The 53,598-nt window shown below is 42.0% G+C and overlaps 3 protein-coding genes across 5 annotated transcripts in view; 2 read left to right on the top strand and 1 right to left on the bottom strand.

Annotated features, from left to right (window-relative positions):
* Window positions 1–1,449: 1,449 nt before the first annotated feature.
* mark4a (MAP/microtubule affinity-regulating kinase 4a) lies at window positions 1,450–25,184 on the top strand. Of its 3 annotated transcripts, XM_084565087.1 has the most exons (18): window positions 1,450–2,019; window positions 4,295–4,492; window positions 5,372–5,425; window positions 8,827–8,875; window positions 9,249–9,314; window positions 11,526–11,596; window positions 11,693–11,749; window positions 12,141–12,377; window positions 14,701–14,820; window positions 14,921–15,020; window positions 15,189–15,298; window positions 16,004–16,190; window positions 16,523–16,734; window positions 17,011–17,114; window positions 18,364–18,648; window positions 20,504–20,590; window positions 21,184–21,228; window positions 21,349–25,184. In XM_084565087.1, the coding sequence occupies exons 1-18, from the start codon at window positions 1,966–1,968 to the stop codon at window positions 21,683–21,685; spliced, it is 2,373 nt and encodes a 790-aa protein (XP_084421213.1). In that variant the 5' UTR covers window positions 1,450–1,965; the 3' UTR covers window positions 21,686–25,184. The 3 variants fall into 3 exon arrangements, with proteins under 3 accessions (XP_084421213.1, XP_084421212.1, XP_084421211.1); XM_084565086.1 differs by lacking the exon at window positions 20,504–20,590; XM_084565085.1 differs by lacking the exons at window positions 1,450–2,019; window positions 20,504–20,590 and having other exon boundaries at window positions 3,765–4,492.
* A 126-nt stretch (window positions 25,185–25,310) lies between these two features.
* On the bottom strand, window positions 25,311–29,122 carry ckma (creatine kinase, muscle a). The gene is made up of 8 exons (XM_084565089.1): window positions 29,052–29,122; window positions 27,761–27,968; window positions 27,123–27,277; window positions 26,789–26,921; window positions 26,430–26,601; window positions 26,209–26,332; window positions 25,922–26,111; window positions 25,311–25,796 (listed from the first exon to the last, which is right to left on the bottom strand). Exons 2-8 carry the CDS (start codon window positions 27,951–27,953, stop codon window positions 25,618–25,620), a joined length of 1,146 nt encoding a protein of 381 aa, XP_084421215.1. The 5' UTR covers window positions 27,954–27,968; window positions 29,052–29,122; the 3' UTR covers window positions 25,311–25,617.
* Window positions 29,123–52,021: 22,899 nt separating this feature from the next.
* Window positions 52,022–53,598, top strand: part of LOC311502987 (F-box only protein 50-like) — a 6,853-nt gene continuing 5,276 nt past the window's right edge. Inside the window, exons 1-3 of the mRNA XM_084565470.1 lie at window positions 52,022–52,180; window positions 53,316–53,396; window positions 53,470–53,566. Of these exons, the coding sequence (XP_084421596.1) occupies window positions 52,039–52,180; window positions 53,316–53,396; window positions 53,470–53,566 (320 nt within the window). The 5' untranslated portion in view covers window positions 52,022–52,038. The remainder of the gene's footprint in view (window positions 52,181–53,315; window positions 53,397–53,469; window positions 53,567–53,598) is intronic.

Genomic DNA, 53,598 nt, shown 5'->3' with positions numbered 1-53,598 from the left:
TCTGAGGGTGTCCTATGGTGTCTGGCAACAGGATGTTGTCAGTGGGGGCCTTTGGGTCCTATGGGTTGAGGGGAGGGGTCTCTGTGGATCATCCCACAGATACTTGACCAGTTTGGGATCTAGTGAATCGGGAGACCAGGTCAACACCTTGTGCTATTGTTCATGTTTTTTGAGTTGTTCTTAAACATTTGTGTGCCTGTGTCAGGAGTGTCATTGCTATGAGGTGGGGGTGCCTGGTCTGGTCTACGTGGGTGGTGCATGTCTAAGTAACATCCACATGAAATCCAGGTCCAAAAGTTTCCCAGTAGAACATTGAATTGTCATAAGATGGTCAATGTTATTCACTTCTCATGGCAGTGGTTTTAATGTTGTGGCTGATTGGTGTATGCTCCTAATCCAAAATTTAAAACATATTTCCAGCTGTTGACTTTCAGGGGTTTCGGGGTTTAAGGAAGTGATGAATTTGACTTTTTAAATGATTTGCTCTCTTCAAGAGCCTTGGCACCTACAGCAGAGGCTATCCCCTCATCCCGTGTAGGCCCTCTTCCACACCACCCGCGAAGCAGAGGGCTGCTTCTGGGATCTGAGCTTCGACTGCTGAAGCTCCGTAGTTCGGCCATCTTTGGAGAGTTTATGCAAATTTACGCACTAATCTACGCTGATGGAACCGGCAGCGGTTGTGTTGTGTTGGACCTGTCAGCATCTCTGATGTGGCGCATCTCAGCTGCGTCAAGTCAAGTAGGATCAGACGGCTCAGGCAGGAAGTTGACAGATATGGTTTGTAAAATAAAGGGGTGACAAGCGATACTTGGAAAAACTGGGCCGTTTATCTGTCCGCTCACGGTCAGCTTCTGCAGATTCCCACAATGTTGCTTCCTTTAGCGTGTAAGCAAATAAACACGAGAGCTCACACGGAATAATTTATGATTTTGAATTCTGCCCTTTTAATTCAAGCCATAAAAGACATTTATTTTGCCAGCAATGACCCCCTAAAGGAGGCAGATTAGGAGGTTGTGCATTTACGCACAAGAAAATAAACTGAATTAAAATAAAAGCACAGCAAGTAGAGTTCTAAATAAATTGAACTGTGCGCAAATACAATACAATAAAACAAGTAATAAATAAGAAAGAAACAAAACACTACAGCCGGGGCCTACTGAAAACTGTTTAAACTTATTTTAATCTATGGATAATAATAATAATAATAATAATAATAATAATAATAATAATAATAATAATTGTAGTAATATTTTTTTTTTTTTTTTTTGTCCTAATATATGTTCGACTAGTTGTATCGTTGCCATTGAGGCTTTTATTGCCAAACCTCCGACCGGAAGTCTTGTCTCCGAGTGTTCTTTCTGACCTAACGGTGGTGCGCATCTCACCGACCGGGAATACCGATTTCTGAACATTTCGGCCTTTTCCCCCGCCGCACCGCAAGCTGTGTTTTCCTGCGACCTGCTGCAAAGCGGAGCGGGTTGCACTGGCGTCACGGGGTTAAATTGAAACATCGCGTCGGTCAGTATTATGACAAACCGAGATGACACACATCCAGAAGGAGCCGTGTTTGTTTTGTATGGCGAAATGAAGCAGGGGGTGGAGAGTCGCCACAGAGACGCTGGGCTCCGGCCAAACATCACCGCATTTTAGCACTTATTCGATGCTCGGGATTTGCATTGCATTGCATTCGCTGCATCGCTGATCGGCCGTAATTTTTTTTGCAAAGTGCACGGCGGAAAATGCAGCTTGCTTGAGGACACCCCCCTTCCACATATCCATTGCTGCCATGATAGGCAGAGGTCTCCTCTCGACCACGGCTCGGCCGTTTGGAGAAGAGGCAGATTGATTTGGGACGGTGGGTCGCATCTGCGGATGTTATTCAGTCTCTGGAGCTTGTAAATATCATCCGCGCAAACACACCGTGATTCTTACTCAGGGAAAAAAAAAAAGGAGAAAGAAAACAACATGTCTTCTCGACCTGCATTACCGTCTGGAAACGACAGGAGTACTGGAGACCATGTAAGTGCAATTTCAGTCTGTAGCCTGTATTTGTGTGCATGCAAATGATAAATCGTGCATCCTTAGAAAAAGAAAAAAAAGAAGCTTCCATTAAATGTGTGGCCTTTTGCGTTCTCTGGTTTTATTCACAGTGCATATTGGAGGGTCGTAGATTGTGCTTCCCCCCTTCTAGTGAGACTAAATGGCTGTAGAAGTGGCATTTGACAGATATTTGAGCAGAACGTGCTCTCGAAATGGGCTAACCTTGAATGTCTGCGCAGGGAAAGAGCTGATGGAAGGCAAACAGCCCGGAATGAGTCCATCCGCATATGATAACGCTCAGCGGATATGCGCAGAAAGCCTGAAAACCAGCCGTCACCTCTTATTATATGGCTGTGGAGAGATAGTGATGTCACATCATACTCCTTGCCGCTGCTGCTGCTGCTGCTGTATGTGTGTGCGTGTGTTCCCCAGAAATTGGATGGGTGGGACGAGAGCACAAGAGGCCAGAATAAATGTACAGAGAATATCTGGGTTGTTCGTTGGAAGCGAGGGGATTACTGCGTAAAATGATGTGCAGTCCATTGCTGCGCAGCCTACAAAGCGCCCAACCCCAGAGCCAGTGGGTGTCAGACAGCGCCATACATTGAGTACAGTGGAAAACAGTAGCGGCCTGCAGAAAAGGCAGAAGCCAAAACGGAATAACAGGTTCTGCATATCTATCTATCTATCTATCTATCTATCTATCCTCCTTTATGATAGCATGGTAACATGACTGATTGACGTTGCATTATGTCATTTCACTGCCCTAAACACTTCTGGCAAGACCCCCCTCCCCATCTGTTTGTTAGCAGAGCTCAGCACAGAAGGATGGTTAAGCCAGTAGATGTGTGTGTGTGTGTGTGTGTGTGTGTTTATGCATGTGTGTGTGGAACTGGATGTGCAGAAGTGTGTGCGTCCTATGAGATGCATGATTGATTGAGAATGCAGATCCGTTCCCACCATTAGAATAGACCTGGATGTGCTTTCATCGCTCTACAATTAAGTGAAGATGACGGATGAGTGAACTGAGTGGATGAAATGTTGCCTCGCCACATTGGCACAGGTGAGGCCCCCGGTGTGATGTGTAACGTACAGTCGGCGGATTAGTGCACTTGTGCTCGCTGCGCGCCGTGTGTGTCACTCCGGTGCCGTTTGGAGCGGTCGGCGGTGGAGATTGTGGAGAGAGGGTCCAATTTGGCTCTAGGTGGGGCGTGGGAACACCGAATGGTAGCATGGAGAGGAGGGAGGGACCCGAAGGTGGGGCTTAAGGCTGCGTGGCTGTGTTTGTATGTTTGTGTGTGAAGCAGAGAGCAAGATGACATGCTGGGGGGATGGAAGTGTGATGCCTCGGGGCCTAGGACTGGCCAGGGACCACTGTGCCGGCATCTGCTCCCTTTTTCTTTTCTTCTTTGCTCCTACAAGCCTCTTTCCACTAGTTACCCATTCTCTGAGTGACACAGTGGGGTTTTTTGCCCACTATCTAGCAGATATCCTGGCATCTCTCTTTCCTGCTTCGGCACTTAATTTACCCTACACACTCCCTGCTATCCAGTCTCTGTCTTTTCTCCTATGTTTTTTTTCACATGACATGAAGCTGCTTCATGCTCTTATACGTCAGGCTTTGTTTGTGTAAATGCACAGTGTTGTCGCGCCTTTTTCTTCTACTCTGCTTCCTTCCTTGTGACCCAAGCTTGGGACTCTATCTGCCTTGCACAACAATGTCTGAAGCACTGAGGTCCAGAATCAAGTAGATAGCTGTTTTTAAAGCGGCCACACGTACCAGCGCCAATATTACCGTAACCCCTCCACAGTCAAGTAGTAGCCCACTAAATGTATTGATGATGATCCCATAATGGACACAATAGGATCTGAGTCTTCATGTGCTGGACAACAGCTGTTAACAAGTGAACATCTGGTGGATTGATTGTGGCGATATGGCTCCAACATGTCACCTTCTAAGCCAACCTGTTGATTATGTATGTATATAAAGCTTGGCTGTCGTCTGTGGTCTCCACAAATGTAGCAGATCCTCAGTGAAACTGTTCAGTTGCTGCCTAAAAACAAGACAGCAGGAAGTAACCCTGGTCATTTTACTTCTGGAGACCATCAGTGCTTCAACAGACAGTCCTGGATGTTCCTTTACCAGCCTGCTGCTGCTCTGTATGATCCTGGTGTTGGCGAAGTTGGTGACCCCCCTCCTCTCCATCCACCTATTTCTCCCTTCTCCAACATCTTCTTCTTCATTTTCTTCCAGCATGTGTCGCTGGGGGCCAGCCGCTCAGACAAGTCCACCAGCCAGTCCAGCCGCTCGCTGGGTGCGCGGTGCAGGAACTCCATCGCCTCCTGCTCCGATGAGCAGCCGCACATCGGCAACTACCGACTGCTCAAGACCATCGGCAAAGGAAACTTTGCCAAGGTCAAGCTGGCTCGGCACATCCTGACGGGCAAGGAGGTGAGACACAAAAGCAGCGGAGGCTACTCGATAGATGATTGAGAAAAAATGATGTTTGCATAGTGTGGAAAGGTATCAACGAGCTAATGTTGCTGCTGTCTTTAAGATGTGATTCAGTCCAATGTTGAGACAAAAAAAAGAACCTTATATTATATCACCTAATTGACGTCGTTTTCAGTACACTTAACAACAACATTTAGCAGCAGAGAGCAGCATGTGCCTTATGTTAACTCCAGGTTAGTACAAGAAATGGGTTACAAGTCGTAGGATGTAGTCTTTTAGGTAACCTGTGTGTGATGTGCTGCAGGTCAAGTGCTGTGAGAAATGAGTTCAATAATACATTGCATACATTATAAAGAGTGGCCAATTTGTCCAGCGCCAGCTATCTACCAGTGGCATTCCTCGGCCCCGTCACTCGGCCGATTGATTAATCGGTCGACTACTAATTTAAACAGAATTATAAAGCCATAAATCACAACATAAAAACCATATTATAAAAGATGGCTTGATTGAAAGGACTAAACAAAATGACTATTTCTTTATCATACTGAACAGGGAATGGTATGGTTAAACTAGGGGGCATGGAAGTGTTAATTAGTTTTAGGATGAGTTTTTAGCCCATGTCCTTTTTGATACTTTAAACATTTTAATACCAGTGTTTGGCAGAGATCTGTCACTGTAGCCTGGTTTAGCTGCAGCAATTCTATTCAGTGGGGATTAAAAGCACTCAAATTTATTTGGCTAGTTTCTTAAAGTAAATGTTTAGTTCGGCCTGCATTTACTTGCTTTAGTAGACAATTGTATACTATTCATGTAATTGTAATTTTTTCTTGATGTGTTTACTTTTCCTCATGAAAAAAACATTGTTATCTTTTCCAGGTTGCAATAAAAATCATTGACAAAACTCAGTTGAACCCAACCAGCCTACAAAAGGTGAGTTTCTTTTATTGAGGTACAAATGAAACGAGTTACTCTGTCTCATACTGTCTGCCCTCATAAGCAGCAGCAGCAGCATAACATTCAAAATATGGCTGACCTTTTTTTTTTCTTAATGTAACATGCTGTTTGAGGCTTGGAGAGAGGTCCAGGTTTATCCTCAGCTGTTTCTCCCCTCAGAAGGGGCAGAAAGGAGAGAGCAGCTGATAGAGAGAGGGCTCGTGGGATGTGATGCTGTTTGGCAGGTGCTAGGGACTGGATGGGAAAGAGAGGAGACCTCTGCTCCAGAGATCATCTCTCGTCTCTCTCTGGGCTAATCGCTGCCCTGAGAGTGGGGTGACTCATCCTGCAAACCGCGGTCACCCAACCCATGCTATCTTTTTATGTGCTTGCGCTCTTAATTTATTATCCCCAAACACACATTTCAGTGGATAACAAAGGAAGCCGCAATGAGTTTGTATGAGTTTAGAAGTGGTGCTTGGTTTTGCCACCATTCCTGTGTGAGAGCTGTTCTTTTCCTGCTGGTCAGCACGTTGTGCGTTGAGTTGTGAACATTCGAGGCTTGTTGTGCGTGAAGGACAGGAACAGGCAGGACAGTGGACGCTGGAGATGGATTCATACACAACTAGAAACCTGGACTGGAAATGTAGACGCAACAAAGCTTGAAGGCATGAAGCCCATTCGATCATGGGTTGATCACAGTCCCAGATACCTCCATCTTATCGCTCAATCACAGCAGTCGGAAGCCTTTCTCCTTTGTCATGTGTGCGTCATGCGGCTGGATGGCACAGTCAGATAAAACAATCTTAGAAAGACAAAGAATGCAGACACACTGCAGTGCTGTTTAAGTGCACACATGGGCCAAAGTGACAGCAGCATTTAGCCATAAGTCTTTCCCTGCCTGTCCCTTTTCTCCTTCTACCTCCCTCAGCCTTCACAGGCTCCTCTGCCCGTGGGCAAGAAGTGAACAGAGCAGAAGGATCAAATCAGGGACAAAATAATCATGCTTTAGATGCGTGTTTGTGATTGTGTTGGACTGGAATACATCTGTACGTCTTGTTGCACGCAGAGAAAAGGACAGTTTTCCTTAAACATGAGATGCAACGTTGAATTAAAGCAGCATGGTCTCCCCTTTAGGTCTCCCCCTCAGTTATGTACATCCTACTGGATCCTATTTCATAGATCGTTTTAGGGGTCCACTTAATATGTAAATGGATGGCAAAAATGTCCAGTAGGATTTATTCAGAACAGCTGCACTTAACTGTTACAACTGTGTATATATTTTTAAGTTGGCACCATTTATAGTCAGTTCATCTGCATTGCCAGTGCAGCAATAGCAGTGACCTTGAGTTGTAACAGTGTGATCAAGGCTTTGGTACATAAATGCATAAAGTGCTCACTGTTTTCTTTTGCCCTTTTGATCACTGGCTTCCTTTAATCCTGATACTTTGACTCATCATATTTCTGGTGCTTATATCATGACAGAAAATGGATTTTCTTTACCTGACCTCGTGAGCGTATAACCCCCTTTTGCAGGAAGTATAATCACATGATCCCATCTTTCTGCCTGTTGCTTTTCTTGGCTGGACCGGCTCGCTGTGAGAGACAATGGTGCAACATTTAAAACAGGATTGAGGAGAGAGGCAAAGGATTGGCTGTCGATCGGAGAAAACACTCCACAATTGGCCGGTGATGATAACAGACTTCTTTACATACCCGTGGGCTAGAGAAAATCCTTAGGACTGAAGACATTGAAGAGCCTATATTAGCATAATCTGGACGGTAATGTATGTAGAGGGGAGAAGGAAAGGGGATGATGTGTTGTACAGGAGTGGGTAAACAGGGGGAGGAACGGTGAGGGAAGTGAAATCGCAGCTGAGAAAATCTAAGCTCAACATCCATGAAGGAGTTCTCACAGATAGGTAGCAGTAGCATGTGCATCCATTCTGGCAGCGTCACTGTAGGCCTGCTATTTATTTGCAGTCGTTAGCAATGACCGGGGTCGAACATGTTGCCGGGGGATTGTTTATTGTTTTGACGGATCTGACCCGCTCTGCCCTGCCGTGACGAGCAGGGAATTAATGGGACAGCTTGGATGATGAGACGCTTCGGCACTACGTATCCCAAGATTCCCTCCAGCACAGCTGGAGAAGCTGGGAAAGGACCGGATCTTAATACCTGGGTCGCTATGGCAACAGTGACGTTGGGGCACTGCTAGAGGAGAAGACTGCAAGAGGAATGAATGAAGGGGGAGGGAACACATCAGAAATGGGGGGCTGAGAAAGGAGAATAGAAAAGCTTATCGTACCATCATAAAATATATAGTTTTATATTTTGTATTTTATTTTAATGCAACATGGAGGTTCTAGTTCCTAGTTTTCAGTGAGGGGCTTTTGTCAGGGGAGTGCACTGTTCTGCACATGAAACCAAGGGAGCTGGCTCAAATTTAATCCTTTGCACTGCTCTGACAGAAGTGTACAAATATATCCTCCAGAGAAGACATAGCACATGCAGGGAGAAGTGCTCAAACGGAGTAGAAGGTCTGATTTTGGCTGCAGATTCGTCACATTTGTGTGTGGGTGATTTGTAATTGTCGTTTTTGGTTTTTAATGCTGGGGGAGGTTTTTGCAAATTCTTTTAATAATGCTGCTTGTTATAGAACAAACGTATCTCCTTTTACTGGTCTCAGTTTGATTACAGCAGTAGCGCTGATTGCACATTAGTGCGCTATAAAGACACAACTGTATGCTAAATATACAACCATGCCTTTAATGTAGACTCCCTTTACTAATCTGTGATGTATCAAAAGAATATTTTCTAAATGCTGTGGCATTGTCTGACTGAAGGGGGATGGTTTAAACGGAAGTATCCGACGTATCAGCTGTGGTGTAGTGGTTAAAGGAGGAGCTTGTTACTGGAGGATCACAGGTTTGCTTCCCCACATATCCATGGCTTAGGTTCCTAACTCCCAATTTGCTCCTTGGGCACTACACAGATGCCAGATTCTGCACAGTAATTGAAATTTTAAAGATGCACAGATCACAATAGTGTGATTTCAGTCTTTAATATGGATCCTCCTCCAAACACATGTATTCCTACATATCCCACTCAATTGCATCTCTTTATTAAGCCCTCCATGGTCATTGTGAAAGTCTTGTCTGCAGCATGTTCCCATTTGGGAACCAGTTCTACAAAATACATTATACAGATGTACACACTCAAACTAGCATGACAGTTCTCTGGCATCATATGGTTTGTGGGGCCTGAAAACATGGGTCAGAAAACGCTGAAATATCTGCAAAATACCCTCATTGCTGAAAGGAGACGATCAGTCAAAGGCAGCGGCTGAAACGTGATGTTTATTTATCACGGCATTAAAATTCTGTTTGTTCTTTCAGCTCTTTCGGGAGGTACGAATAATGAAAGGCTTAAATCACCCTAACATAGGTAAGGCACATATATACTGCGCTCCTTGTTTGTCAGTCTGAAGTAGCATCCATGCATGTTTGTGTGTGTGTGATTTGCTTGCCTGTGTGTGACCAGACGGAAGAATAATGCTTTGAATAAGCTGTGGAGTGTTCATTGACCGAACAGCAGCGAGCGATGTCTCACGCCTCATATAGAGGTCACGAGGTTGGATTTTCTTAAGCTGAAATGTCACATGAATCAAAACCCCCCACAGCATTAGTGGCGGGTTCCTCTGTATTAAGACAGACAGGCAGACAGACGGCTGTGCTGTAATTTATAATGTGAGCAGGATTTGTTTATATATGTGTGTATGTATGTATGTGATTTTAATCTGTTTCTGTGTGGGTTACAGTGCAGCTGTTCGAGGTGATTGAGACGGATAAGACCCTTTACCTAATCATGGAGTACGCCAGTGGAGGTGGGTGCATCAGCGGTCATGTCCAGGAAACGCTGTGATCATGCGGTTACAGATTTGGTGTAACTAAACTACTTGTAGGCTCCAACAGAAAACTCTCGACTATTTAAATCATTTTATAGTTTTAGTTCCTCCCTTTAGATGTGGAGTGAAACACAGCGTCTAGGAGTAAAATTATCTGTTTTCTGTCTGCAGAACTGCTTAAAGAAATAGTTTAACAAATTTACCAAGAGTCAGAGGTGGAGATTGATTCTAGTCTCGCATCTGGATGCAAAGGGTCCTCTAAAAGCAGTGACAAACCAAGCAGACGGTTGTCAGTGACGTTTTCAAATGTTGGGCTGTTGGTGAGCATCTGTGGCCCTAGATTCTGTCACGCAGCACTATCATTGGCTTTTCAGACAATTCAGCATGTTGATTCGGCATTGGAACAAGTCAGCGAGAGAGATCTCTCTGATGGACTGGCTTTTTAACAGTGCACGTGAAGAAACACAGAAGTGATAAAAGTAAACCCAAACAAAGTTTAAAGATGTACGCAGGATGCTTGTCTCGTTTTTTCACCTTTATCTAATCTAAATATTCAAAGACACAAACATTTCCTTCCCCTAGTGTAAAGCAGCAAGATTAAGGAGAGGCCAGCTTTGTATAACAGCTTGTTGCTCATCCTAGCCTCCCAGCTAATAGAAGATACTGTATTTGACAGCTGGTCGTGAGCTATAGTCTTTGTGTTGTGCTCAGCTGCAAGACACAGACGCAGGCGACGTGAGACGACATCACAGGGCCCCTACCTTCACACATAGATCTGCACGCCTGTTTGGGCATCTGTAATTGTGCATGTACTATACTGTACTTGCCAAGGAGAAATAGAAAGTAAAAAATTGAGAAATAACCTCCTGAAAAACGTCCCTGTATCATAGGTCTATGTAGAAACTATTGAGCAAAACCTTTAATACTGTCAACCATTCTTCTTTTAAGCCACATATGAAAGACACAATCTTTAAATTAAAAATAACTGCAGACTCTCCCTTAATAGCTGATCTCATGAACATACAACCATAGTGTACAGTATGGGACCACGTTTTAAACAACTGAGCAACCATCTGTGCTGCCACTTAAACTGGCTTGAAATGCTGTCTCAGGAATAATGTCAGCGCACTGCATTGGATGTCTCCAATGTCTCCTCTTCTTTTTCCCCCCATTAGTCTCATTTATGTTTCTATTTGTGTCAATTTCTTGTCGCCAATCCCCGTTTCTGTGCTCTGGATGAGACTATATTATTTGCTTACTGTGACCTTGGACAATGTGACAAGTTCTTACAGGCCCATATCGACTAAAGTCCTGAAGAGAAGACCATAAAGGTGTACGGGGTAGCTTTCGTGGTGCCCAGATGCCTGTGAAGACCAAAGTCTGTCTTTTTGGACAGTACGTTTAGTTGTACACAATCAATGGCAGATGATCAGCCAGCACCATCAGAACTGTAGCAAAAAGCTAGCGGTTACTACAGCAGCTAGCACTAGCATGTTTCTGCTAGCTGCTGTAACTAGTGGCTAGACAATTGGTCAGTTTTAGCAAAACAGCAAAACCACTCCAGGTTGCGTTAAATAGCTGGTATATACAGACAAAATGGGAGATGAATGATGTCTTAAAATATTATGGACCATATCTAGACCATGAAAAAGTTATTTGATGCAATTAATTCAGAACCCTATTTAAAAGCAGCAAAAGTGCTACCATTGACCATCCTTTGCCACTGTAAGCCTGCACCAAGCCAAGTAGTACTGTTGCAGCAAACCCTTGAAGAATGTGTTGTTTCATTCTTCCAAAGTGTCATAGCATTATTTAAATGCAGCAAGATATAAATTAGTGATTTTTCACCTTATAATGGAGTTCCTTTTACACAGACTTAGCTGCTCCTCCCTGTTTCCAGTCATTAGTATGATCATCTAACTGGCTGCAGCTTCATACTGAATAGATAGTATGCAAACACATTACATGTCCTTACAAGTCAAACTATTCCTTTAAGTCTGTCTGCGTCCTGTGTTTCATGTGATTACAACACAAATTTCCCTGGGAGAACAATAAAATTGAAGTTGATGCATTGAAAGCACTTGCACCTTATTAAATATTAATAACAGAAGTGATTGGAATTGAATGTTTATATCAGCAATATTAAATTGACTAATAATATGACTGGAACGTTCCTGTGCTCACTCACAGGTGAAGTGTTTGACTACCTCGTGTCTCATGGCAGAATGAAGGAGGTTGAAGCCAGAGCCAAATTTCGACAGGTATGAATACTTTTGATACTCTTGATGGCCGCAGCACACCGATCCTCCCGTTTACTCGTCAGTGCTTCAGGTTTGTCCGTCTCCTCGTGTTCACAGATTGTTTCCGCTGTCCACTACTGCCACACGAAGAACATTGTCCACAGAGATTTGAAGGTGAGAAAGCTCAGAGGATGTTTTGGGCAGCTTTCGGAGATGGGGGGGATTAAGGCTAGTCCTCAACTAGCAAATTTCTTTCACTGACAGATTACACTGAACTGAAAGTTATAATCTGGGACTAGTCTTAATCTGTGTCCGTGAGAAGTGTCCTTTAGCATCTTAATCACGCTGATGAGGGAAGAGGCTGTTTCTTTAACAATCTGGGAGGGTAGCCCCCATTCCTATTTGTCTCTTATGATGTCTTTTTTTTCTTCCTCTCTTCTCTCTATCCAACAATTTTTCTCTCCTTCACCCCCTTACCTCCCACAATATGTTGTTTCTGCTCTCACTCCCGCCTCACGCTCTCCATGCCGGCCTCGTCCTCTCCCTCAATGTATGTATGACTCAGGCAGAGAACCTTCTGCTGGATGCCGATGCCAACATCAAGATCGCCGACTTCGGCTTCAGCAATGAGTTCACACTGGGCAACAAGCTGGACACGTTCTGTGGCTCGCCGCCCTACGCTGCTCCTGAGCTTTTCCAGGGGAAGAAGTACGATGGGCCTGAGGTGGACGTCTGGAGTCTGGGAGTCATCCTCTACACGCTGGTTAGCGGCTCCCTGCCCTTTGACGGGCAGAACTTGAAGGCAAGTGGATCGGAGCAGGGATTGTCTGTCTGGGGACACGTAGAGGCAGGAGTTTTCCTCAGAGAGTTACTGTTACAATAATGGGTTTATGTGTATGGCATGCATAGGTGTGCAGTGTAGTTCTTATAGCTGGTGTGAAGGCCAGAATGCATACTATAGCAGATGATAGGAATGGTTAGTCGTTTTTACTCCTCACCATCTCATCTTCAGTAATATCTAAGTTTTAGCAGATATTTAGCTGCGTAGTGTCACTATGTTCACTAACTAACTTTGTCTTGTGACATTTGTTGCTGGACCGATTGTACACTGGGTCTATCAAAGCTTTTTTTCACCTGAAAGGATCTCGCTGCTGTGTGGGAAATGAACATTTATGAAAGCACAGAGAAACTTTTCTTATTCTAAATCTGATTAAATTGTAAGCCATACAACCAAAATAATAAACTAAAAGACCCTACATTATATGCTTTAGAGTGCTCTGCACTGTGGCATGATAATAGTTACTTACTCAGTTTACGTGATTTCAAATGAGCCCTTTCTTATTACGGATATTCAATGGATTTTTTTATTAAGGGAAATATATCTATATAGCATCTTTAAAGAATTATCCCACTCTGCTTAAAATGTATGTTTGGCATTTGTGTGCTACAGTATTATTTTTTACTTTATCAACTAACTCTTCACCGATCAGCCACAACATTATGACCACTGACAGCGGAAGACTCTTGGACCTGGCATCCATGTGTATGTTACTTAGACATTTACCACCCACCTAGACCAGACCAGGCACCCCCACCCCATAGCAATGACACTCCTTGATGGCAGCAACCATCCCCAGCGGGATGCAGCCTGACACAAGCACATGAAGAACAGCACAAGGTGTTGACCTGGCCTCCAAATTCACTACATCCCAAACTGATCAAGTATCTGTGGAATGATCCACAGAGGTCCCTCCCCTCAATCCGGAGGACCAAAAGGCCCCCACTAACAACATCCTGTTGCCAGACACCACAGGACACCCTCAGAAGGCCCATGTCCATTCTCTCTTCATCCCTTGAATTATCACATAACATACGGCTATGACCAGAAAATATGAATCAGTCGTTAGGATTTAAATGTGCGAGCTATTTAATCTACTGTATGAACTCATGTGTTCCAGTTTTTGTATGTTTGCGGACTGGGTTTTTTGTGTGTTTCTTAGCCGTTACTCTTGTGCTGTGTGCTTGAGTCTAAATCTGCCGGTCAATGTTACCAGAAAACAGTTCACTGTGTATACATGTGTCTTACCTGTGAACACTCCTGTTTTTGCCAGCATTTCTTCCGTATTTCAAGGCTTCTCTCCTGGCATCTTGTTGTCACTTTATTTTATTTTGATTAATCATCATATGTTGATCCTTAGGTTATGTATGTATGTTTTTCTGATGCTGGCCAAACTACTACCAGATGATCACATGGCTCTCTGCCCAGGAAGGCAAGCCAGTTGCGTGCTGAATGAAGTAACTGGTTAACTTGCTATTGTCAAACTGTCAAGGCAGGACATCTTTAAAAACCCAGTTACACCTGCAAATTGAAGCAGAGTTGAACTGAGCAGTTATTATTTATATCTAGTCACCAGGAGAGAGTCCTGTGTACACTGTGTTCTTTATGTGTGCCCTGTTGAGGGTCGTGGGACCTGAATGAAATGTACTGACATGAAAGAAAAGGACACGGTCAATTTGGCTTCACCCGTTTCATGTGGCTTCTATTATTGTGTTTGGCAGCCACAAAAGACTTTTCACCCTCAGCCGTTCAGAGCTGTTTTTTTAAGAATACTGATCAAGATATCACGGCCACCGTATCATTAAAAGGTTTTCACTTTTTTTTTTGTCCTGTAAGGTTATTGCACAATTATGTAGTGAGAACTGCTGCTAAAAAAAATGTTAAATAGTATAGCCAAAATCCAGCAGATGGCAATGAATGCCCCCCTAGAGCTTTACCAGAGGGTGGAGACAAATATGCATTTAACCCCCCTCATATCTAAGTGCACCCCAACGTACTTCCTGCAGCGAAGGACGTGGGGTTTTAAAATTTTTATGATGCAGACACTGTTCCATTAGACTTCAGTTATCGGTGAATGTCAGACCGGTGTGATATGCGTTTATGGGTGTTGGATATGTTGTAATTATATAAGGCATTCCACATTATTGAGTGGTTGTGCTCAAAACTGTCAATAAACAAGAGATGAGGACAAAGATTCTTTTTAAACTGTACATTTTGTAACTGGATTCTGGTGTATGTGTTGCCTTCATCATTACTGTATGTAACATGTGATTGATGTGATCAACAGGAGCTGAGGGAGCGCGTGCTTAGGGGGAAGTACCGTGTGCCCTTCTATATGTCCACAGACTGTGAGGGGATCCTTCGCCGCTTTCTGGTGCTCAATCCCTCCAAACGCTGCACCCTTGAGGTGAGCAGAGCAATTCACGTCAAGTGAAGCTAAGGCACTTACAGAACATGAAGTGAAATTCAGACTCGGCTGAAACTTTCCTGTGTTTTTCTTTTCACAGCAAGTCATGAAGGACAAGTGGATAAATTCAGGATACGAGGGGGAGGAGCTGAAGCCCCATATAGAACCCGTCGAGGACTACAGCGATCCAGCTCGCATAGGTGAGTCAGCTGGGCTTTTGCTACTGGAGCTTAAGCTGCTGGAAGTCTTGTCCATTGAAGCTTACATCAACATACATATACAATGATAGGAAAGATATAAAAAGATTTGCAACTCTGTCACATTTCTTACATTTTTTATTTTTTTTGTGTGTCAATTGTGTTACTCAGAGGTGATGGTCGGGATGGGCTTCACTCCAGAAGAAATCAAGGACTCGCTTCTCAATCAGAAATACAATGACGTCACCGCCACCTACTTACTGCTCGGCCGCAAAGGCGATGTGAGTTCTATAAATCTACCTTTTTTATTGTTTGTTATGTTGCGTTATTATATGGTATGCATAAGGACTAACAGTCTTACCAGAGAAATTAGCTATGAAATATCAGGTTGGCTTTTTCTTTGAATACCACGTTTACATGCAATAATACTTCAGACAGCGAACGGCATCATTTCACATGAACATGAACACACATTTATTCAAAATCCTGTTTTCAAATGCAGCTGTGTTTAATTTGTTAATAGCATAAATGTCCATACAAGGATTGTTTGCCAAAATATAAACTAAATTGCAAATTTGAGATTTAAATCAGAAGTGCCTGGCGGTTCGTTTAACCTGTTAAGCAGCAAATCAAACTATTTTGATAATGAAACCATACAATAATTGTCATTTTCCATCATTCTGTGAAAAACTTTGATCAGATTTTATGCTGTGAAATTGGAAGTGTGCAGCTCTTCATCCAACAGATCACTGTGGCTGCTCCTTCTTTTGGCTGCTCCCTTAAATATTTCAAACGTGTCTGTGTGTTTTTAAGCCCTAAGCTAAGCCGCAAGACACATGCCTTTGTTGTGTCTACTTTATAATAAAAGTTAGCTTGTCTTAAATGCTGTGTTCATGTTTCTGTTAGTGCTCAGAAATGATTGAGGTTTTATGCACTGGGTCATCCTTTCTAACACGTTTCTATGCGATCTCCCCGGGACAACATAGGAGGGCAGTGAGGCCCGCACTGCTAGTAGCCTGTCCCTGGCGAGGGTACGACCCAGCCCCATCACTAACGGGACCAACAAGCACTCCTCAGCCACTGGCTCCTCCTCCTCCTCCACCTCCTCCTCACATAGCAAGACTCAGCGTAGTGCCTCCACCTACCACAGGCAGCGACGACACAGCGACTTCTGTGAGTCTCTTCTCTAACTTCATTCTGAGCCGAATATTTATCAAGGCTTGAACCATTAAGCTTCTTAAGGCCCGAGGACCAAAATTAGTCGTTGGTTGGTTGTCCCAACCGTCATTAAATACATAGTTAGTTGTGTTACATCCTCGGAAACCAAGCACTACTCTGGAGCTGATATGGAAACTCTTCCAATTCTTTCAGTCCAGGCGTTCAGGTTTTTAAGATAACGCTGTAACTTGCTAGATCAGCCACACTTGACGTGTCCCACCCTATCTACAGAATATTCCTTATATGAGTCTCTGTGTGTATGCGCTCTGCTGTCCTCCACAACAAAGGCGGGCCCTCCATGCCCGTCATGCACCCCAAGCGGAGCCCTACCAGCACGGGCGACCGGGAGCTGCGGGAAGGTCGGATGCCTTCACGTAAGGCCAGCTGCAGCGTGATGGGGAGCCACAGCCTCCCTCCCTCCAGCCCAATGGTCAGCAGTGCCAACAACCCCAACAAATCTGAGATCCCAGACCGCCGCAAAGACATGACTGCCACCACAGTAAGCTGGGCACATTACTGAAGGGCTGTGTAATCTTCATCAAATGGGATATACCCAAAATTTAATTTAGAAAAAAGTCAATCTGGATTTATAATCATCAGATATTTTTTATTCAAGATTAAACGAGCTGAATTAGCTACTATGATGAGCTGTAAGGGTTGTACTTAAAGCAGCAGAACTTGAAAAATCTTGCTAAAAGAACAACTTCTTCAACTTCCTGTGACTTTTTTAATTTTTTCAGCATATATCTTCTTCTTCTTATGCCTTTCTCTGTAGAATAACATCCCTGGAAGCGCAATGACACGCAGAAATACGTACGTGTGCACGGACCGCTCAGGTGCTGACAGACACTCTCTTCTGCAGAACGGCAAAGACAACAGGTACCATTTTGTTGTCGCGGTTCATATTGGCGAGCACAGATCTTTCCTAGATGGATTTAACAAGTACCAGCTATTTCAGAGAAATCATGCAGGCCTGTGGCAAAAAAAAGCAACAATTTATAAAATCTGAAATCATATGTTAACATTCAAAGGCAGGTGCCTGATCATGTTCGCTTAGAGGGCCAGTCATTGTCGCCTCCAGTTTCTCTGCTGTCTGGAGGATGTGTGAAAATCTGAAATAGAACTTCATAGTGCGCCTTTTGTGCCTTGGTATCTTGCTGTCCGTGTTCGCATTGTGTCTGCATTCTCTAAATCAGGCAGAGGAAGAAAAACATTTCTTTTTGGCATGGAAGCACTGGAAGACAGTGGAGGATTGAAATAAAGTACATAAAAAAAAAAAAATCTATGGGCCAGGTCATTTCAGTGCGGCTATTTTATGGACAGCTGCAGTTATTTGAATTGAAGCAGAAACATGCTATTTGATAGCCTGGAAGCCAGACCAACTTCCCCGCCCAAGGATTTTTTTTTTTGTGGTGGAAAGGTCTGGAGTCGCTCCACAAAATGGCTCTGATTACTTGGAGGACTATGCAGAGTTATTTTTTTTTTTTCAGTTGAGACACGCCTCATAATGAAATACAAACGGCGTCTTGCCAGACTCATATTCTGATAAGAAGGCCACCATGAAGGCATGTGATATGTTTTGCTTGAATATAGGCTAAGTATGGTCAAATAACATAATTTACAATCCTAACTTTTTATACAAGGTGTTTTTTATCTAATAAAATTGTGAACAATACTACAAAATAAATGAAATCGATAAAGAATATACATTCTACGTCAAAAATCTTTCAAAAAGACCTTATGGCTGAGCTTTGCAAAGCTAATGTTACCCACCATCAAGCAGAAACTGTTCAACCTCTGATCCTTCTTTATGCCTTTCAACTGTTGGAGGCCTGTCCACTGTTGTCCAATGTTTAAAAGCCTCTTCCATGTTAATACTGCTCTTTTCCCCTGTCTGATAATCCCTTCTTTTAATATTTCTTTCTCTTTGGCTGTTTGCTGGGCGTCTCCTTCTTGACAATGCATTTATGGGAAATTCCACATATTACCATGCTCCTCTTAACTCCCCCTGGTCTGTGTACAAGCAACCGTATCTACACCATAGGATTAAAACGATTACACTTTTAGGAAAGATATCGTACACTAGTAAAAACAACAAATCCAGCGTTCTTCTTCTTCCTCCTTGCAGCTCCCTGAGCCACCGCATGGCTGCGGCGTCTCCCTCCACGCTCAGCATTGCTGGGGCCGGAGCGGCTTCCTCCTCTTCCTCTTCGGACCGGTGCCGCCTGACCCGAGGCTCCACTATCCGAAGCACCTTTCACGGGGGACAGTTGAGGGATCGCGGCCCCCCAGTTTACTCTGCCCCGCCCACATCACCCACCCTGTCCCACCATGAAGCCAGCCCGCTGCCCCACGCCCGCACCAGGGCAACCTCCAACCTCTTCACCAAGCTGACCTCGAAACTCACTCGCAGGTAGGCGTGCACTGCGTGTCGCATATCACATCAGAAGACATAGGACTCTGGTGCTGAACACCAGAGCCAAACAGGAATGAAAATGCTTCTCTTAACCCTCTTATACACCCTTCAAACACATTTAAATCTTCGTTATGAAGACATTATTTATCTTTTCTAAATCCACCCATTGGCAAGGTGACTTAACAGCTGAGCAGTGCCAGGGTAGCTGTTTCCCCCATTCCCTGTGCTAATGCTAAGCTTAGCTAACCATCTCCCAAACTAGCTTGCTAACTCTATCCCTTTAATTGTATGTCATATATATGACATATCATTAAATTAATTCAGAGCTTTGCAGTCAATTATTTAGCCAGTTGCTGCACTACTACATTCACAAGTGTATTCTCAACTTTATTCTTTTAGTACTTTTAGTTTGATTAAGGCCCCATTCAGATCTTACATTAACATCCATCCACGAGCTTAAAGTACAGGTCTGCACACACCCAGGACACATTGAGCATTTGGGAGATGCGATCTCTGCCCACATGTGGAGGCGGTCTGGGCTGCATTTACCACATTCCTTTGTTAGTGTGAGTCCCGAGTCACATTAGAGACCTCCTACTCAACAGAAGTTTTGCCTCATTAATTTGGAAAAAAAACACAGTCACTATCATAAATGGTTGCCTCAAAAGGAAAAAAAAACATAAATGATGTCTAAAAATGAGCTTTTTAAAGTATTAAGTCCCTGGCACTGTTAACTGGCTAAATAATAAATAAACCTTAACAAAAAATTAACAAAAGAAACGATCTAATATGAGTACACGTGTTTGATTCGGTCATTAAATAATGTATGAGCATGCTGTTAATTATTGATGCGATCATGTCGAGGTATAAGGAGCCAGGTGGAGTTAAGTGGATGTCCTCAATCACAGATGTCTTCATTTACCATTATTATCAGAGATTACAGTCTGTATGGAAGCTTCCAGGGTTGGAGTTATAATCTGAGTTTTGTGCATGCTTAAAAATACATAAACGTCAGGGCGGACATCAGTAAACTATAACTTGTGTGCCAAAGTCATGACACACACACACAACAACGTCCAATGACTGTTTTGCTGTAGACTTGTAGTTCAGCATTTTTCCTGATTTATTAGTGCCTAGTCAAATATATTGGGTGTGTCACAAAATATGCTGTTCCCTGTTGGAATTATGACTTGAGAATTAGCAAACTTACAAGAAACCGAGTCAAAAGTACTCCTTAACTGCAAATGTCACAATTTTGATTAGTTATATATTTAGTTAATATATTTTATTTAAATGTTTTTAGATACAAGATACAGTTATTGCTAATTATGCAGCATTAATAAGCTGGTAAGTTTATTTGTTTTAGACTTTTGAGACAGTTTTGCATGTCTTAGCTTTTTTAACTTTTTTTTTTTTTTTTTGCAATTTTGGATTTGGAGCTTGTTTAACTGCTGCAGAAAAGTTCTCTTTAAATCAAACCAAGGCCAACAAATATATGTTATTATCACATAGCATTATTGCCGTGAAGTTCTGCCTTTCAGCTCGAGAACAACCTATGTATGGATCCGTGCTTATCAAAACATTTTATTTGCCCAGACCTTTTGGTAAGCCCTTCTGCGGCCCTGGATTATCCTCTGCTCCCCACTCCCTCCCAGTCGTCATAATCACACATGTCTAATCTTATCAAACCGCAGCTTTATCCCTGCCAATCAGCTCCTGCGCTGTGCTCTTTTCCTTCACTTGCTCCCCTGTGATTGAATTATATTCTCTCTTACTGCCCCCAACCTCCTGCCCTTACCTCTTTTTCTCCCTCTTTATCTTTTTCTGCTTCCCCCCCCTATCATGGCATCAGGGTCAACCTTGACCCGTCCAAGCGCCAGGGCTCAAACAAATCAGTCTCGGGTTGTACTCTTCCACAAGGATCAAAAACAGTTAGTAAGTTCCCATGTCTCTCGCTTCTTCTATTGTCTGCATGTGCTGCCCCATCTTGTCTGCCTGGTCACACTGGAACTTCCTCGAGTCGACTCGACTTTCTCACGCTGCTCGTGTGCATGCCTCGTGAATCATCTTCACTCAAAGTCCCGCACACTTTGGTTCAAGCATGGTTGCAGTCGAGGAACATTCATTTAAGTTTTGTTTTTAACTTTCATTGTCCCTAGGGACTGTGTAACAAGTGTTTTACTCCTCTATCATCCTGTGCATAAACATACCCTTAGAAATCCTGTTTTATATTTTTATTTGTGGTTTATTGGATGAAACTCATAAATGTTTATTCCATTTGTTGTTGGGAATCCCGAATAGGAAATGTGTTGTCCAGATGTTGTAGAACATCATTTATAAGTGCATGCTTTGAAAGTGAGGAAATGGAAAAGTGCATTTCGATAAGGTGAGGACGCACTGTTCTTGTTGCTAAAGCTTGCTTGGTCTCACTGTATAATATCCCCTGCTGAAGGCGTCTGAGAGTTGTGGGTCAGTTAATAAGGCTTCCTGTGGTCTAAGGATGACCTCTTACCCTGCCTGTTTGTCCTACAGGGTCACAAATGAATCTGAGGGAATCAGGAGATTTGCGGTCACAAGGTCAGTACATGAGTTCAAACTGCTTTGACAGCACCAGAAAAATAGATGACATGAGATGTGTAGTAGCAGTTGTGATGCATTATCTGAGTACTTGTCTGTTTCCCCTCCTTCTTTTCCTAGTTGCCATCTACCTGGGTATCAAAAAGCGTCCGAGCCCCGGGCCGTCGGACGTGGCTGGGATCTGAGAGGAGGTGGGAGGCGGGACCCTGCGGAGGTGGTACTGGCTCTGCGGGAGGCGGCGCTCGGATGTGGCTGCCAGGTCCACCATGCCGGCCCCTTTCTGCTCTCCTGCACCCACGGCGTGGCAGGGGGCCGCGTGGCTTTCGAGGCCGAGGTGTGCCATCTTTCCACTGGCACCTCCGAGACTTCTAACGGGGTGCGCTACACACGACTCTGGGGGGCACCGCTAGCTTTTCGGGACATTGCCACCCAAATCTCTAAGGACCTTGAACTTTGAACGGAAGGCGTGTTTGCGTACAAGTGTGTGTTTCTGTGTGCGTGTTTATGTGTGTGCGCAAAGGGAATGGAAGAAGAAAAGAAAAAAACAAAAAAAAACAAAGAAGGGGCGAGGGGCTGGACCCGAGAGAGAAAAAAAAACTTCTCCTTCTGTCTCTTTCAAGACTACCCACCCGGCACACACACACATATACACACACATACACGCACGCTGATGCACACCTGTTCCGTAGAGTCACACAGACTGAAGCACCCCCGTTCACTCAATCACCCCACCCGGCTCAGCCGACTTGTTCACTGAGCTACTGCACCCACCGGACCTGGAACAGATGGAATCTAGTTGAATATTTTTTATTGCTACTCTTAGCCATAATGACTCTTTATTTTGTTATTTATTGTTCTGATCATTGTTTTTACCCACTGTCACTTTGGCCACTTCAGAAAAACATCTCTTGACGTCATCTCTTGACCATCCAGTCCTTTTTTTAGAAGTCTTCTTTTATATGTCACCTATACATTTTTTTTTCCTCTACAATGATCAGGGGCTGACTTTGCGTCACCTAGGGACAACGACATGCACAAACACGGGAGACGGTACGACTTAGCAACCGGATGAGCAGCTTCAGACCGTTGCGTTGCTTTCACTTGTGTACATACAGCAAGGGCAACGGCGCTGGATTAAGGTCAGTGGGAGCTGGGTTGACGGGCATTTGAAGCAGCCAATCAGAGCCTGGTGTGGTACACAAAAAAAAAAGCCAATCGGCAGCAGGCGTTTAATGAGCCGGAGGGATTTTGAACTTCCTCAGTTGTTGTAGTTATATGCCTTCTCAGTCACGTTATTATCTCTGCGTGGCAGGAGCAGAGATTTAAAACACAAATGTGAAAAACAGACTCATTGGTCAGTAAAAAAAAAAACAATGCTTTAACGAAATTCAAAATTAAATGAGTACAGCTGGTTTGATTTAAACCTCTTATTTCATTGAAGAATGAAATGGCTGCTCTCTGATTGGCTGCATTCGCTGTCTGTCACTGTTCTTCATTGACAGCAAAACCAGTCATTCGGATATTCCAAACCCCCCTCCTCCCCCAGTTTCATCCCTTCACCTTTCTCCCTCGGCATTGTACTGAAGACACAGCAGCAGGAGTCACACTTACACAAGAGAGAGACCTACTTCTAATCCAAAGCCCTCAGCTGTTAAAATCTTTCAAGGTGATTTAAAGCAACGGTGAGCTACAGATGTCATGTAAACACTGCCCTTAAAGGCAGTCTGCCCCCCCCCCCCCCCCACACAAAATAGCAGTGATACTGTTGAGCCGGGTGTATTTTCAGTGCAGTGCAGCTCTTTTATTGGGTCTATTCTGTGCCATGTGCTCACCTCAGTCATCATATCAGAATTTCGGTGAGAAACACCTAGAACGGCTCAGCTAAGCAGCAGAACCTCTCAGATTACACGCTCACCTTTACACACACAGAGGTAACATACACTCCCAAGAGTCCACCCTCCTTTTCTTGTGGCACCGTATATGAACGTCTCTGTCCATTATTAATGACTGTGGGGATCATGGGGGAGTGTTCTGTGTCTAGAAGGGCCAAGTGAAGGCATTGTGGACAGTGTTTTCTTCTTGTTAGTCCAGTTGCCTTTAAAGTGAAGTACCCCCAGCGCCTTCATACAGTACATATTAAATGTATAAAAAAAAAAAGAGACAGAAAAAAACTGAGAAAGCTTTCTACTCTCCCTCCGTTTTTAGTGAATAACGTACTGTGATATTTACGTAGGCTACAGAGATCATATTGTTTGGCTGCTGATTTACTGTTAATAATATCTCTCAGTTGTGGCTTTGCTCATGGTGACCCAAACCACTCGCACCATCCCACCTCCATCCCGTTCCATTCCTACCCATCTACCCACACTCACCGACTCCCTACGTTTAAAAGGGACGCCGACCTTATCTGTCCGCCGCTTTCATACGTACCACCCACTTTTTTCTATCGTCACAATGAGCGTCTGGCTTTGTTTCTCGCGGGGAGACACTCAGCCATCATTCACTCTCACGTTGTGTGACATCTCAGTCCAGCTTGGTGTGTACTGTTTCATGGAGCCTAATGGGGGGGAGGCCACTGCCTCCCCTTTAGAGTGAGAAGCAGACACCAAAATGGACACCAGGAGTCTGTCCTTGTCCTCTCCCTGGACGTTTCTCATTGTGGTGTATATTAGCATTAGGTAATATAGACCTCAATGCACTTTGCTTTGACTTGAATCAGCTCCTTCCAGTGTACCTGTATAGGTAATACCCAGAACTAGCCACTGGAGGGCGCCAATGTCTTAAATGTGAAACACTTCAATTTGTGGATATTTGCACAGGTACTTTATTTATTTTTTAGAATAATATCATTAAAAAAAAAACAGGATTTATATCAGTCAGTTGATGGCTGTATATAAAATATATGAATATAGTATATATCTTAGAGCTCAAGGTTTATTTATAGCTAGAGCAAGGGAAGTAATTCTAGATTAAAGCAGTTTCTGTCAGTGACAATGGGGAACAAAACCAACCTGCAATCCTGCATGACTTCAGAGTTTGGGTTTTTGGGGAAAGTGAAACGTGATGCACACCTAGGATCGGAAGCTTTATGAAATACAGACACAGTTTTAGACACGGATTGCTTGATGAAGCGCCAGATTATTCCCCTTTCACGAAAACAAACTGAAGGGCTCGGGTGAGTTACAGTGATTTCATTCCACCTTGTTGCTAGAGGATAGGTTCAGTACATTCAAGATGGCGTCTGAGTTCTTAAAAGTCTTTGGATATGCCATAAAATGTACCACAATGTACAGTATGTAAGAAAAAAATGTATTGAGATCTTGCACAAGGACATTTGCGGTGGTAATAAATTGTCAGTTTGGTTCCTTTTTAACGTGAATTTACACAGATCCTAATAACTCCATAGACACGCTGAAAGCCCCGGGTTGCATTCAAGCCATAGAAATGTTATGTAACTGTTGCCTGATCACAAATACGTGTCAGGTTGTTTGCTGAGCATTTCAGTGGAAATTTTTGAAGTAAAATGGGAAAAAAAAGCAAATAACTTATTATGAAACATTTCACTCTTAGTATAAGATGGATGAACATTGTCTTAAGCTGGAATCTACTGTGAAAAATTCTTGAAAAGGGTTTTTGTTGACCTGAGTGTTGCGTAAATGCTTATGTACCTGCTCAGCGACAGTGTGTTGTGGGTCTGGTTCAAGTGATGGATGATAACAGTATTAGGACCCTGGGAGGCTCAGTATTTAACATGCACTGTCTTTTCAAAACTGATTTTTGGAAACAGTTGATGTTATATGCAAGATAGACTGAAGAACACGCATAGTTTGACCTGTATCAGTAATTATACTGTTCTGCTGTTTAATTCCTCCCCTCAGAAGCAAACTGTAAACTGAGATTGAGTGGTTGTGGTATTTAAGGAGATCATGGAGCTGAAGATGAATAAAATTCACTGATGTTGGCATTTTTCTTTCATTTCGGGTTCTTGTTTTCGTACCTACGTCAGACAATCTGGTGTGAGTGTTCAAGTATTTTAATACAGTGATTTATGATGCTGCAACAAAAAAAGACCAAAATTAGAGTTCTGTAATTGTTTCATTGGGCAATTTTTTATTGAACAGCGTCAATAGTCATTACTTTTTATAACAAAAAGTAGGTGATACCACGTCTGCCAGGTGAACCCGGCTCAGTGGAGGCTGATCCCAGGATGTTACCAACCAACACAGAACGTGAAAAAAGCACAAAGGACAGAGAAAAGAAAAAAAGTTGGAAGAAAGAATTAGGTTAGCAGAGTCAAGAGTCTCTAGGTGAGCGGCTGTTTCCTCTGCACGCCTGTCAGCTGGCTTGATTGCACATGAATGGTCACGAGAAAAACATAAGATTGTCTCTCTACTTCTGAGCGGGGATCATGCCATCAATGGCCTCTCCCTTCTCCAGCTTCTTCTCCATCTCGACCATGAGCTTGACACCATCAACCACCAGCTGGACCTGTTCCACCTCGGAGGAACCCAGACGATCAGCGTTGGAGATGTCAAACACACCGCCCACGGAGGCAGTGTCCACACCACCTAAAGAAGGAGGGCAAGGGATGAGATGCAGATCACACATCACACCTTTCACCTCCGGCTCTGTAGAGAGCACAGTGGGCCGTTCAAACTGATACACAAGTGTGTAAGTTAAAGAGTGCATGTACCTGTGCCACGCTTCTGCAGACGCAGCCTGGTGAGGATCTCCTCGAACTTGGCGTGTGTGCTCAGCTTGGGCAGCTTGACGTGGACGCCACCACGCAGACCGGTACCCAGGTTGGAGGGGCAGGTCAGGATGTAGCCGAGATGCTCGTTCCACATGAAGCCGTGGTTGTGCTTCTTGAAGGTCTCCTCAATCTGGCAGTTCATAAAAAAGGAGAGTCAGGTGAACATCCTGCAGTGATCCACACAGTCTTATCATTATAGCTTTTTTTGATGCATTTTCCTTTTGTACCTTCTGCAGGCCAACGCAGAAACGCCTGAAAACCTCCCTCATGTTGCCGCCCTTCTGCATGGAGATGACACGAAGGTGATCCTCCTCGTTCACCCAGACCAGGAAGGTCTTGTTGTCGTTGTGCCTGAGTTGACATCGACATAAAGACAGAGATAAACATGCAGGTAATACGGAGCTGGTTTTTCACCGCTGGCCTTCTGACAGCTATTGGTCATACTCACCAGATGCCTCTGCCGTCGGGCCAGTCACGGGCCATACCGGCGCAGGTCAGCAGGGGAGAGACGGGCTTATCAAACAGGAAGTGATCGTTGATCAGCTGCTCCTGCTCGGCGTCAGTCATGCCACTCAGGGGGTAGTACTTTCCCTTGAACTCGCCATCCAGGGGGGTCAGAGCTGCAAAGACAGACTTAGTTAGGAAATTGAACAAGCAGTGTAAGCTTTAGGCAAGTGTCACGTGACAAATTTGTGTATCTCGCTGGGTTCCTCTTATCCTTAAACGATACTATCCTTTCTTGTGAATTGTCCATTGCAAGTGTTCCACCAACTGTATACTCATGTATTTAAAATAATAACAGCTTACCCTCAACGGACAGCCTCTCAATAAGTCTGCGCTCGCCACGGCTGTTGTGGGGGGGCAGGGTGAATCCCTTGATGCTGCGACCAGTACGAACACGGCTGGACAGAACATAGTTGGGGTCCAAGTCATCGCCACCCTAATGACAGAGGAATAACTTTTGAGTATTAGGTGAAAAGTAATACATAAACCATCGGACTTACTCTCTAGCTGGATGTGTGAAAGCCAGCCAACTGGTGGTTGACTCTACACCTGAATGTCTTATGTGTTAAATGATTATTATGTGTTCTAAGTCTTTACTGAATGAGTTTGAGAGCTTTCTCCTCCTGTGGTACTGTACCTTCAGGTTCTCAAAGTTGAGGTCGGTCTTGTGCTTGTCAGTGGGCTTGTATCCACCATGACGGTCGGAGATGATGGGGTCGAGCAGATCCTTGAAGACCTCATAAGACTCCTCATCACCAGCGACACAGCCAACAGTCATGATGAAGGGGTGACCTGAAGACCAGCAGCAAGTAGGACAGAATGGGGGAATTAGAAGATGGACAGATTATGAATAAAAGAGTTTTGCGTTGCTAAGACACCACAATGTTAACATCATTCCCCAAAAAGTTTCATCCTGGTTCACAGGCTGAGTCTGGGGCTTCTGGCAATAAATGGGTCATTAGAGTGCCACTAATTGTGTAAAACCAGGTGACCACCCAGGTTCATCTCAATAAATTAATGTAATTGCAGGTGAGTATTGGTTTGTTAACTAACCCTAGTTATGTGATTTCCAAGTTTCCCCCTGCCATAGATGTTCCTAACAAAACCCTAAACTCCCCACTGGTCAGAGCTGAAGAAGCACTTGGATGAACGGTGAAATATCTTCAAGAAACCTCAAACATGTCCAGTTGCCAGTGCTTCAGCATAGTTTTTGGATATAGTGCATTTATAATGCTAATTTAGGGTTCTAATATTAATAATCTCTCTGGGTCTCACCGGGGTTGTCGACACCAGTCTGGATGACGTCATCCAGGGTGTAACCACTGGGTGTCTGCTTGTCCCTCATCTTGCCATACAGCTCCTTGGTCAGCACCTTGGCCATATGGTTGTTGTGCTTGGACAGGTCAGGGAACTCCTCCTCAACCTTATAGTTGAGCTTGAAGTTGTTGTGGGTGTTTCCGAAAGGCATGATTGCTTTCTAACACTGTGGAGAGAGGGAAACAAAAGATCAGAACACTTTTTCTGAGGCGCGGGACGATCACGAAACTAATTCATACTATTCTGAATATTGACAGAAATTCTTCAGCGTTTGGAGGTATGTGATATGCTCCAAGACAGCTGCAGAGTTTAACCGGTGTCAGCACAGGAATCCTGGTAACAAGTGTCACTCAGTTTCGAACGGCTCAGATGTCCGGGTGAAATGGAGTAGAGGCAGGAGTGCCTGTTGCCTGGGTATTTTTAGAACCAGCACATCTGACTACCCCTCATGTCCTCTGCATGTACCAATGTACAAGAAGCACTTTAAATCTCCTGGTAGACACATCATCCCAGTTGTCCAAATTACACGTTGACACATAAATACGCATGTTCTACATACATATGCCCTTTGAAAACACCATGCACGTTATTTGCATCATACTACACAGTCAAACACGTAGTACATCCCCTAAAGTTTTCACTGTGCTGAATTCCATAATTTGTTCTGTCTGGCCTTGCTAGGCTGATCACATCAACAATAAAGCAGCGATAATGGTAATGTTGTATATGAAATGTATCACTAAAGAACGACATTTTGGTAATAAGCTGAGTTGGTTTGTAAGATGAAACTTTTCCATGAAGTAGTTGCTTTGCTTAAAGTAACTGTCTCATTAGCTCGAAGCCCAAAACGTCATAGCTGCAACTCTTTAATGGCCTGAATCACAACCTGGATCTCTAGGCTGTCTCCTTTACATGTATCAGAGCAAAGCACCTGTGCACATAAATCATTGTCTAAATGAGAGAACACATTACAGAGCGCCTGCAACTGCAAAGCAGCTACTGATACCGGATTGAAATATAATTTTCATGCATATTTTACTTAAATGAGAATATAACAAAATTCGGTAGTATTCATCGTATGGCTGCAAACACAACAAAGTTAATTTCATTGTGGACTTTTACTTCCAAAACCTTTTGAGAAAAACAGCCAAGAAAGATGTTTCCCATTCTAAATGTTTGGATAACTATGTCCATGTCAGTTCCTTTTGTAACCATTTAAAAATGAATAATTTCTGTGATATTTCTTTACCTGCACACCAGACAAGAATAGAGGTAACAGTCCTTGGGATCAGATCCTGTTCACCACAGCCAAAATAGGGGTCACCCAACTCTGGAGGTCTCTGCTCCCTCTTTATATACTGAGCAGACAGTCAGCCATTGGCTTGGCCATTTTAGTGCCTGCTGTGCCCTCATTGGTCAGAGCCTCTGTTCTGATACTTTGACCGGTTTATGAAAGGGACACATATACATCTCAGTCATCCAAGACGGGCTCTGCAGCTGTACCTTCGCCCTCCTCCTCACCACCCCTCACCCCCATGCATAACTCCACTTGGACAGTGTGAGTATCAGCCAGGAGAGGAGGGGGTCAGTGAGGGGTGGTAGAGTAGTGACAGTGGGGGTGTAAAGCAACTGAAAAAAGCTGAGCTTCATTTCTACCAAGCGTACCGTGGAGATCAGGGCCCCTTATTTCAGTTGTAAAGGTTGGAAAGAGCTGGTATTCGTTTCACTTAGCTTTGTGCAAATGCTGTCCAATTTGCATATTTTGATGATAGAGTTATTCCGGGCGTGAGGAATGCTAAGTATCCTAAACCAGATTGGTTTGCATTTGATGCATACTTCCTTAATGATGAGTACTGGTCCCCTGTAGCAGAATTGGTCAGTTTTGCTCCACGGATACATTATATTCAATGGTGGCAGCAAGTCATGCAAGGTCACTTGATTTTCAGGAGCTCCTTTTTGGCCATTGGAGGCCTTGAGAGACAGCAATGTCCGTCTCATGGTCGGTCAGTTTTCCACTTTGCACAGGACTGATATATCTTATTGCAAATGTTCAGGGACTAACTTTAGTGTACACCTCATTTCTTGAAGGGGCATCTAAGATGGACCCTCCCAATAGAGAGAGTATACATTTTGATGAGAAACCAAAATAATATCAGTTTTGTCAGTGAATTTTATTCCCTGACTGACCCTTTTGAATCCACATTCATAAAGGCACAGAAGCACACATTTGATTATTAAATACTGGATAGGATTCGTTTTACTCACACTGGCCCATAGAAACTATCTCCAACCAGTCATGGTTAGGCTCTAATTGATGCCAATTATCAGACATTGAATCTTCAGTGGGAATGCTGACTGTTAGATGGAATGTTGTGGATGCAACGTGATGCCGTCTTTGACATTAGCTATATTAGCATCATTATTGGATATTGTATTCTCTCAAATTTCTCACACTATTTTACCAGTGCAAATGCTCCTCAGCTGAGACATGCACATCTGAAACACAGAAGAATTTTGTTCCATGCAGCCAGCAACACTGTCAAGACATGTTCACCAGATTATCTTAAATTTTTTAAAGCTGCAATTTGCAACCCCCCCAATACCAAAATACAAAACACTGGTTTGGAACTTTCCATTCCTCCTAAACTCTTTCAGAGAGCAGTACACAACACAGCAACCAGACCTGAGTTGTTAATGCATTATTATTCTATGAAATGTTCGTTTCGACCAATAATGTAAAGGAAAAAATGGCCCATAATATGGTGTGGCCCATATATAATCAGATCTGAACAACTTACTGTCTCTTTCAGAGAATATAGCAAGGCTTTAAAACGGTTTTGAGACAGTGATCCACACATGCCAGATTTTTTGGACAACACACCTGCCCTTATGTTGCAGAAGGCCTGATTGGCCCACTCCCAAAGTAAAAGCTGAATGCCATTAAACTCTTCCTGTTTACATCTATCTTTCCTGTAGAGGTAGTTGGTCATGATAATGGTGTTACCACACTACAGGAGGAAATTGGGGTAGAGATTAAATATTAAAGGTACATGAATAATTAACTGTGAATCCTTAGGAGCGTTAACACTGGAACTGTTCCAAGAGGGGGGCATCCCGGCATGTAGCCCCTTCTGTGGGATGCCCCAGCCATCACTGACTGGCAGCTGACTGGCTCACACCTGCTCCTTCCAGTCCCCCATGTTATTACCACCCCAGTTTGTTCTCCCAGCACACATACATACATATCTTCTCCCTCTGAGTTTTCCAATTTCACTTAAACTGCCAGATTCAAGCCTACTCTTAGACATTCATACTTATATATGCGTGTACAGTATGTTCTCTAACTCTGCTCCTTGTTGTATTGTGCCAGTCTGTCTCCTCTCCTTCTCCTACCGGTGCTGCGAGAGGAGGGTTTGCTGTTCTCCTGAACTGAAACCACTTCTCATGTTACCCAGCTGTCTACTGCCTGTCCTCCTCCACGTCAGACGTTACCAAATTAGTGCAGGTTTCTACTATCACTCCAACCTGGAATTTGTGCGCGTGACTTTATGCATCACTAATTTTGTCTCATGTGTATGTTTCTGAAATGCATTGTCTGGTAGTATTTTTTTGCATGCCATAGTTTTGGTACTTATTTGCTCCCAAAACTCTCAATAGGGTTCAACTTTTAATCCACAAGAGGAAGTAGTATAACTTGCAAATGAGACACCAGATACTGTGTGTAGCTGCTGACATTTTACCCGGCGCAACTGAATAATGCCAGTCTAGAACAGTTATGCAACAAGGTGGTGATATTGCTAGCGCCTTCTGCTAATGGTGACCATGGATTTCCTCCAGCTTCACAAGATGGAGAAACCCCCGTCACACCACAGAAATAATTGGACAAACTCTGAGGGGTGAAAGAAAGATGTAGGAATTTTGCGCAACATATATTTCAATGATTTGGCTGCAGTGCGCTCAGTGACATCACACAGACTGATCTTTCTGGAAGCTCTGTGTTGTTTTCTTATCCCACCGAGAGTGTCGCAGAAAGTGAGAATTAGTTTGTAGCCCAGGACACTTGCCCAGGAAATGTATACAGCTTGACCCTTTGAAATGAAGGAATCCATGCCAACGGTGCTGACCTGTGTCAGAATAGTACGGTGTCAAGCTACAGCTGCGTCCAGTGAGAGCAAATGGTGTGACATTGGTCAGGAATGGAAAAAAATGGATAATTTTAAAACAGTGGTTATGCATGTCAAGTGCTCTTTCATTACAAAACCATTTCGATGAAACATGTATAGAAAATAATGTTACGTGCTTGGCGACCAGATATAATGATGTAACAAGCCTCTATATATAACACCTTTATGGCACTCTATATTTAAAACTTCCCTCCCACATTAAACTCTGCACCTGTTTGTAGAGAACAGGCAGGGGAGTGCAGATACACACAGCATAACACTACACAAATTTGTATCACAAATCTTATCTAAAGTATTAGATATCTTATCTAAAGTATTTTATTGCAATACTTTAATGAATTTGACTTCTGACTACTTTCAAAATTAAAAAAGTGCAAAATATAATTTAATTAAGTGCTTCAGACATTATGTAAGTTGCTATAGCAGGCCTTTGTTGATTTACTTGTTGCTGTGCATGTTGGAGCATTGGTGGCTACTCTTACTCCATTGGATCTCAAGTTACTGGGGGTCACGTGTATAAAGTCAGGGGGTGGCTAAAATTATACCAAGCTCACTGGGCGCATTGAACCCTGTCAAACAGCAGCCCCCGCCCATTCGGGACCCTGATTCAATTTCATTGAGTCAGTTATCTGTCCATCTCAGACAGAGGTCTCCTAGCTCCTGCTGAACACTGCGCTAAAGGGGACTTCATTTGGTAGAGTTTGAAGAAATGTAAAAACTAAATTCAACTCCTGTCAACCAAGCTTCAAAGACCATCGGTCAGAGGTCAACTGAAATGGCGGATCAGGAGTTATCCAAATCTGTACACTGAATATGTACTTGTCATCAGGCTAAAAACCCTGCCAAACTCAATTTTATAAAGCAAACACAATGTAAAGTGAGGTGTTAAGGATCTGGCATTTGTCCTCTGCCTCATCCCTTCACTACAGTATTAACAAGTGAGTCATGCAGGTGCTGTTGCTAAGCAAGCGGACGCGACTCTCTCGACAGGATTAACTGGACCAAAACAAATGAAGACAATGCGCTCTAATAGGAAATTATTTATTTAAGCGTACCAAATATGTATCAGTGCATCTGAAGGAATGAAGGGACGCCATTCTAGAGGCTTTGAGTACAGTGTGTGACTGCGGATCACTGCACATGTGTTAAGTCTGAATAACATGCAGTGTTGCGCTCGGTGTCATAACCTTGAGAGAAACATGTAGATTACAGATAAGTGTCACACCAAGCATTAAAAAGGTGTAATTTTACATCATCTTGAAATCTCTCCAATGCCATCACCTCGGTTAGTTTCAACATGCACCATTTATTTAGTGGAGTCTGAATCACAAGTCTGCACCATTTACCGGTACCATGTAGTCTTGACAGTGCTTACTTTGGAAGTGATTGATGATCCAGTTTTTACTCATTTGTATTCGACTGTGTATTTAAGCATCATCACATTGAAGGTTTATTCCATGGAGGAGTAGTTTTGCTCACACTTTGACAGACCAACATTTTGGCTGTCCTTGCACATGCTATTTGGGAGTGTTGCTGAACTATTGTTTTTTGTTTGTTTCCACATGTGCAACCAGTTCCATGTGAATATTACATCAATCAGAGCTGTAAAAAAAACATGTAAGAGTGAATCTCCTGCAGCATTTTACTAGCCCTGAGCACAGACACTGCATAGATTGGAAAGACCCAGGCTATTAACTCAACTCGTGACAAACCTGATGACTTCATCAGTTATGCTCTACAGCCAAAGAAGATGCATCTGTTTCCGCGAGCTGATCATTTATGTGTGAAATCAGTGGCGTGCCCCTTTACCCAGGGTTAAAGGAGTTATAGTATTAGAGCGGATTCTTTTTCACTTACTGGGGTGTTTGTATCATCCCCGTGCAAGAGCAAAATTGTTTGTTCAACTGTTTTGCCACTTCAGTGGATTAACTCATGAATTATCAGGCGACCAGAGTTCACCTCTAACACACTGTGGCCAGTAAACCCACAATGCACTGGGGCACAAGGGTAGAAGACAGGTGTCAGCTGTATGCAGACATGATGACAGGTGGGGAAGTAGTCACACCCTGCATGTCTCGGTCTCTGCTGCAAAGACCTCTTAGAGTCTTTAAGCAATGGCACTACTGTTTTTAACTTTGTTTTAATGACTGATATTTAGAGATTGTTTCTTACTCAAGGTTGTTGAATATGTCTGTTTATTTCTGAACTCACTAAGCACCTGTCCATACAATAAGACATGTCTAACACTTGACAACTGCACCCACAGGAATAAATATCAGGGTAAAAATCTGCTTTGGAAAAATCTTACAGCGCAGTGTTGCCGTGCAGCGGCTCACTCTTGCCGACCCAGCCCTGCTGCCTCATGTAGCTCCTCTGGCTCTCGGTCAACAACAAACCCTGCTGAGACTGGTCCTTCTTATGTCATCGGCACTGAACTATAAATTAAACACTATGACATAAGAGAACATAAGTTCAGACCACAGAACAGTGGCAACAACTGGTGTCATCTATTCAACTCAGCTATAGCAATACCACCAGTAACCTCTAGATGACAAAGTAACAAAATATTTTTCCACAAATCAAAAGAATTAACAGTATTTGTGAAGTGTGATGTATGTAAAAATGTAAACACTAGGAGAAGAAAATGAAACATGTCTGAGCTCTGATGCAGCACCACCCTAACCTGCTGCAGCCCAAACTGCATAAACATTGCCTATCCCTCACAGACGATAATTTGTAGATATCTTCATCTTTTTTCTTTGCCTTGTGGATCCTTGTGGGTCTGTAAGTGTGAAAGGAAGTACTGAGTGATATTCTTATTCATTATCTAGGTGAAAAACCTGCGATCTACAGTGACATGCGCTACGGGGACACAGAGCAGAGCTCCGCTTACTTCGCCCTGGATGAGATGGTGGTGGGCTGATGTCCTGAAATAGTTGTGAAAGCTCTACTGAACACAGGTTTGAGCAGCTTTGAAAGTAAATGAAGTAAGACATGCAGCAGCTGCAGGAATTTCACTGTCTTTAACCTTCCTGAGTCACGGAGGTGACTGTATTCAGTAGTAACTTACCCCAAGCAAATAAAAAATGTGACTGTCATCTGTTCATCATTGGTTAACTAAGGAGCAAGTTAATGCAGTCTGCTTCAGTTCTTTAATTTATCCCAAGTGTAATTGCTGTATTTCAAGAAGGAGATATTTTGATGATCATTGGGAGAATTTTACTTTTTGTGGCGCTGATTAAAACAAGCAAACACTTGACTTGCCCCAAATACATAAAAAAAACTAAATGTGACACACTAACCTATCCATCCATTCCACATTATTAAAATAAAATAATATTCACTTTCTCAGTTTATTGTAATTTTTTTTCAATATGAGTGCCTCCGATTCCTAGATGAAAGTTGTTTCCATAGTCCCATGACAGTAAAGACTGACTATTATAAGGTAGCTTGCTGAAAAAAGATGATCTCCCTCTTTATAATTACAAACTCTGATCAGAAACCGACTTAACCAGTCGAAAAATATTTGAATTGGGATTCAGACTGGATGGATGATCACGTTTTGAAAATGTTTTGAGGTTTTGAACAAGTCCCCTTTTTGGTCCTCTTAGCCCCTGTGAAATATTCGACATATGCAAACATGTAAAATTAAACTGTTATGTCATGTTACAGTGTTTTTTGTTTAACTGAGGTAAATACGTATGAATTACGAGACCAGGGAGCAATCACTCACTTGCTCTCCAGATATGTCTCCCCTTTTAACCAGTTTTTCAAAAATGGATTGTACACCTTTTCTGTGGCATTCATCACCCTCTGCTGGTGACCTGTAGAAAGTGCATCAGTTTTGTCAAAACTTAAAACCTTGAGGCTTTCCTACAGCTCAGTGCTGATGTTAAGAAAATACCTTTACATAGGTGTTATACTAGGTGCATGTTTTTTTTTGAGTATTTTCATTTGTATTTGCTTCTGTTTATTAATGCAGGTGACTGTTTTCACACTTGTTTAAATTTTCATGCCCAAACAGCAAAATACATGTATCTCCACTGTGGACTAAAAAAAGGATAATCTTATCTTATTTTATATGCCAATAGACCTTTTTATGGTCTGTGTCACAACTACGTGGACAAATACAAAGCCTCTTTATATTGGGTTGTGGATTATTATTACTTTTTCATGATAAACTGTGTAGTTTTCTCAATAGCTTCCATGTCATGTGACCCACTGATTTCAAATTCATGCCGATTGGTACTACTACACTGGACGAATAGGACACACCTCTTTAAATTTTAATATTTTTAATATATACAAGATTTTTTCAAGGAAAACTTAGTAGTAGACACATGAGCTATTGAAAAAGCTACTGAGTTTTACATAAAAAGTAAATAATTATGTACAGTGGATCACGTGACATGGAAGCTACGCTATAAAAATGCAATTACTTTATTTTCTAATATTAAGTTAAAATAAATGAATTACACACTGCAAATCAAAATAGTGCTTTATGGGGCCGGTTTTTAACAATGAAATAAAGGATTATCTTATTTTACCTTAGACATGAAGATACTGAATATTTTGTGTAATTCATTCTGCAATTTATTGATGGTCCCTAACTGACACATCGCTGCATCCTGAGTGAATGTCTAATATCCATAACCTAAAACTAACTTTACCCCGTCCAAAATTAAATATTATTGTTCACTAGCTGACACTCCTGAGGCAGAAAGATCGGAGAAACCTGTGCACCGACAATACGTAATAATATTGTCTTTGGTATGTTTGGTTACTCCCCTAGCTAATCCAGAATTAGCGTATTAAGATAACTTCCAGTTATGTTATGTATGCGTTCACTAAGTAGCATTTTGCTAGCTCCCGCCAGAGAGCGTTAGCTAACGTTAGAAATAATCGGCTGCACAGATACTTCAATGGCAAGCTTCATTTACTTTATATTTTGCTAAACATATAACAACATTTTGCTTATTTTATTTACAACGAGTATGTAGGTAAATTTATGGTTGACAAACACGACATGTAGGTTACTTACCCATGCTAATACAGTTCGTTGTCCACACTTCCTGCATGGTGTTTTCTAATCTTGCCGATTAATGTTAACTTTTGGAGTAACACTCGCGGTCCCGGTTGAGTGTGTGACAATACAAAATGAAATAAAAATTTTAAAAAATGAAGAAAAAAAAAAAAAAGCGTTTTCTTCCACCATTGTCAAAAACAAGCCTGCTAGTTAGAGTTGACGAATGTATTCTTGTGCACCCTGCATACAGAAAGGGTCAGTTGTTGGTACTAAAAGTATAATTGGCAGATAATAATCCTGTAGTAACATTTTTAATTTAGTTGTTTTTGAGTGCAAGACACATGATATATTTATACATTGTTTTGTTTTGTGGGTTACATGAAGTCTCGTCAGACAGTTTTGATGTTCCATATGGAACCGATGTCATGGAAACAGAATGTTGTCCAGGGTATATAAGGCCAGCTGACCATTTTAATTCCCCTTTTGCACTTGATCAAACTGTGGAAGCTAACTCTTGGACAGCTAACACTTTGAGAGTGGACGCACTAGGAAATAATTTACTGGACTACGCATCTGGTTGGAATACAAAACTTGTGGATCAGTGAACAACTGAAAACCTTTTCTTGGAGACGAGCTTCATGGAGGGACGCCCGTTGCGTGGAGTCGCCGGCCCTGCTGGTAGGACCAAAAGATGATTTTTCTTATTTTCTATTCTATTTATAGAATTAGTCAAATTATATATATATTTTTTTAATTCTAATGTGATTTATCTTCATACACTTGGCGATTTCATGGAGGAAATGATTGTAGAATGGATGAATAGAATGAAATAATGTTTTAATTATCTCTGGACTTGTGGAATGTATTAACAAAAGTAATTTATTTCGAAGAAATTATTACTTTGGTTTGGGTGCATCAGAATGTCTACATATGTTTTACAAGTTTTTGGAAAAAAACTCCTCTTGTGCGCCATGGAGACGATGACGACACGTCAGAACGTCAGAACGCACAGGTGTAAACACAACAGGATGTGTTTTTCTCTGCGAGTTCACTTGTTTAAAGGCTGAAAATTGATCTAAGATTAATAGTTTATCACACCTGTGTAATAATGTGGTTGAAACTTGAGTGAAAGATCCCACAACTATGTTTGTGGTGATCCCCCATTTTTATTATTTCAACTACGTTCAGTCTACTCAGACTTTGTTTTATGAGTTTTGCTCGTTCGTCCTTGTTTGTGTCCTACTGTGATTTGTATTGGAGCACGCACATTAATCTGTTATACTAATATTATTATTATTTTTTTATTAAATCTTTATTCCAGACACAATAAGCGGTCCATAGACTGTGTCACCGTAATAAATGGTTTGTGTGTTTAACGTGAAGAGGACCTGGATTTAGTAAAGCGGTTGTGCATATAGATAATGTTCATCGTGTATGCAGTTCAAAGCAAATGGAAACTGGCTATTGATAATGCATCTTATCAGATGTTTTGGTGACAATTTGTATTTTCTGCTATTGTACACTTTGCTTCTACCAGATTTCAAAGGCTGATATTGTAGTTTTACTTTAGTGGTTCATATTAATAAAAACATAATTGTAAATTGTAACAGTATAATATATTTAATAGTACAACTGTAAACTGTACACATACTCGCTCACGTGTACCTTGACGTGGAGACATAGTAGCTTCCCAGCCTATCTAATACAAGCAAGACCACAACACGCTAAGAGCGCCCTCTAGTGGTGACCCTCCGCACCCCCACTCGCTCTTAGCTCACTGGGTTACCTGAAGACAAAACAATATTTTTCATTACTTCAGCAATGTAAACACACTGCACTTTAAGTGCCAATCATATTCTGAGTGAACCACTTCTGTTTTAGTTGGCTGACTTTGTCATTACATCACTGATCATTTGGTCAATAGAACGGTATTCCAAAAATACCCTTCCACTGGTTACATTTTCTCTCATGAAGTGAAAGTTAATATCGATATGTTTGCATCTTTGCTTGTTTACTTTACTTTTTTTTGGCAAGTGTTATATTTCCTTGGTTGTCTTCATATACTACCTTGATTTGTGCATACTGGTATTTGTCCATGTCTGAGAAGCTGATCTAAGTAAATACATTCCTGGGTAGCTGATGCTAAGGGGATGTACTCCGCTTCACATGTAGATAGCGCTACTGTTGGCTGTTTTCTCATTCTCCATGAGATCAAAGAGCTTTCTTCACTTAGACTTGCACAATGTCCTGATGTACAGCGCTTGTCCGCTGTATCTGCGATCCAGTCAGCGTCACTGTACACCTAGAGGCCCAGCTTCTTCGTCTCATTCTTTTTGAAGCTTAATTTTTGTCCTGCTGTACCTTTGAGGTATCTGAAGACATGCTTTACTGTGTTCTTGAGTTGGTTCAGCAAAGTGTCGCGATAACTTACTAGCCACAAAACTTATGTCTGGTCAGGTGCAAGTGGACAAGTAAATTAAGCTCCCCACTGCTTCCCGGTATTTTCTTGTTTCTTTCATTTTTCAGCATCCTCTGTGTACTCAAGTTTTGGTTCACATGTCTGTTTACCTGTCTGTCTGGTGGTAAGTTAGTAAGCCTGAAGGTCTCGTTCTCCTTCAGTGATTCCATCTCATCCATGGCTTTCTTCCATTGCCTTGTTCTGGTTGATGTTATGGCGTCTTGGTAGGTTTGAGGGATGTCATATACTCCTTTAATACAAGAATCTGCACGTGGCTGTAATTTGTCCTCCATGTCATCAATCTCAAAATCTTATAGATAGACTTGTTTCTTCTTGACTCTTTGTGGATTCCTTCTTGTTACATTCTCTGTTGTTTTACCTGGCTGTGCACATTCAGTCTGTTCAGGCAAAAGATCTGGAACATCACTCTCAACAGGCATTACATCATCATCACTGTTATTGACTCCAGTCTGTCTCGGATGTGTACCCTGTGTACTGTACGTCTGACTCAGATGTTTGTGTTTCTTTTTCGTGGGTTTCCTTGTTTGAGAATTTTACCAGTCTCTGCTCGTGGACTCTTTCTTTATCTGAATAATACACAAGATGAGCAGGACTATTTTTATCATACCCATCATGAAAATACCTTGATCATATCGAGTCAGGATTCCTTTTCTCTTGCTTGTATACAAAGCACACTGACCCAAATTTATGCAGTTTTGATATGTTCTGTACTTTGCATGTGATCATCTCGTGTGTGTGTCTTACTGTTTCTTTGTCTGATAGTTTGCTTTCTATCAGCAAGCATCTACTCATGTCATAGAAAGTTTGCCTATCCCTCTCTGCTATTCCGCTCTGGTGAGGTGAATACACCGCAGAAGTTTCGTGTGTGATCCTATTTTTAGTTAACAGGGCTTTCTGTCTGGCTCCCTGTTTCTCGTCTGGGTGAATTTGCCTACACACTTCACATAACTGCTCTGTTCTGATTACACTCCCTTTCATCTCCATGCCTTTTACACCCTTTGTAACTTTTGTATATCCTCATAATTGCAATGACCCAATATGTCATGCCAGGTTTCCACATCATGATATACTTTTTCATTTCCACTTTCCACCATGGTGACCATGTGACCCCTTTCTTGAAATTGACTGTTGCTCCTCCGTTTGTAGCTCTTGCCACTGAAAAGATGTCATGAGGGTATAAAGTCGTGTACAATACATCCCGTAGTTGTGCTGTGTGTTGTTGTCCTTCGTTGTCTAGTGGACTTATCATCGCTGTTCCTCTTCTTTGTGCCATCTCACTGCACTCGGTCCCATCGGCTAACTCCACCGCAGGGGTTTCAGACTGTAAGGAGTCGTCAAAGCTATTAAACTTCATGATGTCATTCATGATGTGTAAATTTGCTCCAGCGTCCACCATGATCCCTTTCATCTTTACTTTGTCTGGGGGTCTTCCGTTATGTGTATGCTTGGCTTAGTATCCCAGCCTATCAGAGTATGGCGAGTGAATTGTGCCACAGATTACCTACTAAGGGATATGCTGTCTGAAAAAGACGGGCTAATATGATGTGTGGATTGTGCCATAGTGAGGATGACCAGAATAAGGAGAAGGCGCGCTCTCGCTGTCAGACCATGTAGAATTTTGAATTGATTGACTGATACAGACAAGAAATCCAGAGAGGTGGTGGTGAGTACATGTAAGGAACGTCTACCATCGACGACGTGGCGGCGACATATGTTCGAAATTTATCATAAATTTGTGTGTGCTAAGTACGTCTGAACTACTACACACAAAGCCATGCGATACACGTCGTTAAAGTACGTTGCCTTCGGAACTTAATGAGAGAAAGGCACATTGGATGAATAGGTAAAACGTTCACTCATGAGACTGCTAGCTTTATGAAACGTTTGTTTTTAACTGATGTTGCTGTTAACTGCAGCTGTTGTTTCCGCATATTAAATGTTAAACTATTTTTATTATGTTAAACTATGTTTATTATTTGTTTTAAATGCAAACTTCAGGCCACCTCTACAACGAAATTGTGTGGCTGATTCATTTAGACTAGCAAGGTTATTAATTAGAAAGCTGCGATTGTAGTATTAATGTAATAATAAGACACAGTTAACACTGTAAATGGATCCATTTGATTGACCAAGTATATAGTATAACCAGGTACCAAGATTGTAATCAAATGTCCTACATTTATTACTGTTAAGTTGTGTACTCACGTGCTGAGAAAATATTTCATGTTTATTTTTACTGAACATTCCTATTGGAAAATGATGCATACGTGCTGTTATATGTAACATGATTTCCAGTATATCTTTCGTAATTGCTTTGTGTTTTCTGGCTGACATGTTACATTTGAAAGGCACCTTATGTCTTTGAGCGGGAGTGTTGTATGCCATGGTAACTGATGTGTTTTTACTAGCGCAGCTGTGAAGAGAAAGAAACAAACAAAAAATACAGTGATATACCTGTGCATTATGGCAGAAGAAGCTGCAAGGGCAACAGTTACATTACCATAAACGGAACAAATGAAAATGAATATAATGAAGTGGCAAGTGAAATTAACGCCCTATGTCGAGCCGTTGCCGTAATGGTGGCGCACTTCTCCACCATGTGGACAGTCAAGCCGCACTTTTAGCACATAAATTTCAGGCGGCATCTCCCTTAGTAGGTATTCTGTGGCACAAGCCACCCACCATAATCAGAGTACATAACACAGACAAAACCACAACACACTAAGTGTGCCATCTAGTGGTGACACTCGACAACAACACTCACAAAGTGACAGCTCTTTTTGCAGCTCTTAAGATCTGGGAACTTTTACTCATGATCATTTTTGCTGATAACACTTCTTTCTGTATTGAGAGTTTTATTAACACAAACACTGAACTGTTCATTGTCAGTGCACAACAGTCATTTGCTCAGTGCAAGTGAACACAGGTTTGATCATTGTCTTTGGTTACAGTAAGAATTGTTTGCTCCACCAGACTCAAGTGAAATTGCTCATAAAAACAGTAGGCCTGTAGCAAGGTCATTCTTTCTTTTCATTTAAATCCTCATTATTGTTGCTGTTCATCATCATTATCATCATCATTATTTGTTTCCTTATGGCAAACAGATATGTTACTCCAATTTGATAATTAGATTTTCCTACGCTATTAAATCTTAAATGATCCTTACATGAGTGAGTAGAATTGATTATGCATCCGCTCAGATAAAATTGAAGCAGCTTTGAAAAAGACAGGGAATTAACATTCAAAACTTTGGAAACTATTTTTATCCAGAAGTAATGCTGTTTTTTCACCACACTCCTACCAGCTATCATTCTAAACTGTAGTGTCAAACCAGTTGATTTGAATTTGGTCTGAACATTATTGTAAGAGCATAGAGCATTTTGTTTCTTTCTTGCGTTCTACAAACAGGATGACGTCACTGAGCTCCTTATAGCTGTAAAATATTTGTTCACCAGTAATTTGTTTACAGTGTATAGTAATTTTGTTTTGGTATTTAGATCATTATACTGTAGTTTCTGATTATATTTATTTGCCATGGTTGTTAAACAACTGTTTTAATTTCAAATAAATATATCAATACAAAGATTTATTGACATCTCAAGTGAGTGCTGCTTAAAATCATTTAACGCTGATCCTTTCTTTTATTATTTTGTCCCTAGTGTTGATGTTATGAGATGGTTACAATCACAAGTTTTCACATTATTTTTTAACTTATTTTCCTCTCAGGTGGCGACGCTCAGAATTTGGAGAACGCCGTTGGACATCCTGCTGGAGAAGTCCTCCAGGAAGTCATCTGGATTATGGACGACGATGACTACAACCCCCCCATCTACATCTCTTCTGATGAGGAGGAAGACGGTGTGGTTGAGGTACGTATACAGGTGGAAGTGGAGGAGGAGGAGGACGAGGGGGACGAGGAGGACCAGGACCAGGACCAGGACCAGGAGGAGGAGGACGAGGAGGACGATGACCTGGAGGATGACTGGATCAGTCTGGATTCTGGTTACGACACCATGACTGAAGACTCTGAAGACTCTGAAGACTCTGAAGACTATGGCGACGATGACGATGATGACGTTGATGACGTTGCGGACAACATGAGACCTGGCTCACCTCTTGTTCAGCGGTTACCACCAGAAGACTTCTTTCGAGGTTGGAACCAAGTGCAGCTCCCTGTTCCTGTTGCCGCTCCTCAACAGCTGATGAAGAGGGACCCACAGGTTGCAGTTCAACATCGGGAGCTTCCTACACAGCAACTGGAACAACGTGAAGATGCTCCTTCAACTTCAGCCCACATCTCCAACACCAAGAGGAGCTTGGAAGAAAGCCATGGACAGCTGGTAAGCACCAAGAGGCCAAGGTGGGATATTCAGGAAAGCCCAGAGGAGCCAGCACCCTCCACCCCAGGTCCTAGCTCCCATTCAGACAGGATCCCGGAGGAGCCAACTCCATCCACATCATCAGGCCTTAGCTCCTCCACAAACACGCAACACTGGATTGGTCCTAGATGCTATGATGACAGTGACTCCGATTAGGACTGCTGGAATGCTGCCTGAAGCAGCAGGATTGGAAACCTGGACAAGCTGGAGGAGGAGGCCTTAAGTGAAGAAGAGGAGGGAGTGGAGGCTGAGGTTGGAATTCACTGTTAAGCCTTCTTGAGGTGTCGTGGGCCTAACTTAGCGAAACATCATTGAAGGGAGGTGCCCATTTGAGAACCCCAATGACATGCTGCATACTGCTGTTGACTAGGCCAGGTATCTGATGTCTTTATATTGGTTGGTTGCGATGGTCTTTGTTAGCTGCTGAGCGGGCCATACAAGCCAGCAGCATTTGGTTAGCTTACATTTCTCGAGGTTGGAATTGTCTGTTGCTGAGCGGGCCGTACAAGCCAGCAGCATTTGGTTAGCTTACATTTCGCGAGGTTGGAATTGTCTGTTGCTGAGCGGGCCGTACAAGCCAGCAGCATTTGGTTAGCTTACAGTTCGCGAGGTTGGAATTGTCTGTTGCTGAGCGGGCCATACAAGCCAGCAGCATTTGGTTAGCTTACATTTCTCGAGGTTGGAATTGTCTGTTGCTGAGCGGGCCATACAAGCCAGCAGCATTTGGTTAGCTTACATTTCTCGAGGTTGGAATTGTCTGTTGCTGAGCGGGCCGTACAAGCCAGCAGCATTTGGTTAGCTTACATTTCGCGAGGTTGGAATTGTCTGTTGCTGAGCGGGCCATACAAGCCAGCAGCATTTGGTTAGCTTACATTTTGCGAGGTTGGAATTGTCTGTTGCTGAGCGGGCCGTACAAGCCAGCAGCATTTGGTTAGCTTACAGTTCGCGAGGTTGGAATTGTCTGTTGCTGAGCGGGCCATACAAGCCAGCAGCATTTGGTTAGCTTACATTGCGCGAGGTTCGAATTGTCTGTTGCTGAGCGGGCCATACAAGCCAGCAGCATTTGGTTAGCTTACATTGCGCGAGGTTGGAATTGTCTGTTGCTGAGCGGGCCATACAAGCCAGCAGCATTTGGTTAGCTTACATTTTGCGAGGTTGGAATTGTCTGTTGCTGAGCGGGCCGTACAAGCCAGCAGCATTTGGTTAGCTTACAGTTCGCGAGGTTGGAATTGTCTGTTGCTGAGCGGGCCATACAAGCCAGCAGCATTTGGTTAGCTTACATTGCGCGAGGTTCGAATTGTCTGTTGCTGAGCGGGCCATACAAGCCAGCAGCATTTGGTTAGCTTACATTTCGCAAAGGTTCGAATTGTCTGTTGCTGAGCGGGCCATACAAGCCAGCAGCATTTGGTTAGCTTACATTTCGCGAGGTTCGAATTGTCTGTTGCTGAGTGGGACATACAAGCCAGCAGTATTTGATTATCTTATATTTCACAAGTTTGAATTATCCTCTGCTGCAGGTAAGTAACAAAAGGTAAGTGACAAAAGACCATGATGGGAGGAAAGCCCTAAGTCAGCACCCCTGAGACCTGAGCTCCATTTCAAACAGGAGAAAGGAGGTGTCTGATCCATAGACATCACTGGACCTCAGCTCCTGCGAGATACTGGATGGTTCCTACTTGGTTTGATGACAGTGACTCAGATTAGGACTGATATGCTGGAATGCTGCATGAAACCAAAGGATTGAGAACATTAACAAGTTGGAGGTGGAGGAGAAGGAGAAAGAAAAGAGGTGCAGAGGACAACATGAAACCTGGCTATTCCCTCATCTATTTGTTATCACCAGAAGATTCTGTCAGGATTGACAACAAATGCAGCCTCCTGTTCCCACTGCTGCTCCTCAGCAGCTGATGTAGATGGAGAGCATTTTGCTGAAGAGAGTTGTGCAGAGCAGGTAAGTAACAAAAGACCATGATGGGAGTCTGAGAAAAGCCCTAAATTAGCACCCCTAAGGCCTGAGCTCCAATTCAAACAGGAGCCAGGAGGAATCTGTTCCATAACATCATCTGGCTTCAGCTCCTGCACATATGAATTACTGGATCAGTCCTAAATCATATGATGACAGCACCTCCGGACAGGACTGATATGCTGGAATGCTGCCTGATGAAGCAGGATTGGATGTCGTTGAATGTCCAAGGCAGTATCTTTCCTCAGAGGCTGTTTCATTTCAGATGGCTGGATTATCACAGAACTCATATCTATATAAATTTGCACCAGGTGGGCCTGTCACCTCATGGGTGTAAATACATGTAGGATATTGAGAAGCAAAATAAACCCAGTTTATCTGTGAGGAAAAGTAGGGTCCTCCCCTGGATGCAGGTGGGGACACCTGCTTATCCTAGCGAGGTTTCTTTGTTTTGTTTTGTTGTTTTTTTTATTTCAAACAGGACATAGAAGTGTACACCAGAGGTAAGTTAAACATTAATGGCACCATTAAGCAAGTATTACCTACACTAATTTAATATTTGAATGTTAACATGTTGTTTTCCTCTCTATATATTTTCAGGTCTCTTTCTCTTAACGATTCACATGGCAGCACCACACAAAGGTAAGTAATGGTAACATTGACACAAGTCACTAAGATGTATTAAATTCACTTTTTTGTATGATTTGTGTGTGTACAGGTGCTTAGCCAATGTATCCAGTAAGCAGTCCATCATCAGTATCCCGGACAACCCTGAGCCTGAGGACCACTGCTTCACACTCCTCTCCAGTAAGAATAACACACTCAGTTCTTCATATTCTGTCCTCTGTTCTCCAGACTCTAGAAGTCATCATCTCAGTGAGAGGATTACAGACCATTAAAGATATATTTGCTCTGACAGGTGTAGCTGTGAAGGCTGGAGCACTTCCACTGGTCAGCTGAAAGTATCATCCAGGGTCTCCATGACGACAGAGAAGACTTGTTTCATCCGGACCAGACGAGAAGAAGGAGGAGCATAGGATCAGCTGGAGAGGAATAGTCGTCTGTTTATCAGTGGGCTGTGTAAGTGACATCTCAGTAAGACATGAGTAAGTAGAAATGGTGACATCAAGTGGTGTAATTGAGTATATATGTTATTTCTTACAGCTCAAAGACAGTCCACCAAAGCATTCTTGAAGAGAGTAGTGCAGAACAGGTAAGTAATAAAAGACTGTGATGGGAGTCTGAGGAAAGCCCCGAGACACCCACCCCAAATGTTCAGGTTATATTTCTGCGTCAATTTGACGCCATTAAGAAAAGTCTCCAGCAAGTATTACCTTGACTAATTTAACATTTGAATATTAACAAGTTGTTATTCCTCACTTTATATTTTCAGGTCTCTTTCTCTTAACAATGCACATAGCAGCACCACACAAAGGTAAGTAATGGCAACACTGACAAAAGTCACTGAAATATATTATACTCACTTTGTTGTATGATTTGTGTGTGTACAGGTGCTCAGCCAATATGTCCAGTAAGCAGTCCATCATCAGTATACCAGACAACCCTGAGCCTGAGGACCACTGCTTCACACTCCTCTCCAGTAAGAATGACACACTCAGTTCTTCATATTCTGTCCTCTGTTCTCCAGACTCTAGAAGTCATCATCTCAGTGAGAGGATTACAGACCATTAAAGATATATTTGCTCTGACAGGTGTAGCTGTGAAGGCTGGAGCACTTCCACTGGTCAGCTGAAAGTATCATCCATGGTCTCCATTGGAAGCACATCAAGACTATAAATAAGAGACACAAACTGTTCAAACTACATGAAAAGTAAAGTCAGTTGAAATGAATTGATTGTTGAAGAGTATATTGTTGAGGAGTATGTTTTATTTGTTTCTAGCTTAAAAATGTCTTTAATTTTGAATTTTTCATACCAAGTTTCATGCATTCTGCTGTTTGAGTATAACACAGGGGTATTTAAAGTTGTCTATTTACTCTGAGTCATTTTATATATATATGTAACTCTTTAAAACTAACAGTAATAATGCATTAACAATACTAGTAAATATTGAACTGATTATGAACAATATATGTTTGTAAATGGTTAACATAATGCTACACTAGTATTCCTTAAGTGAATTGTGCAGGATTTGTTATCAGGACCTGTTAGTCACAACCAAACAGCTCATGTATAAATGTTTATGCAATAGATTTCTTCAGTACTGCTTTAGATGACTAAATCCTACTTAAGCAACCAGTTATTTACTAATGGTTATTGTTCAGAGATCACTTCTTGACAGCCTTTTAACAACAATAATTTTGCTGTTTAAATATTGTAAAATTAAATTCAGTTGCTTTTACAACAGTCAGTGAATAATCATGATGTACAGTTTCTATGATGGTAGGCTCACGTTTGGTCTTTCCAGACTTTCCTATGAATTCAACTAATCCAGTTACCACAGAGTGTTTCAGAGTGCCATGCACTGCTCTACCACTATAACCGTTCTACATAGTGAGCAGTGGTCTGCACGCAGTATTTTTAACAAGTGAAAAAGGCTGCAATTTGATTTAAAACACAAGACAAGTCAATCAAATGCCACTTCATGTCATCACACTACTTCAACAGAAGAATATAACTCAAGCTAGTCTAACCTGTTGTACAGGAGTTAACCTGGTCAGTGCCACAAATCTGCTTCAGTTTGATTGGTGACCCAGAAATAATGGAGAATCTGAAACATTTATTCTTCTTCATTTGATAGAATTGTTTTCAAATGTTTCTAAAGCCTTGGACCTAATGATACTTCCAGGTTAAGATAATAATATGACAGATTTTGAATATGGTCTCAGTCTTTTGGACTCGACAACGTGTCATCCAAACATAATAAGCAGAACTAGTAAAAACAGACATTAAGTCAGCTACATACGGTGTCTTGTTAGTGAGTTGGCTGTGAACTGATTATGAACAATGTATGTAAATGATTAAGAAATGCTACATTTCTGTTCCTTAAGTGAATTGTGCAGGAAAATGCTATAACTTGACAAACAAAGATCACAAACATGATAGTTAGGAGAGAAGCTTACCATAGAAAGAATTACAAGAGTTACAGAGAATGAGTTACAAAATGATGCAAACATGGCAAATACGTAGCTGTGCTTTACTTGAATAGTTTTCCAAGATTTTTATGGAACCTTAACAACCAAGTAGTTGTACCACATCACACGTGATCTTTTATTAATAGATAATATTAATAATAGATAATTATTAATATTAATAGAAAAATGAAGGAGCAGTTGAATCCAGTGTAAAGAGGTGTGTCCGATTTGTCCAGTGTAGCAGTACAATTCAGCATACGTATGGAAACAGTGGGTCACATGACATGGAAGCTATTGAGAAAATGACTTAGTTTATCATGAAAAGGTAATAATAGTTAGGATTTATTTGCTAAAAATATGAATATAAAATAGAAAAGTAATTGAATCGAATTATTGAAATTATTAGTAAGGACATAAAGCCACATATTTAATTACTGTCATTTTACATGAATTGTGTGTAATTTAAGGGAGCAGAAAAAAGTGTTCTCTAGGAAAAAATATAATTTGTAGTGATTGTCATAAAACGTAACGAGGTTTCACGTTTCACGATGTCACACAGAAAAGGTTGTTTTCTTTGAATATACGTTTTTTTTCTGACAGTGTTTTGTTTCTTCTTTGTTTTGAATCTGCACATTGTTGACCTGTAAATTAATTAATTAATTAATTAACTTGTTTGTTTATTTGCCACTGCTTTTGTGGATTTTCCTCCATTGTCCTCTGTGGCTGATCCTCAAGGGGTTTTGAGACCTAGTCCCTTTCTGCTGTACTTTCTCAGCATGGTAGTATTTCTAAAGTTGTAGTAGTAGTAAATTCACCATTAGGCATGTGGCTCACTTTGCTCCACAAACACCATTTTGGAAAATAAAAAGGTGGTTTTATAGGCTAATAAATCATCAACATGTATGAGAGAGGTTCATGGTGTAAAGGTTCCAGAAAGTTGGATTATACAAAGTATAGCTGCTTGCCAGGTTTGGTTCATTTTGTAACTGATTCTCTGCAACTCTTGTAACTTTGATAAGCTTCCTCCCTACCTGTCATGTTTGTGATCGTGCTGTGAGTCTGCCACTGTACAGTTAGTTCCATGCGGCATTTAAATTTGCCAGCATTTTGTGTGTCAAGCTTGTTAAGTTATAATAACATTAGCAGTCAACCGGACTTTTAATCAATGATTGATGCAACAAAAACAATGCAACACTAATAACATGTGTACATAGTTAACAGCTTACACTTAAGATTGATGGGATGTAAAAATAAATACATGTGACTACACAGATGATTTGTAGCAGGTAATAGAAATCTACAAATAGTCAAAGAAACATTTGTGTATAATGAGATGTTTCCACATTAGATTAGGGAATGCATAAAGTTTTGTAAACGAGTTGCATACACCTACAGATTAGTTGTAAAAGCACACTTTAGATTATGGAATAAAAATGCTTTATAAATGGGGAGATATCATTCTTCCATACATTTCGAAATCATTAATAACAGATGAGTTCAATTTGTGCTCCATGAATCACCTGGAACCATGAGAAAACGTCTTTAGTGGAGGGTGGGGTGGGTGGGGTGGATATAAACTTTTGGTAAATGTTTAGTCACACACAAACACCTTCTGTATAAATGATTTTGCAATAGGTTTCTTCAGAATTTATTCAGATGACTAAATCATAAGCAACCAGCTATTTACTAATGGTTATTGTATTGATCACTTCTTGACAGCAGTTTGATTGGTGACCCTGAAATAATGGAGAATCTGAAACATTTCTTCTTCTTCATTTGACAGAGTTGTTTTCAAATGTTTCTAAAGCCTCTGACCTAATGATACTTCCAGGTTATCATAAAAATATGACAAATTTTCAGAGTGGTCTCAGTCTTTTTGGACTCTGAACAACGTGTCATCTGATTATCTTTCACCTGACAAGTTATTTAACCCAAACTGACGCAATGAGTAGCTTCTCATTTCTTAAACAACCAGTGCACAAAACAAACAAGTAAGAGCATTTCCACACGTACAATGTGAAGGGAACTCAAGGGACTGGGACTGAACAGCTGTGTAGCCTTAAGAAAACCACTAATCAGTGAGGATAACTGGAAAAAAGGCTTCACTTTGCTAGGGAGCATAAATATTGGACTCTGGAGCAATTGAAGAAGGTCATGTGGTCTGATGAGTCCAGATTTACCCTGTTCCAGAGTGATGGAGGCATCAGGGTAAGAAGAGAGGCAGATGAAGTGATGCACCTGTTGTACCTAGTGTCTACTGTACAAGCCTGTGGTGGCAGTGCTATGATCTGGGGTTGTTGCAGTTGGTCAAGTCTAGGTTCAGCAACATTATGTGCCCAAAGAATGAGGTCAGCTGACTACCTGAATATACTGAATGGCCAGGTTATTCCATCAATGGAGTTTTTCTTCCCTGATGGCACGGGCATATTCTAAGATGACAATGCCAGGATTCATGGAGCTCAAGTTGTGAAGGAGTGGTTCAGGGAGCATGAGACATCATTTTCACACATGGATTGGCCACCATAGAGTCCAGACCTTTTCCCCATTGAGAATCTTTGAGATGTGCTGGAGAAGGCTTTGCGCAGTGGCCAGACTCTCCCATCATTAATACAAGATCTTGGTGAAAAATGCATGCAACACTGGATGGAAATGAATCTTGTGACATTGCAGAAGCTTATTGAAACAATGTCACAGCAAATGTGTGCTGTAATCAAAGCTAAAGGAGGTCCAACGAAATATTAGAGTGTGTGACCTTTTCTTGGGTGGCGATTTTGTTTTGGACCAGGCAGTGTAGTTTGCAAATGTCTCGTTCTTGTGGATTCTAGCATTATTACAGATAAGTAGTGAATTTAACTTGCATACATACCTTATTCTGCATGCAACATATTTTATGAAAATCCTCATTAATTAATTTGTTTTTGAACAAATCACAAAATTTGTTAATGTCACATGAAACCTAGCTAGTCAGCATATAGAGGCGAGGGAGGAGCGTGCATTTCTTTGCTTCAATTGCAACACCGGCGTGTGGCATGGACTACAAGCCACAATAAATATCGCTGAGGACGTCCTTGTCGATCCAATGTGATAGACCACACACTGTTTACGCGCACCATGTCTGCCGCTGAGTGGAAGAAGAAGTGTGAGGCTGAGTGGAGCCTGCAGGGCGCACCGATGCCCGACAGCCTGGACTGGAAGTCCGTGTACGAATCCAAGCCGCTGGGAAGAAATTTGCTGAAGAACCCTATGCCATACGGTAAAACAATTCTGTAACAAGTATGACTCATGCTGTTGATCCACACCATGTTTTAACTCACTGGACCTATTGGGAGAGTATTTGACTGATCCACAGTAAATTTAATGTAAACAGACAATCCAGGGGCAGTTATTAGACAAGGAAACTGGACCAGAAAAGAGTTTAGAGTTCAGTAATTGTTTGCAGTTTAGTCTACTTTTTCCACAGTACAACTTGTTTCAACAGTTCTGTTATTTCACTAGCAATCCCATAAATGTTCCTAAACTGATCCTGTATTTGTGTTGTAATGTGTATGACTTCTTGAACCTGCAACCAGAATGTGTGGAAAATGTGTGCAAAAGAGGACCATGTGAACATACTTCCTCTTCAACTTCTTTGAACATGTCAATCTGCACCTTTGAGCAATATCACAAAAAGATGTGTAAGGCGAACCGACACACTGGTGTACTCATCCTTGGAAAGTTTATGTTCCTATTAGTCTCAGGGTGGGATTTTATTTATTTTTTTAATTGCTTCAGGTGATTGAAGCAATTCAGACTTAAGTAGCAACCACCTAATCAAATACTGTATAACATCATATAGTTACTGATTATTTTGATGGTCGTGGTGTCAAAGGAATTTAGGAAAATTGCATTTGAAAAACAGAAAAAGAAATGACTTGGTTACTTAGGTTAAATCATAAGCTTTTCTTGTGCTTCTCGCAGTTTTAACGCTCAGTGGGAAGTAGTTACTTGTGCAAACTTAAGGTTATTGAAACAACAAGACCAACAAAGTGAAATTTATTCTTGTTTAAATTTCAGTTCCTGAGTCTGCAATGCATATAATAGACATGTTCAGTTTAAGATCTGCATTTAAATCACTTTGGCATTAAAACAACTCACGTCGAGGAATAATAAAAGCACACTTTTGTACTAAAATGGCCACTGTTTGCTTTAAAGATTGAGTCAAAACCCGGCAACTGGCACTAAATACGAGCTAAGGTGTGTCTCAAAGAGATGGTTGACTAATATATAAAGTTTGTGTTTTTTCACACAGCCACACCCAGCGACTGTCACAAAGATATAATCTTCGACTTTGTCATATTTACAGTGGGATTAGAGTGACCTCAACAGCACTGTGTTTTTTCTTTACACAGGACTGAGTAAGGATAACCCTCCACCTGAACCTAAGGTTCCTGAATTTCTCCCAGGTCAAGCTCCACGTTTTGAGCCTAATGGTGAGACATGAGTAACCAGTATGACTAACAGCCCCAAAAAAATGTTTCGTTAAAGTTAACTCTTAATCCCTAGGTGACTTCACTGGTTGGACCAAAAGCACAGAAGTCCTGCCTGATGATACCAGTGGCATCCCAGAAGGTGTTGTATTCTATGAATTACCCCAGTACAGGTAGGTGTTACCTGCAATTAAACATTCACCTT

Source organism: Chelon labrosus, assembly GCF_963514085.1.
Source record: "Chelon labrosus genome assembly, chromosome: 17".
Taxonomy (NCBI): Eukaryota; Metazoa; Chordata; class Actinopteri; order Mugiliformes; family Mugilidae; genus Chelon; species Chelon labrosus.
This window is presented reverse-complemented; position numbering and strand designations above follow the sequence as displayed.

Bases quoted from the DNA above. Each gene is read 5' to 3' on its own strand.
- mark4a (XM_084565087.1), top strand. From the start codon at position 1,966: ATGTCTTCTCGACCTGCATTACCGTCTGGAAACGACAGGAGTACTGGA. The intron at 11,750-12,140 runs GTGAGAAAGCTC...TGTATGACTCAG, and splicing joins TTGTCCACAGAGATTTGAAG to GCAGAGAACCTTCTGCTGGA. The intron at 15,299-16,003 runs GTGAGTTCTATA...GGGACAACATAG, and splicing joins TGCTCGGCCGCAAAGGCGAT to GAGGGCAGTGAGGCCCGCAC.
- ckma (XM_084565089.1), bottom strand. From the start codon at position 27,953: ATGCCTTTCGGAAACACCCACAACAACTTCAAGCTCAACTATAAGGTT. The intron at 26,333-26,429 runs GTGAGTATGACC...ATGTCAACTCAG, and splicing joins CCCGACGGCAGAGGCATCTG to GCACAACGACAACAAGACCT. The intron at 25,797-25,921 runs GTACATGCACTC...CTCCTTCTTTAG, and splicing joins TCTGCAGAAGCGTGGCACAG to GTGGTGTGGACACTGCCTCC.